This window comes from Odontesthes bonariensis, chromosome 8, assembly GCF_027942865.1.
Source record: "Odontesthes bonariensis isolate fOdoBon6 chromosome 8, fOdoBon6.hap1, whole genome shotgun sequence".
NCBI lineage: Eukaryota > Metazoa > Chordata > Actinopteri > Atheriniformes > Atherinopsidae > Odontesthes > Odontesthes bonariensis.
In genome coordinates, this window is record NC_134513.1 from 10,577,006 (window position 1) to 10,649,094 (window position 72,089).

A 72,089-nucleotide genomic window follows, 5' to 3' on the forward strand; every position below is an offset into this window, starting at 1 on the left:
GGCCTTAGAATGCTATTCACATAATCCTGGTAGAGTCCACGTCCATTGGGATAGACATGTCTCAGGAGGGTTACAACTTGGAACTGATTTGTAGTGACTCCTTTCAAAATGTCTCAAACAGCATGACAGGACCGCTCTATCATCTCGCTGTATGGAATTAATATAACTTTGGTTAATGCCAGACAAGAATAAGAATACCCACATTTTCTTTTCCCTGATAAGACATCTTATGACCTCTGCTTATTGAAATTTTCTTTTATAAATGCACACACACGTAATCTCATGCAGCGAAAAAAGAAAAAGAAAGAAAATACAGAACAAATCTGTACAGATCTAGATAAATTATAAGCAACTTTATTAAATTGACACATATTTAACACTTCTAATCATAGTCTCCCTTTAGTTACCTTTAGATTTATTCCACAGTGGTATGGAAATTAATTGACATGGACACCTCTCTGTTTAAAATGTGTTTATTAAGCCCATATCTCAACCATTTCAAATACAGCCACCAACAAGTCTGTCTGTAAAACTATCTTTGTTGCTGGTGCTGCAGAGACAGCTTAAACCAAATCTTAGATACTCTTTGGTGCAATAAAATGGAATGAATTAACAAATCTGCATGAAGTGTTCCACACTGTACACAAAAAGTACCATTAATCTAACTTTCTACCAAACAAAACGCAGATCTTTAAAGCAGAGAAATGTGTGATACTAACAATCTGAGTTTTGTTAAGTTAATATCATCCAACTTTCTACACAGTGTGCTTTAGAGAATGGCCATGAAGGAACAGCCAGAAAGATGAATGACAAATTCAAATGACAAATTTTGGTTTGCATGCAAACCACTGTTCTCTCTATTGTTTTCTCTCTGTTCTTTCCACGAAAGCCTGCTGGTAACAGTCATGAAATAATCAGAGTGGGTCACAAACAATAAATTGAACTTCACACATAATAAAAATCATTGTTTAGTTTCACCTCTGGCCTCTGCCAGCTCCACATTCACCACAAGCTTCCAAAGCAGAGGAGTTGGCCCAATAAAAGAATATCGTGCACAAGCAGAAGATTTTATTTTCAAAATCTTTCTCTTCAAAGCTTCATTGACTCAGTAGAAGTGCACCACCTGGAATCCTCGTAAGCATCTAAAAGCATATGTGTCCAACTTCCCCATATCAATTAAATTATGTTCCAGCTGCACTTGCACAAGCCCACTAAGACTTTTATTACCCCAGCAGAAAGCATCACGAGGCACTGACTGAATCTTGTTGTGGGTTAGCGCTAACGAGTGCAAAGCTTGAGGGAGCTGTCTGGGCACCTGGTGCAAGGTGTTGTGGCAAAGGTCTAACTGGTGCAGGACGGGCAGTGTCCTGAAGGCACCCGGTACCACTCTGAAGATCTTGTTTCTTGCCAATCCCAGGTGCTCTAGGTTTTTCAAGGTTCTGAAAGCTGCTTTTTTTATGGATGATATAAGGTTGCCCTCTAGGTTTAGAGCTTTAACTGAGGGAGGAAGGTGTCGTGGCACTTGTTTCAGTCTATTACCTTCTAAGTTGAGGCTCTCCAAGTGTGTTGCATTGAAGAGGGAGTCTCTAACAAGACCTTTGTCTGTCAGTCTGTTTGAACTCAGATCCAACATCATCAGCCCTGATATCCCATTGAAAGCTCCTCCACGGAACTGCTTGATGAGGTTCCCTCTTAGATATAGCTCCTTGATGGACAGTGGTAACCCCTGAGGTACTGAGGCTAACTGGTTGTGATCTAGGTTCAGAGTACGCAGGTTGCACAGAGGGGAGAACACCTCATTGGGTAGAGATCCAGATCCATTCCCTAGGCTGTTGTTGCTGAGGCTCAGAACCAAGAGGCCAGGGCACCGTGTCCAGGCTGCCTCAGACATCACCCTCAGGTTATTGTTTTCCAGGCGAAGCTCTTCAAGAGAAAATGGAAGGTCAATTGGCACACTTTCGAGGAGGTTCTTATCCAAATATAGGCGCTTTAGAGCTGGGACTCCCTCGAAAGCTCCTTCTATGGTACCATCTGTGAGCTGATTGTTGCTCAACACAAGAAACTCCATGGAGATGTATTCATTGAGCAAGTCCAGCTGGATGCTGTCAATTTGGTTATTCATCAGGAGGATGTAGCGGGCATTATAGGGAATACCATATGGAACCTTATTGACACCTTTATCTGAGCACTGGGCCACTCTGGAAAAAACAAACAAACATAACATTAATATTTTTGATAGTGTACTCAGTGCCACATTACATAAGAAAACACTACTTAATATACAAATATCCTTTTAATTCGCAGAAGGTAACCCAAATTTGCCTTCTGCTGTGTGCTAAATTATGTTGATCCATGTCCTTTTTGTTTTCTATTTTCCTAAAACTTATTAACTACAACTGAAAGCAAAGTAAAAACTGAACAAATGCCAAAAATAAAAAGAGACGCTGTGGGCACGAATCTCATTCTCTAAAGTGAGAGTTGTGCAAATTCTTTACACCGTGGCAATTCTGAAGACATAACATACAAGGACCAATACTGCCCTCTAACTATTGCAAATGTTGCTGCACCATATGTGCAAGCAGCATGCAGATAGGCCAATCATTTAGTGATACTTTTTTTTTAATATGAGATATGAGTTTTGCCCTTGTGTCTATTTTTATTATACTCTTTTAATTCAAAGTCATGCAGGTACAGATATACCATTATCAGCCCTTTTATTGCAGGACCAGATAGTTTTTCTGCAAAGTTATTCCATGTAATCTACCTTGTAGATGTTGACTACTCATCTTACACTAACTAAAAATCTTGAAGTTTAGCAATTTTCCAAATCAGATGAATAAATAAATAGTGATCACATTTCTAAAATCAATTTCACAGTCTCGTTTTGCTTGTGACCTGCACATCCTTCACGATTTGTGTGCAGCAGTAAAAAGACAGATACATTCTGAGCCATATCAACTCCAAATAAGTTCTTCATTTAGGTCAGCCAAAGTGTTTTAACACCACTGACCCTCTTCTTTTTAGTATGACGAGAGCCTACAGAGCCTGTCAGGAGGTGAAGGAGAGCTTCCACTTGACACAACCATGGGAGCACAGTTTGTAAGTTTATTTTGAAATGCAGTAGGTATGTGTTATGTTAAAAATGTGGTAGTGTTATCGTTCTTAATAAAGTACTTTTTTTTAATGTTATGTTTTTTAACAGTATTTCAATGTTATCAGCATTCTTAGTGTCAGCAAACAACATTAAACTGTCCAGTGATGTTTGAGCCCTGCTGAATTTCAGAAGAAAAACACAGGATTTCTAACAATAGTTTCGAAAGATGGTGCAAATTCAGGAAAAAAAAACCTAATAAAAAACAGTGCTAAAAATTCTGAGAACATGTCCCCAGATCACAGCATGTGATGCCATTAGAGTGAACATGTGCTGGAAATGACTGTTATATTCTACATCTAAGTGGTTTTTGAAAGAAAAGAATGTGTGACTATTGGTTCAGTATAAGTTAATTGTATGCATTTTTCTCAGTAACTGATTAGATTAATTTATTTTCTATTTAAAAGTATGAAACATGCTCAATGCAATCAACCATAGATAAAATATTGACTAAAACAAAATTGTATATTTTTTAAAGTATTCTACATATGCATCATCAAGTTTTAGATTTTAAATGTCCTCATTCACCAGCGGGTATCCTTGATGTCTTACCTTCCATAACAGGCACACTCAGGTGGACAGTAGTTATCCATGAAGAAAGGAAAGTGCGTTGGTGTTGTTGGGATGATTTTCTTCCTCTTCTCTGGTGGCCTCTTTGTTTTATTGTCCTTCCTCCTTTTATTTTCCTTGGACTTATTAATAGACTTATTTTTGCTGCTTTTGTTGGTTTTCGTTGGCTTGGTCGAAGGTGTTCTGGCAGTTGTGAGCTGTGGTCTGGCTGAAGGTTCGGTCACTTGTGGTTGGGGAGGAGATGCTTTGTTGTGCCTCACTGTAATTGAGGTGTCATTTTCCATTAACTTAACAGTGTTGGGTGTGCTTGTGGGCTGTATAGTGTTTAGCTTGAGTGCAAGACTGATTGTTTTAGCAGTGTTTATATTTTCATTTGATTTTTGTGTAGGATTTGGCTCTTCTCTTAATAAATCTGTGCTTATAAATGTAGCTTCTTCTGGTTTTAGCTTTGCTCCTTTCAACCTGGAGATAAATTCACCCTCCTTTGCTCCATCGGCAACGTTTATTTCCATTATGAGCTCAGCTGTGTGTGTTATTTGCTCTATCTCTGCTGGTTTCACAAGAATATTTTTAGCCATGACATCCTCTGAAACTGAGCCAGACTTCACATCGACTTCTGTCATCTTGAGTTTTGAGTCTGGGGGAACGTCTGTGGATGCGACAGGAAGTGATGTAAGGAAATGATTATGATGAAGAGGAAGAGAACTGGGAGGATTTTGTGACAGAGTGATAATTTGCATCGTGGCTGGAATTTCCGATTGAGCTGTCGATAAGCTTACAGGAGGTGTTACATTGATTAAAGCCATCTGAGCTTCCTTATATTTCACATCTTTTAAGCCCTCCCTATTTTCAGCTATTTTCTCATCATCCTCTTTTTCTCCCTCCGAGATTTCCTGCTTTGCTTTTAACATGTTTTCATCCACATAACTGTCTCTTTTTGTCTCATCAAGATGGATTCCTGCAACTAGCTTCCTTTCTCTCTCCTCTTCCACTCTTTTAACCTTCACTCTTTCTGTTTGATGAATTCTCTCTAATTTCACACCTGTCTCATAATGTTTTACTTCCTCTTTTATCCCTGCATTTTGGGTTTGGATTGTTGTTACCATCCTGTTCTCACCATGTGTGTCCGTATTTGAGTTAGGAAGCAGTTTTTGCCCATTGTCTCTCACTTCCTCCAAAACGTCTGTATCCACAGATTTCACTGTATAAGACATGGAGTGTCTCTCATTTTTTGGATCATTTTGTAAAATAAAGCTTGTGGGAAATGTCTCAGGTGTCGGCCTTTCCCCGTTTCCTTTGACATAGTTTTGATTTCTGTCCAGGATTTCTTCTGTATTCTTGGTTTTAGTGACTTTATTTTCAGGCTTTAGATAGATGATCTGCTTTTCTGACATCTGTAAAGTTAGCAAATCGTCTACCCTTCCTTCCCCCACAGTCATTTTATTCTTGACAGGCTCCCTAATGGGGTTTGTCTTTGGACTGATTCTATCGCTCCTCTGTTCCTCCTCAATTTCTGTGGATTCAACAGCTATGATTTCTCCTCCATTTTGTCTGACCTCCGCTGATATAAAAACATCTCGTATCTTCTTACTTATCCTGTCAGATTGGCCATCTTTGTTCAGTCCAGTTGTGAAAGTTGCTTCTGTTGCACAATACAGAAAGAATAAGCACCAGTCATTAAGTAATTCAGATGCATCTTACTCTTTTATGAACATGTATTGTTCTCTTTTCCAGGTACATAATCTTATTTGGAACAACCTATGTTACCATTTTATTTGGAGGACTTGAAAGAAAAGCTTGTGCTTTAAAGTTCATATAGTCAAAGAACACTGTATTTTGTGTGAGAATAGCGTGAGAATAGCGTTTTTTTTAATAACTTTGTAGACCTTTTACATGCACAACAAACAACACACTGAAGGAAAGTGAAGACCTTAAAAAGCACAACATAGCTCTTTAAAAGCTCATTAAATGTAATTAGCATGAAAATGCTTGGATTGGTTCTATCATAACAGGTTTTAACAAAAGGTTCTCACTGAATATCTGAAAGCTTTGTAGGTGGAACATGGTACTTACGGGGATTTAACATGTGTGTAAATCCTGAAACAGTGAAGAGCATAAGTAGAAGACTGAGCACTTCCATTTTGTCTGTTAAAGGACAAGAAAAAGTATTAGCAAAGAGGATTTCAAGATTATAAACTGCATTTTCTAGATATTTTCAGTGTTACCTCTCATGTAAACTTAGATTTTTCATTTTTATTTATTGCTTTAGCCATGACTAATTTGTTTGGAAAACACAAAATACTATTTTGACAAAACTGGTCAAAAACAGAAAATAAAAGCATGAAATAAAGGCTGAAAGACCAGCTGACCCTCTACCAAAGAATGCTATAAAACCAACTAAAAGGATGTAAAAATCAAATATAAAAGAACAATAAATGTAATGGCTGCCAAACTGCAGTAAATAAATACACATATTCTGTTTACACCAGTCACCAATGAGAAAGTTCACTAAGTAAACAGTATTGCACTTAACATTGCAGGCAATAAAATGCACTTGCATCAACAAATAGCAATATTATATAATAGATTAATAATAGCATTCCAAACACTAGGCATGATCCTGGTATTATGGGCTTGTATAAATGTGTCGGTGTAAGTAAATTCAAAAAACTTTCCACGACTGACAGTAACTCCTTCGAAAAGTTTTCATCTGATTCGATTTTTGTTTCTGGTGAGTTCAAGAGGAAGTTACACATTTCTGTTGAAAGCAAACAAAGGCAACAGACTACAAAAGATAATTTAGAATACACTAATTGGCATGTCATTGACTTTTTTGTCACTTTGTGTCAAAGTGAGTGGTCACCACTTCACTGCTTTAAATAAAAAACAATAATTGAGCTCATTGTCATCTGTGCAGTGATTACTTCTATGATGCAGTGAGTTAATAAGAAATACACCAAGCCATGAATGAATGATCTCAATGTCAACAAGAAATGAAGGTTAAGAAAATTATTATTAGATTGGCTTGACTTATGAGAACTACTTACCTGTCATAAGTGTGGCAAAGTTTGAGGTCCTTTTTTTATCGATGTTGTCCACTTGACCCTATGCTCGTGTCTCTGTGTGCAGTGAAAAAGCTGAACACTCCAGAAGAAATAGGGCAACCTTTGAACCACACACCATTCCCACCAAGCATAGTTGGATTTAAAGATCTGTTTCACTGCCTCTTTCTGTATTGAGGGTTTTCACACACAAGCTCTGGGTAAGCCAGGAGTACTGACTCCTGAAATACCTTTATCTGGGAGGGAATTCTAACACTTACCCTCAACGTCAGAGGAATGAGAGGGATCAATAGCAGGAAAGAGGGGCAACTTTAAAAAGAGGGGTCAGAGGTGATGGCTGGCTTTCACACTGACTACTATTTGCGCCTCTAAGGGGGAGGCATTAGCATCCTGGTGGTTATATGAGAGTGACAATTAGCTCCTGGAAACTGCTCAGCCTTTGACCTTTATGCTAATAATCTGTTGTGCTTCAGGAAGTCTAACTACAACTAATGCCAATGTAAGATATGTAGAAATAAGTGTTGTGATGCAGCTTTGGATGTTGTTGCTTTTTTTTAAAAAGACGTTTATCACAGGACGCAGAGAATGCCAATGATGAGTCGGGTGAAAATCATTTAGTCGGTTTTGACTATGAATGTGAGAAAAATGATTTCAAATAACAAAGATTCAACAGTTTTTCAAAACAAATTTAATCGAGAATAAGGTGTCGACTTTTTGTACAGATGTTAAACAGCTGGAGTTAAGTCATAAAGATGCATTTGGCTGGGCAAGACAAAAAAGAAATTCTTCATTCAGTGGCCATTGCAGTTGTTAAGGGAGATATTTATCACAAGGTCCTTTAAGGGCTATAACACTGATTAATTTGATCAGGGCAATAATTGAGCTTAAGATGATACTGAAAACATCCTAAATTCCAAGTGAAACACATTGTGAATATTATGTCTTGTTTTGTTCATGCTACAATGCAGAGACTTTCAGATACCAGAGTCTGTCTCCATAAGCAAAATGATATATGTACAACATTTCACTTTTTCTACTCTAAACCTGCTTGATGATTTAGGCAAAAAATGTAAATCTGAACCAAGCACAGTAAAAGTGACTCTGACATAGCACATCATTCCCACATGACTCGATTAGAAAAATCTGACTTGGAATAGCAGGTTATGTTTTTTTTTTGTGCAAGTCAGCTTATGTCCCTGCAGAGTCATTTTGCATGGAATAACACAAGTGTTTTCAGAGTGGGGCACATTCTTTAAAGAATGAGTAGTGTGACTGTGATTCTGACATGGATGTTTTGCGAACTTGCTACACCTGCAAATTTAAAGTTATCTCATTGTTATTGACTCTAAATTACAATTTTCTGGCCTGACAACATGGATGAGGACAGCTTTACTGTACCTCAGAATTACACTATCTGTCAAAAAAGGCAAAGGCTGCTAAGTTTGGCTTAGCCCTTGTGGAGCTAACACTGACTATAAAGATGTTTTTTGGGCTAAAAATTTTCATTTCAAATCATCTAAGAGCACTGGACCAGATTATGTGACAACACTTAAGAAATGAATTCCATCCTGGAAAAACAGGTGAAGTTGTTAATTAATCATCCTGAAGTATCAAGGTTCTGAGCGGTGCATTTGTTTGTGCTTATGAGAACAAGATTCTGATCTAAGGAGCAGGTTTACAGAGTTATGCTAATAAGTTGCTTAAATCAAACTCAGGACATTTTTAGAAATGCAAGCACAGACATCTGGAACACATTCTAATTTAAACAAGAGCAGATATTTATTTATTTATTGAATTCATTCATTTCATTTCATTAAAACAATTAAAACAATAATTTGCACACAACCATTCATATTTGTATGCCCACATAATATGTAAACCCATACATGCGCAACACCTATTTATACGTTGTATGCACACTTAATTTTTGCAATTTAAAATAAAAACACAAAATATTTGCATGTATATAGTAAAACAAAATGAAAGGCAGCAGAAAGAAGATTTAAATCTTATATTATCTGCCCCTTTTTTCAATGTTAGCTCACAACAGAAAGAGAAGTAAATAAAAAAGTAAAAGGAAAAAAACAAAAAACAAAAAAACAAACAAACAAAAAAAAAAACAAAGACACCGACCATCTCCTCTTGTTGAAACAGAACAATTTTCTCAGTTTTTATCTTGTAGACAAGAGTTGTTCGTCTGCCATAAACATAAATCCACACAGCATTTACACTACCTTTATACTGAGTCATATTTTGTCATTAGTCCAGTCTTTAACAATTTCTTGAACTTATAGAGGGTTTTAACATTTTTAAGATCAGTTTGTAGTTCATTCCAGAGTTTAACTCCTTGTATTGAAACACATTTTTCTTTCAGACTAGTTCTAAATTTGGGTTTCTTGAAGATCTGTGTTCCCTTCAAATTATAACCACTCTCTCTCTTTGAAAATAATTTCTGGATATTTATGGGTAACATGTTGCGATGTGCCTTAAACATTACTAACAGAATCTTATAAACGACTAAATCATTGAACTTCAATGTCTTTAGTTTAGAGAAAAGTGGATTGGATGGGTAACAGCCATGTTTATTGGTAATAACTCTAATAGCCCTTTTTTGAAGAGTGAAGACAAATTTTGTGGCAGTGCTACTTGACTTTCCCCATACCTCTACACAGTACACCAAATGTGGGACTATCAATGCGTTAAACAACATATATAACGCATGATCGTTCAAGAAATCCCTGACTTTATAGAGCAATGCAATAGCTTTTGCTATTTTTGAGCGTAAATAATTCAAGTGAGGTTTCCAGGTTAATTTGTCATCTATAGTAACTCCCAAAAAATTTACTTCACTGACTCTGCTGATCTCCACATCATCTATTCTAAATAAAGTATTAGCCAATTTGTGTCTCTTTGTAAATATCATATAATTAGTTTTATCTAAATTTAATGATAATTTATTAAGCTTAAACCAATTTTGTATAAGCACAAATTCTGTTTGCATTTTCTCTAACATTCGTTTTATATCTACATCTTGACAAAAAAAAAGTAGTATCATCAGCAAACAAAACACATTTAAAAAAATCTGACACCTTTGCTAAATCATTGATATATAAGATGAACAACTTCGGCCCAAGTACTGAACCCTGTGGAACCCCACATGTAATTTCACGGGTTGTTGAGCTAACATCATATATTTGTACATACTGTTTTCTTCTTTCTAAGTAACTTGAAACCCACTGTAGTGCTAGCCCTCTTATCCCGTATTTTGCAAGTTTTTTAAGCAAAATACTATGGTCGATCGTATCAAATGCTTTTTTTTAGATCTACATAGATACTAGCACAATAGTTTTTTTGATCAATAGCATTTGTTATCTGTTCAATCGATTCGATAATAGCCATTGAAGTGGAGTTATTTGCTCTAAATCCATATTGGCTATTAATTAAGATATTATTCTTATCAATAAATTTGTCTAATCTATTCACAAACAGCCTTTCCAGAATTTTTGAGAATTGTGGTAGCAATGATATCGGTCTATAGTTACTAAACTTACATTTATCACCTTTTTTGTAAATTGGAATTACCTTTGCTATTTTCATAGTATCTGGGAATATTCCTGATGAAAATGAAAGATTACAAATGTAGGTGAAAGGTTTAATGACATTCGACATGATGTCCTTAACAAAGGTCATATCCATGTCTGCATAATCTCCACAAAGAAAAAATACCTTATTGTTGGCCATTTCAATCAACTCTGCCAACTTATCAGTAAATAATTCTAGATTTGACGCCGGTGTTCGATACACACAACTTACCATAATATTTCTTGAATTATCATTTAACACTTCAATGGTAATCATTTCCAAAACACCATCAACAGTTTTAGACATATTTTCCTTAACTTTACACTTTATTTTACAATCAACAAACAAGGCAACACCCCCTCCTCTTTTGATTTTCCTATTCACACAGTATAATTCATATCCATTAATTTGAAAGTTATTTACATTATCATCATTTAGCCAGGTTTCTGATACTGCTATTATTTTGAATTGACCATTTAATTGTTGTAGATAATCTGATATTTTTGAAAAATTAGAATTGATACTTCTACTATTTAAATGGATTACAGAAAAGCTTGCATTTATCATTTTACTATTATCAAATTGCTCTTTGTTATAATATTCACACTCAATAGCTGGGAAATGATCAACAGCTATCATATTTTCGTCATATATTTTAGTATCTGAAGACTCATAGTCTATCATTTATTTCTTTACTTTTTACTGCTTATTTACTACTTGACTGTCCAATTGCTCCCATTCCTGGTTCTCTTTCATACATTGTTGGGTAACTTTGGGGTACTGGTGCGGGGATGGGTGATCAACTTATCGTAGCGTAGGTAAGCGATGTCCCCTCTTTGACGTGCTGCTTTTAAGTCCGGCATCAGATCCGCCCTCCTTTTCCTTACAGTGTCCGTGAAGTCCTCGTTAATGAAAATCTTGGATCCCTTAAGTGCCTTGGTGCGCTGCAGAATAGATAATCTGTCCTTGTATCTTAGAAATTTGACAACAATCGGCCTGGGTCTGTCTCCTTTGGGTTTCCCGGTGCGGTGAGCTCTGTCCATCTCAATCTCATGGCGAAAGTTTAGCTTTTCAGACAAAATAGTTTTCACTTTCTCCTCCGTCTCAGCCTAAGTCTCATTTGGTGATTCAGTAATTCCATCAATAACCAGGTTATTTCTCTTTGATTGTCCATTTTATCAGTGATTATCACCATGCTTTCACAAACTTTAAATATATCTGACTGCAGCGTGTCCCCTCGTTCCCTGTGCTTAGCGCTTTCTGCTTTGATGTCGTCCACATCTTTCTGCGTAAATTGCAGGCTGGTTTTAATGTCCTGGAGCTCTCGTGTCATCGCGTCAATTCTGGTGTTAGTCGTGTCCATAATGATTTTGACAAAACCTTTAAAATTGTCCTGTTGTTGTTGAATTAACTCCATGTACATTTCCTTCTGCTGGCTCAGCAGGTCTTTAACTTGCGTTAGTGATACATAGTCCTCCTCTAGTCTCACGTCGGTCTTGGACCCTTTTGGAGGCATTATATCGCTTGATTTTGCCGGTCGTTTCCTTAAGGCTCTTCTCCCTTCACAGCCGTTGCTAACGGGTTGATATGTATGCAGAAGTTAAAGTCAGTTGTGAAAGAGAGCACTGCTCTTCCACACGCAAGAGGAGCTAATCATTACAACATGGACATTTACTGCATAAAGAACAAAGTGAAATGATTTGACAGAAATTGATTTGCAATACTTTCAAAGACCACATAGAGGCAGCATATACCCACAAAAAATTGCCCGAGTTGCTCCGAGAGGGCCTCGTATTGCATGAAATTGCATGGAAAACACAGCAGATGGGTTTAATGTCATCTCTGTATCCACATCAATTCTCTCCCTCTGGACTATGAAAAGAAAGAAACCATCATACAAATGAATAGTAAATGGCAGAAAACATGAGACTGAAACAAAAGCCCCTCAGAAGACATGGAGAAGTGTCTTTAACGCCTTGAGCTGTAGCATCTCATTTCCTGTCCAGGGTGACGTAATGTATAGTAGAGTAGTTGTGAAAAGCAGCAATCATGGAACAAAAAGAGAGATGGGTGGTTTCTTCTTACACCTGCACCTGTTTTGGGTAAAAATACATCAGTGTATTTTATTATGTGTTATTATGTCTACTGTATGTATGCACATGTAAGTATGTTTGTACAGTATGTATATGTGGAGAGAAATTAATAAAAAATGTTGACGCCCCATCGACTCATTTTGATGCCAGTTTGTTGCCCCTGTAGCTCTGATACCTAATCAGCAGCTTCATAAAATCCCCTTCACAGACAAATCCCTCTGTCTGGACTTTTGCCTTCAAGCCAAATCACTTTTACAGTTGAATGATTGTTCTCTGCTGCACCCAGATGCCCTGACAGCTGCCCAGCAGCCCAACCAAGCGACCCTTACTCACCCTTGTAGTATTCTTCCACTCCCAAAAGCCCAAACGAATGAAGAAGCAGTTTAAAAGCTGGAAAGAATAATAATTTTTAAAATCAAGACACTAATCTGAATCAGTCTCGAGTAGTACAAAGCTTGGCTTCGGGTTGATTTTTGGCTTAAAGATTAATTTTAAACTCTGGTTTTTGTGGCTTGGCAGAAAGAAAAGAGCATTTTGTAAGTGTGCTTTGGCTAAGCTGGACAAACATTGACCTCTGTGGTGAAGATCATCTTAAAGGGAACAATGTGCTATGTGTTTGGCAACAACAAATAAGAACATGAAAAACAACAGCTTTTGGTCTTGAAGAATGTATGTGTGTTGCAGATATGAATAAATAAATGTGAGATGTGTGATTTATGTGTGCAGTACGGCTTCTGGGAAGAACTGATGCAGGCTATTGGACAGATAATTGATGGCAACATTAACACGCTCCAGGTTTCCCCGTTTTCTTTTTTCTCCTTGTGGGATATACTATGTAATTTACAGTAAAAAGACCACACATCAATAATTTGTCACTCGAAAGCTTAAATCCAGGGGAGAGGGTGACAAAGAGAGAAAAATGGACTAATATGAAAAGCAGGCAGTCGAGGCAAAAAGCTTGAATGACAACATGGCTGTGCAGGAAAACAAACCCTCCCCCAAACTATCCCATCTGCTTGGAGCCTATTTTCTGATGGTAGAGGTGACGGCGGGGGGTTAACAAGGGTAAGGGCCAAAGGTTACAGACTGATCAATTTGTTTGACTGAGAGCGTCAGACTCCTGTTTGTGCCATGGGCATGACTAGCTGCACAACAACAGCACACAATAGAAATGAAGCCCATCCCTCGGTTACCCAGCCAGAGCACGTTCCTCACGTTTCTGTGTGCTTCTTAATGTCTCAGTTGGATGTGTGGCGTACATGCTCTGTAGAGCGCAGTATGTGTGCAAAGTTGACACAGTAAACCAATATGCACCTCTGTATATTGGGAATGAGGTCAGTCCAAGAATACCGTAGAGTATGTGCAGATCATTTGAAATAAGTAAAAGTGTGCGTTTTTTTTGTATTTTGAGATGATGATAAAATGTGATATCTGTAAATGTTGCTGAGTCCATGATATTCTAATATTTAGCATTTTCTGTTAAGAACATTATTACTTGGTTTTCACATTAATCGCTCTTATAGTTGGCATGAGTATGTACAGTAAACATTAACAAGAACCGACCCAGCAAGAATGTGTTTGGCAGCAAAATGGACACACACTGTTGAGGTAAATTTTTCTGGGTGACCAAATTTTATTATTGTTAATGAACAACCAGAATGTTCTTTATCAAATACCAGGCTGCTTGTTCTGACTGATGTTATATTCAAAGAATATCCAAGTATGTTATTCTTTTTTTCTCTCCAGAGAGGGTAGGAATAATCTTGAAGCCCCACAAAAGTCTGTAACGCTCTGTTGACTTAACCCTGCCCAGAATAGCTTCACCAAATTAAACTGCTGTTTATGTTTAGTGCAGAGTTCTTGTGTGTCAGTAAGTTCAACACGGCAGGATGCTTGAGAGAGAAGAAGGATAAAACGGGGGGGGGATATGGAGAAGAGAAAAGAAATTAGATTCTGAAGCAGAAAAACACAGTTTAAACTCACATTTGGGCTCCTTTTCACACTTGAGATTGAAGCCAGGGTGAAGAATCTCTGAGACTGACTGACTCAAACTGGCATAGAGCTTGTTTTTTGGGTGTTAATGATGCTTATCTAACCTGTGTGTCACTCAGTTCCTCAAACATTACATCTATGGTTAGGACAGGCTGATCAAAACAATGTCAGGTCAAAAGGTACAGAAGCACTGTTCAAACAGATGAAAAGTTGGCAGCACTGATTTACACTATCTCTAAATCATTCACGCTCTTAATAGTGGGATAATACTGAGAGTTAAATTGTGGAAGTTTCTGTTTAATCAGAAAGCTAATTTGACAATGAAAAACATACTGGCTATATCTTGTTGTTTAACCGAGAACACACATCTTTAAAATGGACTACGAAGAATACACCTCAGGAGACGCATCGATTGCTCACACACACTGACTTGCATGTAGCGGCCTTTCCAAACACCCTCACAATTGACGTTTCCCATGGAAGAGATGAGGAATCCATTAGCTTTCTTTTCTCTGTGGAAAGCATAAAAGCAACAATTTAGAGGCAGCTCTGACATTTTACCACCACATATTGCACCAAAGCAAGAGCAATACTGAGGCAGTGTTCCTGAGTGGGACCTTTTGTCCTTTAAATTACCACATTGTTCATCAAGAATGACTCATATGTCGCTGAAATCCCTATTCAGAGCATGATGATGCTAGTGTCCTGTCTCTGTTTGTATGCTTAGCTGATTATTGATGCTATCGGCTCATCAAACTTACCATATGCTCCACAATGTGGGACTGCAGTATGTTTCAGCCCATCTATTGGTCACTTCTCTGTGACTTTCTCTCATTTTTGTTTCAGTTTTCTTCAGGAGAGTGGATACATGATTTGCAGTATACATAGGCAACAAGTGTGGGAATATGTGTGTTGAGAGATGGTACAGGATGTGTAGGAGCTGTATTGTTACAGCAGGATGCAGAGACAGATGGTAGACAATGTTTTGCCGGGTGATGTGGGTCACTGAGCCTGGTTAGCAATTCTTCGCTGCCTTTAAGCAATCTGTCACACTAAAAATCAAAGCTGTGGGCAGGAAGATAAGGACTTGCTTTTGATTTAAAGACGCCATTCTGTGCTTCCAGTAACCACTGACACATAATCTGAATGTTTCTCACGCTGTTGATTTACATTTCTTACAGTCTGTGCTTTATTAACCAGCAGTCAAGTCCATATTTAAAGGTTGGTGGCGTGACATTGAAGGAAGATGCTGAAAATTTTTCCAGGACACTAAAATTTGACTTCATTGTGTGGCTTCTTTCACATATTTCTGATATGGATGCTGCAGTTCAAGCGTCTTGTGTGTCTTTCTTTTATACTTAAAGTCTCACTCTACTTTGCTAAGGTTAAAACAATGATTTGGAGTAAAATAAAGCTTTTCAGCCAATTTTTCTGAGCTTCTGTAGCCAGCAGTGAGTTAACATACTATAGGCATTACTGACTTTGTCTATACTTACCAGAGAACGTGTAATACATATGGTTTCCCCCTTCGCCAATACTCACAATTCCATGGTTGTAAATTGTGAGATGGTAATTTACCACTGGGCTGTTGTTTTCTTTTGGGCATATGACATGATGGGAATCCAATAATATGAACATGTGTAGATTTTTGTTTGACTGTCTAGCCGTGTACTATAACATGTGAACCTGACTATGTACCTTTAACTTAAAACCCCAATCATTTTGTGGGTGAGAACACAGTTTGCTGTGTAGGGTAACAAGTAATAAAAAACATTTTTTGTGCCTCTGCACTGTGGATCATTGTAGGTATTTTTTATTCTGTCATGAAATTAGATTGTGAAATGTGTTTCGAATGTTTAGTGTCTAACAATGACAAACTTCTTTGTGACGTGTTACAGCTGCTTTTCTTGGCTCATTGTTTCTTGGTCCTCTTCATTATTGCCTTGGTTCGTTCTCATTGCCCTTAATCTTTGTTTACAGGCAGCTGTTTCCTTTAGTGAATGCTGTAAAAACCCACAGTAAATCACCGACTCAACAACAAATGAGAAACAGAAAAAATTTGTCACTAGTTTATGAAAGTAGTGGAGGATTTTGATGCTAGATGGCCAGATGTTACCCGCAGCAGTTCACAAACAGACCAGAACTTAAAGAACAAAGAACATAGCTTAATCTTTAATGTGATCCTTTGCCATCTCATCACTTTAAGAGCAAACTTGTGAGCAGAAAAATCACCATGAGGAATAAGGTCTACTGTCTTCTCAGAAAGGAAAAGGAAATACATGCCATACGTATAAAAGACGGCCATGTAAATGTGTAGACAGACAGGAAAAAGTTGTGCGGGTAACTTTTTGTTCCTACCCACTTCAGTCCACACGGTGTGTCTTTGTGTGAGTGAGTCTGTGAGTGAGCATGGTAAGGGGCCCTTGTTATTATGTCCTGCTGCTTTTCAATGGCACAGCTGTGCAAGTCTCCAGCCGCCTCCAAACAAGGCGCAGGCTGCCTGGTAACTGCCCTCCCATTGGCCCACTTTCCACGCCCTCCGACCAATCATGTGAGCCACACGTTTAGGAAGAACGTGGTGGTGGGGGGGGAACATAACACAGGGAGAGAACAGAAAGGACTGTGAGAAAGTTTCCTGTGAAAAAACATGCGAGGAGTTGAAGAAATATCAGCTCATGTTTCTAATAGAGAAAGCACAATGAGAGCAGAGACACTGATCACACTTTGAAAAGAGGGAGCACTTTAAATAGATTCAATCTCTTTGCAGACAAATTTGAATAGAAATGTTTGAATGATTCTCAAATCCTGTCTTTGGCAAACTCCAGTGTTCACTAATAACTTTGACTATTTGTTACTCTGTAAAACAACCATCAAAGGGGATGAATCTGCAAAGTAGTTTCTCAAACTTTGTCAGTCCTACCCTTTTATATTACATTCCAACTTATTTAGAAGATCTTTTCTTTGTTTAACAAAAAGCTCACAACGCGAATCAGAGAAATCAGAAAGTAGGGGATGAAATAACAAGAGAAAAGAACTCTGGTACACATTTTTTTTCAGCGGGGGGTGGGTTCTGTTTTGAGTGGCAATAAGAAGGGGGTGACTATTCTCTATGGCTGTTGTTGGCTTTTTGTCTGGCAGGCTGAGACATGCCACTGCAAAACCAGCGTTTCCAGGGCTTTGAGAGGGCTTACTGGGAGATTTGAGTCACAGCTTTTGTGGATAATAGGTGTTTGCTTTACAGTAGCTGTGATGCACGCAAGTTGCTAAATGTGAGGTCGACAGAAGAAAATGTTTAGAAATCATGAGTACTGTAATTTCTTTTCTCTGTACCACCTTAATACATCTTTTGTGGGTGTCTATTATGTGTGTGTTTACAGGCTAGTAGGTACACTACATGCTTAGAAACATCCTGTAATAACCACTGAAAGTAGCCTGTAGATCTTTATGAGAACCTCCGACATACACAGCTCTTCTCTACCCTGGAGGTCACACCTCCTACGACTCACAGATGCAACTTCTCCAGAAAAAAACAAGATCTGCGAAGAGACTCAAGAGAACAAGGAAGGGGCCCTGTGTGATGTGATGATGAGGATGGCTATAAACTGCGTAGGTTTGCCTACTTACAAAACATGTGCAAACACTCTGCTAATCACAGACACACATGCAATCCTACCTCACACACACAAGCACATAATCATCGCTGGCATCGCCATTTGTCAGTGTGGAAAATGCACAACCACATTCGCTGTGCAATTTGCTGACATGGCGAAGTGGTGGGCGTTTCTGACTCATTGGCTATCTCAGCCACAAGTAGCAGCACAGTGTGATGATGCAGCTGACACAGTACCTCATCTCAAAGCACATAGTTGATAACTTTCTGTCAGAGGAAGGTTTTGTAAGAGACCTAAATCTGCTGCACGAATGTGTAACATAACATTTGGAATTGCATTTCATCATATTTTATAATTGTAGCCATTAAATACAGTGACTCAGGCAATCAGACACTATTATGATAGTGTCAGTGAGTTATTGGTTGGTTATCACCCCCCTCATCCCATTCTCTGAGCTGATATAGTTTGTGTGTTGAAGAGCAGGCTGTTTCCCAAAAATACAGTTTTTTGCTGATAAATCAAAGTTTATTACTGTCATTAATTTCATTAACCATTAATCTAGAAACTCTAAGGGAGGAATGATTTACTATTGTTGACGATTATTATGAAATACAGTCAGATACTGGTGTAAAACCAGAATTTTATTGCAGCCTGTTACAAATTTTGGTGCTGTATTCATCTTCCAATTACTTGACTTGAGTTGGAACAAAAAAAGTCATATGTGCTATGCGCGAAAAAAGAAAAAAAAAAGAAGAATTTGATGTCTCAAAAAGAATTGTATTTTACTAAGCTGCTTGTCTGTGGCAGCGTATGTCTTCAGACTAATGAAACCTTGAGCCTGCAGGGCTACAGCTTAAACTTTTTCGGTTCCTTTCCTGGTTGTAATAAATGAAGTAGACTGAAAGTGCTGTGATCCTTAACGGACAGGGCAATTAAAATTTAATGCACTTTCCAGTTTTTCATGATTTACTATTGTTTAATTATTTACTAATTCTATTGTCAACATCAAACCACGGACAACATGCTGGCAAAGTATTTTTGATTCTGCCCTTCAACAAGGGCACACTCCAACAGTTGTCACTCATTGTGATGAGTTGCTTTTCTTTAAAAAGGCAGCTACTGTAGCCTCGGGCGCTAACAGCCTCTTACCCTCAAGTCACCACAGCTGTTGAAGTGAGGGACAGCAAGCACTGGCAAACTGCCGTTGGAAAAAATAAACAGTAGAGTTGCTGTTCACCAGGGACTTTGGTGGCTGTATGGTGAGTATTAATGCCAGAGCTAATATTTTGATTGTGTTCCTGCATTGTGGCTGCTGGCTTTAATGTGGATCCCTCAGCTCAGCTTAGTGATGGCTGCAAAAACAAATTCCATAAATCCCAAATTGTGTCAAAGCTACAGAAAAGTAGATTTCAGTATAAAGCTTAAGCTCTGAAAGCACAGACAGATACAGTGAACTAAATAATTGATTTTGAATCTGATAGGTCATAAAAGGGTAATCTACAGAGCTTGCTATCAGAAGGCCCTCTGGTATAGGAGTTCCAATCAAATTTACCCCGAAAGGAGGCTTGTAGTTTATTCAGATAATTTAGGACACATTTTGTAGTAAAAGAGTTACTTATACAAGTAAACATAGACGATTTTTCAAAGTGAAAGAACCATATTCAACAAAAACTGAATGAATCACTTGCTTTTATTAGTGGAGCATGGTGCAGACATTATAAACCCCAAACACAATCATAATCTGATAACTCTGTCATAAGTAATTCGTCTACAGAGCTGTCAGCCTTCCAGTGCTTATAGGGGCTAGTTTTCTACTGAACTGAATTTTACAGCTAGGACTCAAAATATACTTTACATATATATGTATAAATTTATACGAAAAAATGTTCAAACATATTACCAGGGTTTTGTTATCAAATCTCTGAGATTTAGTGTGTTTGCCTACAGTGGCATGACACTGAAAGACCTTTACAAGAGCAGTTCATTCAAGGGAGATAAAGATTTTAGAGATAAAGTTGGTTTTTAAGACCACATATGTGTGGAGAAGGGCATGCAGGGAACAAATATCCAAAATCTACACTGACTGGGTAATAATACACAAAATTGTGAGAGGAGTTTTTCCAAACGGACCAATTGCATTTCAGATCAATAATACTCCCCCTGCGTTTTCCGAGACTACGTGTGAGAAAACGGCTTCAATCAGCTCCCACTGCGCTGGCTAGACAATTCCAGCCTAATCTCTGGAGTCCAGTCCAGGATTACAGTGTCTACTCCCCCCCACCATGTCCTGCATTAAAGAAATTAGACTGGATTATGTGAATTATAGAAGAAAAAAAGAAAACAAAAACAAAAATCTGAGACCCCTGCATGAAACCTCTACAAAACCCATATGACAACTTCTGGTTTTCCTGAAAACAGTGACTACACCTGTCATTTCCCCTAGATTACTTTGCATGGGGTAGATTTAGGAAGATCAGCCCCACATCACACAAACAAGCATTTGTCCTGATTTCCTCTTATTTGGCAGGAGTGGGAACAACATGGCAATTCTAAAATGCAGATTTGTTTTTTTTACTGCTTTGGAACATGTTGCCATAGTGACTGTGATACTTATTTATTGCTGGATGTCTTACGCAGGCTTGTGATCTCAAGCTCTTTCTTGCGGCATAGGAAGCCATAGATATTGCAACGATTTTTGCACCAGCCACAGGGATAAATACGGTATATAAAACTAATGCAATTTCATTATAGCAATTGTAGACATCCTAACATCTAATGGATATTGTGTAGGACTACCCAACAACCTTCCGACAGAAGTCAGCACATCAGAGCCTAACAAATAGTGGCAAACCAAAACAAAAGGAGGATTCAGAAAACAGCTATGAAGGAGAGAAATAAGAGAGAGGCAATTGTCTAAACTCATTTTAACAAACGCACTGTCTAAAGCATGCTGGGAAACTCCACTCAACTACCGCTAACACGCAAAAATATTATTAAATCAGCAGTGCTTGGAAATGGAAATTGTCCATTAATATATTTTGATTGATGGCTACCAGATGTGGCTGGCTTATCAAAAGTGAAAGCACACATCTTCGAAGCTTAGGAGCTCATCCAAAATTTGGCCCATCTTCAAGATTTTACTTGTTGCTATAGTTATGGAAAGTATAGGGCTTAAACATCCATTTAGAAACCATAAATGTAAGACCAGACACTCAGACAACATCACAAAAGTGCCCGTTCCAGAACATAACAACACAAAACCATCCTTTCCTTTTCCAATTTTCTCTTAATAGTGTTTCACCTAGCTGCAGTTTCCATCCGTTGGCATTCTTTCTTCTCATTATCTTTGAGCATAGCCCTGTGTAGAATTGGATGATGAGTGGTTTGGTGTAAATGATCCAGATTTAAACAGTGATTTACATCCTTGGGTAAAGACTCAGTGGTCCAGACACATTCTCCTACTACTTGAAGACTGTATTTTCCCCTTTCGTCTGCAGGCTCTTGCAAACCTCTGGATGCATCAAAGGGCAATGCGCTTTTTTATAATTTGACAGTGAAATGGCACAGCTCAATTAATGGGGAGTGTGGATGTATGAAATGTGCAGTTAGAATTTTATAGAAAACGGATTATATATTGCACATTTGAACTCAAGCAGAAGGAGTGGTCACTTTGAAGGCAGCTAATTTTGATCTTAATGAAAATAAATCAGAAACGCACGTTAAATCGAGAGGCTGCATTCTGAAAGTGCTCATTTGGGCAGCAAGTGCCAGCCCTGTCGTCCTCAGAAAGAGGCCGTGTTTACAAGATGCTTTTAGAGCAAATCTCAGCCAATTACTGTCAGAGTTAAAACTCTGGAGAGTAAAATGTTGATGTGATTTATGAAACTGGCCAAGATGATGGCTCATACACAAGTGCATCTTCAAAGAGTGTTATATTGGACTTTTGAAAGAGTTTTAACAAACACAGCTGGGAACATTAGCTCTAGGATAATTTCCCCTATTTCATGTATCCACTTAGTTATTCATCTGAAGCTATATGCTTTGCAAAGAGGGTAAGTGCAGTGATATTCTGCTTCACAGTCAAATGAACCAGAGTTTTGACCAGAGTTACCAACATCTTTTTAACACAAAGCTATATAATGTCTGAAAAACTATACTTTGAATCCACTCATCAAACAGCTGCTAACTCCCAACCAGTTACTTCCTCTGCTTCGCGATTATAAACCAGTAACTTTTCTTTATTTACCTCAGTGTGTTTTTCCAACATGCCACAATCGCAGGAATGTAAATAGAGATGAGAATTGCATGTTCCACACATGTCATGACAGTTTCAAGTCATTAATGTCCTGTTATGTTCTGTATGTGACATGCAGATCACATACTGAAGGTTTACTTGTTTTTTTTGGCACAAACTATTTATATTTCAAAATTGTTTGATATAACTGAAATTACTGTGAAATCTACTCAAAAGTGAACTTGATTGTTAAGGTCACAAACGCAAGGTGAAATAATTGTATTTTTCCTTTTAGAAGTGTGACTCTTGCAGATTTCTCTAATGAGGGTGTATAAACACATTTGCACAAATATCAGTTTGACAAAAGTGTTCAATTGTTCTCACAGAAGAGCATAACAGGTCAAATATTTCTGCATGTAAAACACCACATATGGGTTGATGGAATCAACCCCCTTGCTATGATATTTTTATTCTATGCATTAAAAAAGCATAGCATTTATAGAAATTTCAAATGGAAAGTACCTAAACTACCCTGAGCAGGATAAAGGGTGTAGAGACAGTTGATGGTTTATGGAAGTTCCCAAAGTGGTGCACTAATAATGCACAACAAAATGAGATAATGACAAATCAACCTGGCTGCTACATATGAAGGGAAAGAACTTTAAAGATATTAGGGATGCGGGCCAGTTTCTAGATATTCACATTAATGTGTTTCTATCCATTTTTCTACATTTATATAACTCATTATTCTCACCTGCCTCCCAAATACCCAAGAACATATTTATGTTTAATAAAAGACACCACAAGTCATTATATCATCTGTACAGTCTTTCCTTCTTTCCATGGCTTCCTTATTGTACTTTACTGAATTAGGGGTTATATAATGTATATAATCACACGTTGTCATATATCTTCCTTATGTTTCCAGAGGAATCTTTTTTTCAGTCATATCCAGGAGAATAGCAATAAACTAATCTATAGAAGTGTTCATTTATTTATAAACAATTAGCTACAATAACAGACTATGTAGAGATGTGATGCCAACAGGCACATGGAGTGAAGATTTTGGCAAACTGTGAAAATCCTCCCCCTTATAGAAAGGGAGATTTCAAATTGAACATTGGAAGTTTAACTGTTATCTATGGTTGCTAAGTAACTAATTCACCAAGTGAAGAACTCCTTTAGGGTTTATTTGCATATGCAAAGTACAGAGATAGGGGAATGAAGAATCTCTGGAGAGGTGTGGCTGATGTATGCGGCTGTGTGAACAGGGCTGACATGGATCACAGAATATGGAGTGGGGTGCATCAGTAAGGCCTCCTTCCTTTCTCAGTGAACTGGTGTGTGTGTGTGGAGATGGAACGTCAGTGTATGTGCTCCACAATATCCATCTGCATGAAATTTCACTGTGAATTACTCAAGTGTGTTCGTGTGTGTGCACGCGTATGTGTTCGTGTGTAAAGCGAGCCTGTTTGATCGAACCTGGATCACTTTTTAATTAGAAACTGCCTTGTTTGACAAAAAGTTTGTTGGAAGTCATTTGAAAAGAAAGCAAAGGACTGTAATCAGAGCAATATCTTAATTGCAAATGAACCGCATTAAATATGAATTATATCGATATTGTCTGAGGAAACATTATCGTTTGCCATTTTGTTGCTGTTACTGCTTCAGCTCTTTTGGATTAGAAGACACAGTGAAATGTGACAAAATGCATCAAAACAATATTGGAGTGTTGAGCTATTAGTCCAACTTGTCCACATACATTTAAACAGCAAATTGTTCTCCATATGATTAATTGCCAAAAGACAGACTTTTGTCAAGATCACAGAGCTTTTCAACTATAAACATCTGTCTGTAAACAGCAACCACCACATCAGGCACAAATGGGACACAACAACAAAAGAACTTTCCTTTTTGTTGAAAAAATGAATTTGAGCTACAATCATATTTTGAGCTTCAATCATAGTCATATTGGTTGACTGAGAACATTCTATTTGTCTGACAATAAAATGAACCCTAATGAATGCAATTTGCCTAATAACTGTGGATACAGTGCAATATGCTATCTAATACTTTGCTAGTTAATCAGAAAAAAGGTAGCAGTTGTTATTTAAATACAGTGTTTCCTGTCTAAAAGGTATTTCCAATATTTGTTCATTTTTGTTTATTGTTCATTTATTTGTTCTTAGGATCTTAGTGCAACAGGTGCACACTTGCAATTCTTTGTGAAATATGCATATAACCATGTTTGTTCTGTCTTGTTGTGGCTCTCACAGTGTGCATGACCCCAGAGACGTCTTCATTAAAAACATGCATTAACCCAAGCAGAGTCAGAACATCCTGTCCTAATAAGTGGGACCTGATTGTGCTTGTGTTTGTGCGGATAGCAACAAGAGACAGAGATGAAAACTCATTGATAGAATAAGACATATAGGCACTTTGTATGCATGAATGTGTTCATTTGCATCACTGCAATCATGTAACAATAAACAAAGCCGAAGTGAAAGATGAAAACACGCAGGCTTCAATGACTACATGCTGGAACATTCATGTTTTTCCTTCTGCATAAACAGCAAAAGTAACTGCATTCTACATAATGGATGATATTGGATGAAGAGGTGACTTCCATCATTAAAAAATCTCTTTAATCACACAATGTTGTTTGTTCAACTTGCTCAAGAAGCGACATTCTTTTTTATTTTGTTCTTCTCGGGAGGGAATTGCAGATCCAAAGAATAACTAATCAAATGACAGTTTTAAAACTGGTAAACCCTCCTTCAGGATTGAATACTGCATGTTGAAGGAGTGACTGATCCTCATGGAGACCGAAGTTCAGTCTTCATGAGACAAATGTCATTTGTGGAGTGTTGGCTAGGGTTAGAGGTAGGGTTATGGTTAATCAGGGTTAGGGTTTGAATTGAGCTTTCAACAAAGAGTGGACGTCAATGCCATGTCAATAAAGATGGTTATGCCATCTCGTTTGTGGTCATGTTTTTGTATGAGGCGAGGTCATCGGATGATTACAGAGGTTTACAGGTCGTCGTTACAAATGAGAACTGGTTCTCAGCTGCCTCACCTGGTTACATTAAGGTTGAACAAATAAAATAAATAAATTACAGCTCGCAAGTCCATCTTCTTTCCTGCTGGCTTTTTATGCCTCATTGCCTTCCACATTCTGAGGTGACAATGGCAGATGCATTTTTGGTGATGTCTGCTACCTTAATATGGTGGTAAAACAATTTCAGCAAACAAAGATGTTGGACATCTTTATGACCTTTAGTATTTCAGCCTGCTTTCACGGTGTGAGACAAGGTCAAGCAGTGCCTAAGACTCACTTGTGGCCAGCCAGTCCCTTCCAAATTGCCACGGCTGATTGAATTTGTGCTGTAAGACTAGCATTACCTCTCTTATCAGGCAACTTGCAAAGCAACATGCAGTTACATTTATTCAAACTGAAAAATCACTGAGCATGTGCGTATGTCGAAAAAGACAGACACATGACAAACCACAAGGATGATTGAAAGAAAAAAGGAAACATAATGGGCAACCCATTACTGTTCTAGTTTTGATCAAAAACATTTAGCCCAACTGTGCAATCATTGAGAGGAAAAGACATGCGTCAGTGCTGTTCATCACGTCTTCCAATACACTGTTTTCCTTTTCATGTGTGTGCGTGTGTGTTTGCATAACCCACTCCGCCACGATTTCATAACAGTGCTCACTGCTGCCTACTTCCCACACAGCTGAATATTGATGGAGCTCCAGGCTCAAATTGCATTTAGTCTGCATAGGTTCCTCCTTAAAAGCATAAAATGCACTGAGAGGGGTGAAACAACACAAAAACAAACCCAAGAATAAAGAATCAAATTGAGAAATGTTCATGTGACGGCATACATTTTTAGTCAATCTCTGCAGTGAGCAAAAACTCATAAATTATAATGATCAGTTCATTTTTTTAATAAATTTTAAAGTGAGAACTAAATCCAATAATTTATTGGTTGGTTTGTTTCAAAACACAGATTCAAGGTTGTGGACAATCCACAAGTTTTTTCGTTTTTAAAAAAAATTCTTTTTGATGTTTTATAACTAAAAGAGAGAAAAGAGAACCTCTAAAACAAAGTCCCTAATTTCTTGTGGCAAGCAACTAGTTGTGTGTATTTAGTGGTTTGGCAAGATTTGTGTTTCAATTAGTTTAAGCAGAGAAGGCTGTGTTTAGGATTCTTTTGATGAAATTGATTAGAACCAGCTGGAACTGACCAACATTAAGTTATCTGACACAAACAAGACCTCTGCCCTCTTGCATCTGCACCAGAACTACAGATTATACAAGAAGCCTCGCAGTGTCTTATAACATGCCTTGTATCATGAGGCCCAGAAAAAAGACTGTGTGTGTGGGCTTTTATTTATCTATTTAGTAACCACATTCATGGTAACCAAAAGCTGGGAGCCAGCTATAGATATGAGGTTCAACAGCTTAGTGTATATTAAGATGCTAAACCTCAGGCTTAAAAAAGATTTTTTGGTTGAAGGGTTAAGTTTAGATTTAGGGTGAGCATTAGTATCAGACACACAAAGAATGCAACATTATAGCAACAGAGCAGATAACAACATTTTTGGAAAATAGATTTCAGAAAAAATGACAAGAAAACAAATTAACGCAATAAGATAAAATTTGAAATGTCAGTGTTTTGTGAAAGGGTTTTCGGATTTGTCATGATTTGTTTGTTCTCTTATGACATGCTGTTATGTTTTCCATTTCATTGGGTTTTGTGAAATGTGTTTTCCTCTTTGGTTTGGACATTCCATTATGTTGTGTGTTTTTTCAATTTTGTGATTCCTTTCGTTTTTTTGTGGGTGTGCATGTGTTTTGCACAAAAGTTGTTGGCATGAACAGGTGAAGAGCTAACCTTTAGGTTGCCTTAGGAAGCTTATCTGTCTGTGTATCATGTTTAAACTCTTTATGCTGCTGCACATTTCTGGAGTTCCATTTTGCTGCTTTTACAAATATTCATCCAAAGCAGGCTTCTGATGCACTCTCAGTAAGGTGAACACTATGATGAATGAACAGCTTTGAAAACAGATTTCTGTTGTGTCACAGGTGGGAGGTTTAACTCTTTGAAAAATTCATGGATGATTCACTGAAGCTTTTAAGTCACCCCCTTTCTCTGGCTTTGTTCTCTTTTGGTGACTAGTGTCACCTTCATCTTCACACATTTACGTCACTCCAAAAAGACAGGATTCAGCTTTTGCTCCACTTCCTGTTGACGCTATGTTGTAACATCAAGACAGTATTAGAGGTTGCGCCCTTCCTGAAAGCAGCTGCTCATTATCACTGGGTGAATAGGTTATGCATGCAGTGTTAGAACAGGACATGCTTTGTGTTGTCATCTCTGAGCGCAGTAAAGCATATTTATCTCATCACTGACGATTACTGTGTGGGCTCACTGCAATGCTGTTGCCATGACATCTGAAAATCGGTAAAAGACGTTAGCATGTTTTGTTCAAGAGGGAGGAGGCCTGTTGACAGCAGCACACTTACACAAGCCCATGTGCAAAATATGCCATGACGCATATCAGAAAGACTGACACACACATGCGCATGCATTTTATCTACTTAGATTAAAACATATAATAATAATTATTATATGATCCCAGTGACTGCTTTCATGAAAACATACTGAGTGATTCCAGGTCATTACAACAGCAGACTCTCAGGTAGCCAATCTCATTACTATATATCGCAACAGCAGCTGACAACAGACTGAGCGGCTCTTAGTCTAACTTATGTGTCTAAACACATTCTTTGTCCATCATTGCAGGAGTTTTCCGATCTCCTCTGACAAAATCCTTTCATTCTGTCAGTAAAGATTTCACATAGATGAGGAGTAGAGCATAAACACATTTCAATGACCTGATGGAGGCAATAAAACTGAAGTTCTGTGCTGTTGTTTAAAGGGATCTTGGGAGGGGGATAAATATAAAATAAGACACAAAAGACAAAATACAGAAACTTCAAAAGAGCCAATTGAGATGACGTACACCATATTCCATACATGTAAACTCTAAATGGACTCTTTGAGTTGTGGGCTCTATGTTTAATGGACAAAGCAGCGAGCCATGCCAACATCTCACAGTTCAGGAGTGTGAGGAGTGGACACCCCATGTCACAAATGATCTAACATACAGAGTAAAACTGCACTATTATAAACTTAACATAAAGGACAGAATGATCTTTTTCTAAATAAAATGCATGTTATGGAGAAGGATAGATTTATTTTTTTATAGAACTGATTCAACAATGACAAATCAGTTTTAAAATACAGCAGAAAAGGAGGAAAGAGCAGGGAAGCAAAGTTAAACACAATCTACTTCCTATGAACAAATCTAAAGGAACAGTATGACGCCCATTTTTGACAACATTGTTAAAGCGCTCTGCGGGACAAAAAGGGTTTCACTGACTGTTATCCAACTGTTGTCAGGCAGTTGCTATGGTAATCTAGACAGCAATGACATCTTTCAAAGGTACTGACCCTCTGACACCACTGAGTGCAACCGCATGACTCAGTAGGATGACGGGTTTATTCACATGTTTTCATGTCATACTCAGGATTTGTACATGTGCTCTTGGACAGATTGTTCGTGAGGAAGTTGAATTAAAGAAATATGAATCAGTATCAAGCTGACACTTTCAGTTAATAAACAATCAATCGGCTCAATGAACTCAACATAGAGTCAAAGAAGTCCATCTCATTCAATAAGAGAATACAAGGATGGAATACAAAAACACGAAGCAGAAATGATCAAAGAACTCCAAAAATAGCAGCATAACAAGAATTACAGAAGCTGCGGCAAAAAAAAGAACAAAGAATTGGCAAAAGTCAAAAATCATGATTAAAAAACAAAAGGAAAGGTTGGAATGCTCAACTACAGGAAACACAGTGGCCCTCATTTATCAAGCCGTCGTAGAAAGCATCGTATATATGAGCGGAGAACTCGTCGTACGCAGAGGCTCAAGTGAGATTTACAGAACATGCGTACCACACCAATCCCATCGTAAGACCGAGCGGCTGTTGATAAATCCGGCGGCTGAAATCCATCGTAATAATCCTAATCACGCCTTCTACAAAAGGGGGTTGAGAGGCCGCACCTCTAGAATTTGCGACATGGATAGACGAAAGGCGGCAAAGAAACGCTGTCAAGCTGTCAACAGCGTTAGCGATGTAAATCGCAGACCGGACGAGGTATGTATTTTCCCCTACTGTGATGGTCAATAAAATGTGATAAACTCCAGATTAAATGAAATCTAAAATTGAACGATGTTTTACTTTTTCTCCAATAAGATCAGGAAGAAGTGGTCCGATATGAAATTGGCCACAAAAAAGGTCGCAGCTCTCCGACGCAGCATGTCACAAACGGGGGGGGGGGGGGGCTCTGATCCAGGTTTGGATTTGAGTGCCTTGGAGGAGAGGGTGGCTGGCCTGATCGGAGCTACGTCTTTTTTCCTTGAATAACAGAATGCTTACCAAAAGTCAGAATCGCTGAATGAGTTCCTCTCTCCTCCTGAGCGCTCTTGGCTGTGCAGGCTGGTGGTAGGGATCTCTGGGTACGGGGTCCTCTAGATGTACATCTGGAAATGGCACTCCATTTATTTGGGCAATGTATGGAGAACCCCGCATGCAATAATAATATTGCATATCTTTTCGGGCGTATATAGAAGGGTTCCCCCCGCAGCCGAGAGACAGATCCACCTGCCCTTTAGGTGCCCTAACCTCTCCACAGTGCGCAGTGTTAAAGCGCCTCTCCTGTTCGGTGTGAGGGTGAGCGGTTGAATAATGAGCCATCACTCTTCCAATTACGGAGTTGTACTTGTTTAATTTATTTAATTTGCGTTTATGTTTATATTTATGTTGAAGTCAAATAAAACATGGGCCTTCTTTGAAGTGATAAGTCTGTAATTTTAACCAAGGGATTTGTTGCGACTCATGAGGCACGCACTAGTGACGCTGCTGTTTATGTATGCTATTGCAGTCACCGCAAGTCAAAATGGAAAAGTGCGCACACGGCCTCAGACCTGTCGTGGCGATTTCATCTTTCCTGCGCTCACGATGGATTTGATAAATGCCAACCTTTGCGCAAAAAAAGAACGTACACACGACCTACGCACGTTTTTCGTCTTACGCAAGTTTGATAAATGAGGGCCAATGACTTCTTGGCAAGAAGCAGGGTGAAGGCTGATTGGATGATTAGTATTAGGTAATGCACAACATAGAGAGAAAAGGATTTGCAAGGAGGTAAAACCTAAAAAGAAGACAGTTTGTAATATTTTTTAGCTCTTATCTCAAAGTATGTACTATTCCAGCATTATAAGAGGCATAAATGCAAATGTATATTGATTTGTCTGACACATGCTTTTAGGGGGTCTGTCAGTGGGTATTTACCCTCAAGAACTCTTCACAACTCTTTGTCCCAGAGTGCCACGTGAAAACTCCTGCATGGAAAGTTCTTGCATAAAAACTGCATTGATATTCTAATCTAAATGATTCATATAACCAACTCCTACACTGTTTTGGATAATCGGATGATAAATGGGAGCAATAAGGCTTGATGCTATCCCCCTGAAATATCCTTCTAATTATGCATTACTGTATAAATCATATTAGTATTTGATATTGCACACACTCACTGGTCTGTCTCTTGATCTTTTCAGCAAAAATCACTTTGGAATTCCAAATATGGATTTTAATGTTCTGGCATGGAGTTTTGTGTCACATGACCTCTTTGCCATTCCTTAGTTTTTCACTTTGACTTTATATGATCTTGCCAACATAAGAGAGCCATGTTTATTATAACAAGTCCTTTTTGTTGAGGCACTCCTTAAAGCTGCAGTCTGCAACTCTTTTTCAAGCATAATGCCTGGAACTGTCCGGGGATTCTGAAAGTAGTACATTAAATACCCCAATACAAAAAAAATGAGTTCTCTAGGTCCCCTATATGTCCCGCTAGGTCCCGCCAAAGCCAGCAGGTTTGTTTACAAAATTGCAGACCGGACCGGTAAAAGGTAACCAATCAGGTTACGAGCTGGGCTCTGCTGCCTGTCAATCACCGATTGTGCACGCGCGATACAAGGTAGGCTCGTCCCCACGCTTATTTATCTAGACTATTGAACTTCATTACGGGCTAGTCTACTTACTGTGTCTTCCATGATCGCAAATGACAGGTGAGTTGATGAATGAGGAGTCGTGTAAGCGCATCTGGCGTGCACGTCTACGTGCACGAGTTCTCGTGTTTTGATGGGGCGGGACAGGAAGTTGAATAACTTTTTATTTTTCGGTTTAAAAAATAAGCATTTCTTGCATTTTGCGACTACGGAGGTCACCGTTTTCAACTTCAAGCGTTCTGATAGATCATGTAAACTCTTAAAATGCCAAAAATTAGGACTTTACGTATGACAACAACAAATCCTGCAGACTGCAGCTTTAAGTAACAATGAATGTTTGGCTGGTTTCACATGAAGCTCTCCTAATAACAAGTGTCAGCTGTATTTTGACTCCCCACAAAGTTAACATTGTGTCTACAGCCTTGATGTTAGATGAGAAATAAATAGATTGCTCGTGTGGTATTGTCTTATTGTTCAACAAAACCAGTACAATCTGCTGTTGTATTCAGCTGCAGTCCTTCTCAACCAACCCCTCAGTCTTGGCATTGTGCTAATGCATTTGTTGTTTGTACCAGGAAGATTTAGTTGGGGATATTAGAAATAAAGCCATAAAACCAAATTGAGCCAGGTAGGCGCCAAGTCCAAAATTCTATTATGTAAAGCTGGCGAAAGTAGATGAGCTAGATTAAAAAAATTCTGCACCAAGCACATAATCTTTACACACACATGGCAGGAGATTGAAGATTGTTTCGCATTCTTGATTTTTTCCCTTTCCACATTAAAAATCAGTGTGGTATAATTTGTTGCCAGAAGGGAACTACCCATTACATATGACTGAACACAGTTATGTGAATAAAATCTTGCACTTACGTTAGGTTAATATAAGCTCTGATGAACAACAATACATGATATATATATAGCACTGTGTCATTAGTGTGTGAAAAACTAAGTACATCCTCACTGCTTTCAGGGGAATTGAGAGGGGATGAAGAAGCCTGGTGCTGCTAATCAAATGAACTTGATTAATTGATCATTAGCAAGATTGACCACCTCTTTAAATGTCCCATCAAATTCACCCTAAGGTCAGACCCTGCAGTGCTTAGAGAAACTGCAAAAACACCCAAGAGCTATCTCTCACACTCTCAAGGTTACTAGGTATATGTTACAGTTCATGACATTACAATTAGAAAAATACCGAACACGTATTGCTTGTTTGTAAGGGTTGTCAGAATATTGGTACTTCTAGAGTCAAATGTCAGGTCATCTGTTTGACAGCTACAGTTTGGCTGAAATTTAGTCATAAACAGGAAAATGATCCTATTGAAAAAAAAAAAAAACAATAATGAATTTCACTGAGTTTCACTGGTCCAGTCAAATTCCAGACTTCCATTTGAATGAAATGCTATGGTGGGACCTTAAGAGAGCTGTGCATTAATAGGTGCCTGCAAACCACAGTGAACCGAAGCAACGTTGCAAACTAAAGTAACTAAAGATACAACAAAGATCAAATCATTACTGCCGCTAATGGTAGTTCTACACGCTATTGAATCATCAGGTGTGCTTATTTTTTTTACACAATGCTTCTGCATTTTGGTTTATTTTTTGTATGAATAATGAGACACTGTAAAATGTCTTGTGTTATTTGTCATCTAAGGTTTTATTCACCCAATTTAAAGACCTGTTAAGGGCCAGATGATCTTTTTAACTCTTTCTAACTCTTCTCAAATATAACTGCCAACTGTTTCGTGTTGAGCTCCGCTTAGCTCGGAAGTCTGAGCTCGGAATGGCATCCTATCTGAACTGCTTGTGTTCCAGTACAACAAGGCAGAAAACCAGTGGTTTGTGGTTTTTTTTAAAGGCTAGATTTGATTTTGTTAGCAAGACCAGTTGATAACAATACAGTGGATGAGAATGACTGGTAAATTGTCTGTGCATTAGTTTCTGAGAGGTGATACTATATGTCACATAAATAAATCTGATACCAATCCTCCAAATGTGAACAAAATGAATTCTTAAGTCTTTAATAATTCAAACATACCTTTTACGAAATGGCCTTGAGTTTCTGTGATCTGCATAACGCATGCATGTGTTCACCCAAGCTCTTTAATGACTTACACCATGCGCAAGTATGAGTCCAAGGCCAACATCATTTTTCATTCAAAGCGTGTTAGGTTGATATGAATGTATCTTTTGAATACATAATAAAATTATAGCTGTATAGTAAGTATAGTTGAAGTGCAACACTGATGTTGTTTTCCAACCTAATATCATTATCAGAGACAGATGTGCTTGCTGGCATATTAGGTTTGATTGTGCAAATGTGCCCAAAGGGAAAGGTAGGTTTCTCAAATAACTTTCTTTGATCTTGCATGTGACTTGTGAAACTCATTCTGTCATAAAAGTACTTTATTGCAGGCTTTGTAGGCTAATCCCCTTTTACTTAAGGGAACATGATGAAGAGAGGAGGACATGCAAGAACCAGAACAGACCAGAGAAGTTCTGAAACATGACAGGAGGAGTCAGACCTAATCAGTGAATGTAAATGCTATCCATGCACCAGCCTTGGGTGTTGCTGTGAGTTTGGGTGCCAAAAATGTGTGGAACTAATCCTTAGGATTTGTTATGCTTTCCACTCACCTTCCAGATGATTTAAAGTCCTCCCCAATCTCCCTTGCCTTGTTGCACCGTTTTTTCTTCCGGCCTCGTTTTTCATGTTGCCTTCTATAACCTGCTTTTCATTAATCTGTTCAGTGACTCCAGTTCACTTCGACCAATTTCCTATCCATTTATATATCCAACAATCTGATCGCTTGCCCCTTTTTGCTCTCATTTTGCTTGTCACTCAGTGCTACTTCTCCCCCTTCATCCTCACTCATCATCTCCTTCCTCTTGTCCTCTCTCCCTATGGTACCTTCAGTGTGAGTCCCAAATCTGTCTCCCTTTTCCTACTTTTCTTCTTACACTGCAAACACACTCACACTGAAAGGATCCTGAACTTCATTTGCACCTCTGCAACAGACTCCAGTGAACCATTTTGTGGGTCGCAGCTTTGACCTTGGGAGAGCAGTGCTACTATGGCAACAACCAAAAAGGTTGTTGAGAAATTCCCTATACCATAGTAATGGACTAAAGTGGAGGTTATCGCTCCACAACATAGAAGCAGTGGTTAGAATTTGAAATATAAATGTTTCATGACCAGCAAACACAGCTAGTAATATGCAACCATCAACAAAAGTGGTCTCAAAGTCCCAAATTCCACCAGCTGGTCTTCAGTCTCTTACTGTTTTGGTCTGTTTTCCACATGGTTTCATACCACTCTGGGAGCTTTTCAAAAGATGGATATTTTGTCTTCCTAAAGTTCCTTACTGTTAAGGTTATGCAAATCAAGTCAAAGTAACACATTTCTACAAACTCGTCACTCATTCTCATTCTAATGACTCTGCGCAGGGGCTTCACAAATGCACATCTGCATATTATAGTGTTTTGCTGTCACTAGGAGCAGTCTCAGAAATATGTGGAACAATCTGAACTGTGAGCTGCCCTTGCTTGAGTTGGTGCTGTTGTCATCCCTTACTTTAAAAAAAGCAGTTCCACTTCAGCTCATGTTTGTGCTTTTCACCCATGTGTCTTTGTTCTTTATCATTTTTGAAGCTTTGTAATCTTAGTGATTCAATCAGTGGTTGTTGGCTCTTTCCCAGGTTGAGCAAACTTTCAGCCAATAAGCAATTGGCCTCCTCCTGCCATCATCTCCAGGGGCTATGAGCAGTCAAATTTTTTGAAGAACTGTACATAGGCCCACCTGTGTTGTTTAAATATTCTAAATTCTCCACTCTGCGTGGGCTGAGATCAACAGAGACAGATATCTATGTGCAAGCTTAAACAAGCTCCAATACTGTGGTGGATTTAAACAAGCAGGATACCCTAAAATTAATATTTTGGGAAGTTCTTCCCTTCCGAGCCAGTAATGAAACAGTAACAGGATGCGTTGCAATGTGGCAATGTGGAAAATGTTGCCAATGCTTTCTGCATGATATTTTCCTAACCTTGACCAAGAGCTTTTCTTGTCTAACATGAGCCAAATACTTTTCAGGTATAACAAAGTAGAAGCAGAACAAAGGAAATAAAAAATAAAGATAAAATGACTGAAAAGCTGTTGTTCCTGACCATACTTTGTTGTATTAATAAATACCCAACAGGGCATGTAAGCTGCAGGTGACTTGTATAGGAAACAATCTGCCCTACCCTGTCAGTAGCCAGCCTACCCTAACTCTTGCTGATCATCATGCATCATGTGTACTTAATTCCCAAAGAGAAATTTGTTTCTGTGACACTCTGCACAGTTGAGTCAAGCTGTGGTTACAGCTTGACTTTGCCATTTAACTGGACCTAGCCTGAAACTCCCAACTAGTTAGTTTGAACTGAATAAGCTATTCGGTTGAGGGGTGAAACATCTTTCACAACCAGTTAAAGAGGTCCACTTGCCTTTTTCTGTATGCTGTACTGTAGCTCTTCTGACCACTACAATCCGAATGAGAATGTACACAGACATACTGTGACACTGAACAAGATAAACAGTTGAATTGTTTAAGCTGTTAGATCACATTCAAATTGGGTAACTTTGCTCCAAGGTAAGGTTCATCATGGAAACAATAAAATGATGGTTGCGTGCATCATTGTCTGACTCAGCAAGATCAAATAAGGACATCCTGCCTGCTTAAACTGGAAAACAATCTGTTTCTCTGATGGATCCCAAAGCTTCATTGTTTAACAAGTGTGTGTGCGTGCATTCACGCTTCCATTTGAACAAGTCAGAACAAGTAAGGGGCTCAAAGAGAGTGTGAAACAATCATGAAAGATTGGACATGTACCTCAGAATACTGGCTCATTGTTAATGTTTTTATGTATTACCTTTATTTTTTTTAGAAGTTTTGTGATATTCCTTTTAGATCCACTATAATGGTGATTATATCTGTTTTACTGACAAAACTTTCTTCAACACCAATGCCAAAAAATGCACATGATGCTTATCTGGCCACAATGACTGATATAACTCAAGGTATCCTGGTGCCTAGAGCAAAATAACAGATTTTGTTTTCAAAATCCTAAACTTTTCTCCCTGCCATAGAGACAATACAAACCTTAGATTGCCTCCTTGTTCCTGGAATGTTCCCTCAGTTGCTTTAAGACATTTCTACTATCTGTCAGATTAGAGGGCAGATTTACTGAACTGTGACTCTTGCGTCACAGTGGGCCAAATCCAGGTAGCAACAGCAGAGTTTGAGTGGTGTTACCACGGAGACTGCTCTCTTCCACTTCAGAGATGAGAACGGAAGATTCCATGTTCTCATGCTGACAGCACGGCTGTTAAACAGCGAGATGGATATGGGGATGAGAGGGAGCAGGAGGCATGACTGGCTGGCCTGGCAATCATTTATGGAATATACTCTATATATCTTTCTGTACTTTTTTTTCCAACTTAGATTTTCTTCTACGTGAAAGAAAGGATTTTTTTTATTTTTTTTTTTACTGTTCAGCAGTTTGACGAGTGAAAATGGGAGCATTACTGCATAATTTACGGGCAGCAATCAGGGCAGATTTCTTTCATTCCATGCAGACATTGGCCACACTTATAACAGCATGTAGTGTTTTCACAGAAGGATAGAATTTAGATTTATAAAGTCTTTGCGCAAAGATTTATAAATCTTTAATGTATTTCTTATTTGAATCTATCAAAAATATCCATATTTCAGTGTCGACTTTGGGAAATATAGTCAGGTAGCAATCACACAGTTCCCAAGGTACACGCCCAAACATAAGAAGAATTTTCAATAAGCTAGCATGCTTAAACACAAACCAGTAATCATCACATCATCCTGACCACAGACGGCAGGTAATACTCATCTCTCAGACATGACACAAAGACAGACACAAGACAGTTTCTGTGAGTAAATCCATATTATTAACACATGCTGAGAAGACAAATTTCTTCTCATGCGGTATGAATGTATATATATATATTATGCATGCATGGTCATACATTAAGTCTCATAGTCTGGTGTTTATTCAGACACAATGGCTTCTTCTTGCACGCATAGATGCTATTTATCGCTCATGTACATGCTTTAATGTAAAGGAACAGACAATAAGTACATACATATTTTGCCCAACTGTCACACATCATTCTCTGTCTTGTATCAATTGTTTGCTTTGTTTCTGTGTGCCTTATGAGTAAAGGCCTGCTTGTACATATTTTCTTGAATAACATGAAGTGCATTAACAATATTGAAAATGTACATGCACATGTGCATAATTGTAAGTGAATGTGCCTTTACCAGTTTGAAAAAGAATGGAAAAACAAAGTTGCTCTAAGGGGACTTTGAGTCTGACGCAAAACCACTGCTATTAAGCAATTAAGATTCATACATCTGATTAACTGCATGAGTCTGTGTGTAGTTAAACTCAAATAATTGCAGTTTAATCAAGAATGTATTACATTTTGGAATCTTGAAAATATTTCCAAATGAAAGTTAAAATGCAAATATTTTCCTTACAAATCTAAATTTATTCTACCTGCTGCACCTTCCTCTTTAAGAAGGTGACTTGAGTAAAGCGGTTTTAAGTTGTTTTAGGAAGTTGGATGCAGCGGAGGCATGTCTTTGGCATGTGTTTGGCATGTCTTTGGACAGATTAGATTACCTAGAATCAAACATTTAATATCTACATTGGCCCTGGGTTTCAATTGAAATGATCTAAGTGTTGTTCAGTCCCTCAGAGATGGAAATAAAATCCATACCTAATGAAAACTCACAGTGGGGTCTCAGAGTCCTCCCTGCAGAGTCAATACAAGTTATCAGCGACATGCAGGAGTTAGACTACAGTTTTGAGGAAGATTTAACGTGATAAAGTAACCAGAACACTTGTTGATTTGCTGCTGTTTTTAACCATGTTGCACAGTATTTGGCTCAGATAGTGGCAGAGTGGCACCTACTCTCTCCTCTGCCGTTCTGGCAGTGACCCGAAAATTGTGAAAGGATGTCTCAGTTCCTAAAATTCACCCGGAGGAAAGTGGCTTGAGGAGAAAGGCAGCATGCCAGAGGACCTATAAGTGCAGATATACTGGTGTATCCTTTCGGTTGGAAGTCCTTGGCATCTAACGAAGGTGTGACATATTAATTGCATATTGTAAACTGAACTAAATATAAATATGAATTTAGTTATAAACAGATTTAATCCTCATATGACAAAAAATAATTAGATACAGCAGTAAGCTTTAACAAAAGAATGGCATGATGATGCAGCTGTGTCACATGTACAATTGATTGACATTTAAAACAACTGCTCCAAAGCAATTTACAGTTTCATTTTTGAAAAATTATTTGAGATATTCGGACTTGAAGTTTCAACCCGAGCTTCTCAATCACTATATAATAGTCCACAATACTAACGTCATGTGGTACACAGAAAATTGTGTACAGATGATGAAAAACAACATGGGTCGAAATAGACTGTCATGCATTGCATCCTGATGCCAGGAGCTAATAGACCGTGCTAATGTTAGCTGGAGCTATCAGCTCAATGTTGTGAATTTCTTACCTGTTTCTAAATACCTGGTGAGCACACAACACTTAACCATAAAATGGCTCATCCCAAAATATGTACAGAAATCACATTGGACACATCAGTTGTTCCATCTAAACAGTAAACATTTTAGGAGTAAGTTGTGAAACAGCTCGGTTTTTATTAGAGCATTCTGATTTCACTTTTCTTTTTGTGCAAACTTTGTATGATTCTTATACTTTTGTCAAATGTTTGTATGTGATGTGTTGTAACTATGCTGACCAGATAAAAGATTGCTATGTAGTTACATCTGCTGTCAATGCTTGTATAGGTGGATACAGTGCAATTCAAAAGATTCAAATGCGCAGTTTAAGTGTATAGAGAGATGTCTTTTGGCATTTGTTTTTGCGACAGGTAACCGTAGGAAATGGTACATATTTATGAAGTAACGCTGCCTTCAAGTAGTGTCCGAAATTATTCGGCATCTGTCCAATATTGAGTCCTCTTGAATACAGCAACTCATTCAAAGAGAATATAGCTATTTCTTCATCTGGATCTATAATCGGGCAAGCATAAATTAGTGGTACATATTCAACACATACCAAAATGAACTGGAGATCAGCGTTATCTGTGTTGCTATTTTATTGCATGTGAGATATATAATGCATTAAAATGCATCGATTTAGACAACAGTATCCAAAACAGATGAAAAAGTATGTTTGTCAGTTGTCCCTGTTATGACCTACATCTGCGACGTTAAGAACGCCATACTTCTGTCTGGAAAGTGAGTCTTCCAATGTGGAAGAGTATAAGTGTGCCTGCATAGTAACAAGGCCTGCCCAAGCATGAGGAATAATGGTGCATGTGTGTTTGCCCCGTGTGATGACTGTCTGGTGGAGGGGCTACAGTCTGAGGGGGGTCTGTTCCTCTTCACTGAGCACAAAGATACAATGTAAACAACTCCTATAATCAGCCTATCAGACAACACGCTGCAGTGACCACCCATGCCCTGGTGGCAACCTCGCCAACACACGCACACACACGCACACACACTGATAACCAAACTCAGACAGAATCAGTGTGAGACACACATTCATGGGCACACCCAAACTCCCACATGCACTGCGCAGCATCAAGTGCTAGAGGACACACAGCAGAGACATCCCTGACACTATCTGACCTCATTTCAGTGCGAGTGTGTAGAAGTGTGTGAGCTTGAAGTGGGGGAGGCTGTAGACAGACATGCATTAGTCATGGAGTAAGATCTGGGGTCTAGTTCAAACAATATAATTGTACTCACGTGCACACACTGTAAGGTAAAAAAAAAAAAAAAAAAAATTATCACAGCACAATTCCTCTGGAAGGAAGCCATGATGAAATCCCTGTGCGGACCACAGCATCCCATCGCCCTCACTTGTCCGTGTCTGCTGGAGCAGAGCTGTGAGGATGTGGAGAGATGTCCTGAGACAGACGGACAGAAAAACAAATGAATTAGTAATTGAACTCTGTAATGGGAACTTTTGGGTCTTGCTGGTGTTGTTAGGAAACAGGCAGACAGTGGACGTAGAGGACAACCTGATAATGTCAATGATTCTTCATCATTGTGGTGGTTTTAGTTTGCGTATGTTAATGTAATCCTGATGTAAGAAAATGTTTGTGATGAAAAACAGCCCCCTCCAGTTTCACTGTAATATGAAGCAGCACAAGTTGTTTACATTTAGTGTGTAGACTTTTGGTTTTGTACTTTGCGTGCATCATTAACCTTGGCAAACAAAGCCTCACTTTATTTTCATGCAAAAAGGATCAACTCCTGTTTCTTTTCTTTTCTTTTTCTTATTTCCAGCCAAACAAAAATATGATGCCACCATCTGACTAATGTGAGGAAGCATTCTACATTTGAATGCCCTGTTGAGGCTAGAAAGGCAACATAAAAGTAGAACAAAATCCAATTTCAGCCAAGGTTGAGACACTATGTAAAATGTAAACAGAAACAGAATGCTATAAATTGAGATAAAATTGAACCCGAGGATAAACTGAAAAATGTTCAGAGATGATAAACCAGCAAAACAGACACATATTGTTGCATTTAGAAAAATATTTTCTTATTTTAAATCCCATGCCAGAAAGAGACAACAAGAAACTGGAAACACAACAAAACACCCGGTGGAAGGTCTCACAGCTAATTAGGTTAATTATCAGCAGGTGATTAAGATGATTGATTATAAAAAGGGAAGAAAATAGAGATGTTGAGATAGACCACACATTTTTCAACAATTCAAGAGTGAAGTTTCTCATTTTAGAATTATGGAGAATCAGCGGAATCCACACATTAAATCTAAATTATTGTGACTTTTAAGAAGACATTCAAGAATTCTGGATAATATTCGTCCAATATGTTTCCAAACAATAGGTTAATATCTTTACAATACTTTGAATATTAACTCTCTGTTGTTGCACTACAGTGTCTGTACTGGGGATTTCAGTGAACTGCTTCAGTCAAGGGCACATAAAGGCCTCAGTGGAACAAAAGACCTCAGGGTCAGATCCATTTTTATTTTACATCACATTTACACACTGCACAGTGGTGATAGATTGATTTAATGCCCTGAAACATGCATAAATCACAGCAGATATACAATACCCTATGAGCCATGCAACTGCATACAGTCACACAAACAGGGAGGCACAGACACTAACCAATACATCTTCATAAAGAGCACATGACACTGTAAATTTATGGAATTTATTGAATGGGCAGAGTGCCTCGCTGCCTCTTCATTATTCATCGTGAGTGAAATGGCAAGGAGCTGTAGGGCCATGGATAAATACATACTGTGTTAAAAAAAAAGTTAAACTCAAGACATTATGTCTTCACCGTAATTTCCTTGTACAAGTTTTACACGGACTTGTATTCTGTATAGTTCAGTATTTTCACAAGAGTCCTCTGTTATTGTGCAGCAGTCCTTCTTTTGGCCCAGTTTTATGTTTTGTGCTCTGTGGGCACTATCGAGGTCTGTGCCTCCACTGCCATGGATAGCAGGATTAAGAAACAAAATCCCAGCATGCTGAGTTGAGAATATTCAAATCTTCTTGCACTCGAGACAGGGGATGAGCAGAGGTGTGGGTGCAGTCAAGCTAAAGATGGGATTGTCTTTTAGGACACGCTCCCTGAAACCACAAAAACAGTCTGGGATGCTGTGAGCCTTTTGGGGATATTGTGTGGGTAAGCATGCTACACCCATCTGCCCCATGTTTCTATCCCCCAATCTCTTTCTCCTTTCCTGTTTGCTTCCTTTCATCTCCAGGTGGGCCTACTCCAGCCCTTTGCATGAATGTATTAGTGCTTTCTTGAAGTGAGGCAACCTTCAGATGCCCTGTAGTTTCCATAGCAGCAAGCAGGAAAGCCATGTAACGCTGACATTAGCCAAGCTACAGAGCAGCGGTCTGGTCAAAGCTCCATTGATTCTTTTTTTCCCTTCTATTCATTAATTTGCACCCCGCATTTATTACAATTAGAAATAAGCTATGTCTGGTTGGTTGGTTTGGAATGAGATGGAGGATGAATGAATTGAGTTAACTCTGTGGCTTAGTTGAAAAAAAAAAGAATCTTGTTGTTTTTGGCTTTTTTCAATTAAGTTGAGAAGTTTTGGCCAAATGCCTCTCAATCCTATCTCATCACCTGTGGATGTCTGGTCAGGATTCATTGGCATCATTTCAACACACATAAAGGCCTCAGTGGGACAAATGACCTCAAATGGATCTGACCATTTTAATTTTACATCACATTTATACACTACACAGTGGTGATAGATTGATTTAATGCTCTGACACACACTTCTAACATAGCCCATGTGGTAAACTGCTAAATATTAGGCTAAAATATGTTTTTCCAAGTGACTTAAGTTTTATAGTGTTTATAACCAACCAAAACACTAGGAATACTTTATTGGTCCTTTTTGAAGCCATTAATCAACAACGTGCAGATGTAGAGCAGTGTTCTACATGTTTCCATGATGAAAAACTGTATCCACTGTGGGAAAATGTGATACAGCATCTGTATTTGATCAATGAGAAGTGAGAATGTGTTGTTTTTGCTCTTTATGTAACAATCTCACTGTCATCTGTTAAATTATGTTCAGATGTCGGTGACCCCAAATACTCCTGTTTTAGCACATCATCAGGCCGAGACTTAAATTTGCTCAGAACACAACAGAATATGTTGGGAAAAACTAATGGCATCTCCCATAAGATAAACATTAGCATTTTAGTATCGTCACAGACAGCATGTTCATTTGCTGATGTTGGGACAGTAAGCAAACATTTAATCATTTCATCTTGGCTGGCTGAAGCGTTATCAGTTAATATAAAGATTGCTTGAAATGGCATAAAACAAAAAGCACACGCACACACAGTATATGTGTGTCTGTTAGGGCAAAAGGATGGTGAGATTGGTGAGATTAGGTGTGTGTGTCTGTGTGTGTGGAGTCAGGGATCAGGTGGACAGCAGAGACAGATAAGTAGATACAGATCCAGGATCAACACACACTGACACAGAGATCTACACACACCTACTCAAACACACACATACAGTGGATTTAAGAGGGGGCTCACTGGCCTTTGCCCTTTAAACTGAGGTAGGATTACATCTGAACCACACAAGGGAATAAGTTACATGCCATAAAACAATTTAAATACGTGGAGAGGCTTTATGTGTGTTTGTAGAGAGAGAAAAACCTGCAAGAAGAGAAAACAAAGAAAAAAAAGACCCCAGCGGGGCTTCTGTCTCTCCCCTAGTTATCTGCTGTCTAGTCTTCCATTTGGTTCCTGGGTTGGGATTTAGAATAATCAATTACAAAATGAGACCTCCTCCTTCTCTCTCCTTCATACTTATCCTCCTTGTCTGCCTCCATCCACCCCAGATTGTATTTCAGCTTTTCAGCCGAGATGATTGAATGTCAGTCTCTTTTCATGCGTTTACGTCTGCACACAGACCGAATACAGAGACATTGTGACATTTCAGCTGCCCTTTGTCCCCAGGCCACTGCGAGACGCAGATAAAAGATTCAACAAGCTCAGTCACAGATCAACCTTTCAGGGTTGGAGGCGGACGGCTGGATAAAGAAAGTACTTCAAAAGCTTTTTGCCGTGAAGGAGTGGGATGTGGTGATGTTACAAAGCAAGTGTTGTCGGATTGTGGCTGACAGTGAATGACATGGGCACATTGTTTAATGCAGTGTACACTTAAGTTCAGGAGGAAGGCTGTCTAGTTACATGCCATGCAATGTGATGGGGATAGAACCAGAGACGAGTTCATGTTTGCGTCAAACCTGTGAACTGCAAAGCCGGGCTCAACATAAGGACAGAGCTTGAGGCCTTTTCATGAGCATTAATAATGCTCACCACCATTCGGTTTGCTCCCACTGTCTGCTCACTATTTCAGGGTAGGGGACAAAACAGACATTATGTGTTAACAGTACAAAACTCATGTATTTCAAATGATGACTTCTGTGGTATAATGGCCAGCAAAGGCTTGCTAGCTACCATAGCAACTCCAAAGCTCGATAAAATAATCAGGATTGCAAAGAAGATGTAGCTTCCTACCAGGGACATTGTAATATTTACACTAAGAACAAGATTAATTTTGCTTACATTAACTTTTGATAGACTCAGTCAATTGAGATCGTATAAAGTGCATATTTGAGGGAATTGGGGGATGGTGTTTGAGTGGTTCAAATGCAAGACCTTTGATTAAGACACCCTGGTTTGATTCCTAATATATGCTAATATCATCATATGAAATTCACTTTTGTTTTCAGTTTTTGCCACCTTGCTGTGCTAGTTTAGATGAAAAAGTTGCGGCCTAAAAAATAGTAATTTAGACAACCTAATGCTGCCTGAGAAGCAACACCACAACAATGTCTCATTATGTGCTATCCTTTAAAACTGACATAGTATTGGATATTGGGTAAATATTTTATCATTTTTCTATCAGACTTGATATCACCTCAAAATCTCTGCTTTCATGATTATCTATTCATCTGACAAAATATTGAAATTGCTGTGTATGATTGTGTGTGGACTCCTTTTTTAAAATTATTCTTTGGTTAGTATGGAGGTAAAGTGGTCTCGTAACTACTGATATCATCTTCATCTGATGAGCTGAGTGTTGGTGAATATGCAGAGTGATTCTGGGTCGCAGAGAGAAGGTGGAGATGTGTGAGTTGAAGAATGCAGCACAAACACATGCCTGATGCAACGTGCTGTAATTGCAAGACTGTCAGATACACACTTATGATGATGGGGTGTGTGTGTTCATGCAGAGGGGGATTAAAGATGGTGAGAAAATCTATTAGGTTTCAGTAATATGTCTTAAGGGGAACTAATCAGAAGCTGTGTGTCTGATGAATGTGTATGGATGTTGCTGCTTGTGTAGCAGACAGTAATTAAAGCAATTAATACAGTTGCACAACAGTGACATCTGTGGCTTGTCTGGCAATACAAACAGCAGCAGCATCTGCAAAATGGCTGCTGACATGAAAGGCAGCCAGGTCAGAAGATGGATGCTGTACCATTTAAATTTATGCACGTGCCCTTTAGGAAAAATGTTGATATTATTTTGCTCAAATGCCATGTGTGAGACAAAAAAAAAAAACATCTTTAGGTAGGGTTTTTCATGTCTAGTGTGCAAATTCCAAAAGACTTTAACAAGGTGGCTGAATTTTACTTCGGCATATATTTTACCGATAAATCAGTGAGAAGTCGATGTACTTATGTAAACAGCTCTCCTGCTGTTAGATGGCTCATTCCTGCTCAAACCTGTGCTTTGTGGGTGGCTGTGCCTTATTTAGTGTGTTCTCATGTCATGTTTGCACAAAAGACCTCCGAGTGCGCTCACATAAACTTACAATCACTGCACCACTAACTGCAGCCATGTAACCATAACATGACAAACACACGTCCAAAAAACTTGACCTTTGACAGTTCTTGGAAATTGGCTTTTCAAGGAGAGCAGGAGAATTATGATTGACTAAAAAGTAAGACAAGGTTAGCTTAAATTCCCATTTGATACTTGAAATTGCACACAGAAAAGTACATATCACTGCTGCTTTGCTCATGTAATTCTGTCCTCAAACTGTGACTGTGGTCTCATGAACAGGTGAAGTGATTATTGAAGGAGTTTTGTTGTGGGTGGAGGTCCTACTGTCTCACAGTTACTGAGGTGGAAGAGGCCCTTGGGCTAAAAGCTGCTTTTTAAGGCTGAGGAAAACAAAACAAGTAGAAACGCACCCTGTCAGATAAGCTTTTTCATGTGTTAACATCATGGCAGTAAAAGCCTTCTAATGGTGTGTGTCCTCCCTTTGGGCTCGATAGTTGTTTAGGAACTTAATGGTTTACAGAGCAGGCCTTTTCTTTTGCCAGTATTAAGTACACCTCTTAGTTGAGCAAAAATTCAAATTATTTCAAAACAGACATTAGCTCTGTTTGTTTTGATGAAGTGGGGCAATCAAGTTGAGCAGAAGGTTTGTGGCGGAGCTGTTTTCATGTTTACATAATTGTAAAGCTTATATTGTAAATTAAACAGAAAATGACTTGAGCATCTGCATTTACTTAGCCAATTCCAGAGAGCAGTTTCTTCAGCTCATTATACACCCCCACTAACGCTCTCTAACATCTCTCTTGAGTGTAATATGAAAGTGTATAGTCTCCATTCAGTCAAATGACTGCAGTACTTATGGGTATTTATTGGCTCCAGCTAGGCACGGCATTGATGGAATCATAACAGGTACAAGCTCATTTTTTAAATTTGGATTGTGCAGTCAGGCCAACAAAGGTGGGCACAGCTCATATTTTCTTTACAGAACTGTATGTCTACCAATCATAATATCTTACATGGTGGCTCTGAAACTGCCAACAACAGTTTGTGGACAAAAATTTTAAGATTTAAAAAAAAAAAAAAATTTAATTGCAAGACACCTTGCAGCTCACTCTCAGTGCCACTGTCCTGTGTTAACATCCATAGTTCAATCAAAAGTAATAAATCAGTCTTATTATCTCAGAGTGGTGCTTATCAAAGACTGTGGTCCAATAAAGGCTGCAGAATACAGTGTAATGCCAGCTCTTCGTAGTGTTATAGTGAAAAACATGTCCCCCGGGAGGTAGTGGTAATTAGCCAACTGGACAAAAGTCCAATTCTGAATATATAAGACTGTCCTCCGCTCAGATACATCACCATGGCTGAAATGGCCTATAATTACATTTGTATAATATGCAGCCTCTAGTGGACTTGAGAGCAACTGCATGTAAATTGTAAAAAACACTAAACAGTGCATAATAGTCCTGACAAAAATATTTTTTTCTAACCCTAACTAAGTAACTTTGATTTCTAGCCCTAACTCAATGAAGTCCTCGGCTAATCCCATGCAGGAAGTGACAAAGTTTTGCCGTAAAGTGTTGTTTTTACATGTAATCAAGGCAAATCATGGACCCTCATTAACACCATGAGAGTGACAATATCATTTAACAAATATACTGTACAACTAATCACGACCTAATCAGTCTTTATTTTTCCAGCTTAAGACAATTCCAAAATTTAGGAAATTTCCTTCAACAGCTGACTTAGAAATAGTTTAGCTTGTTTTTGACCACTGTAAGTCACTACTTAGGTGTTAGTCATGGCTCCTTTGGTCATCTCCAGTTGATTCAAAACAGCTTGTCATTAATGGGACAACACTCCACTCCTGGGCTTACCTCACTGCTCCGGCACAAACAATGTAAAACTTGATTGTACAGGTGAATTCTTTCACAGGCCATGTTGATTTCCCCCCCCTTTTTTCAGGTTTATGATCCAAGATGTATTTGATTTTAGTTCCATTAAATCGGTACACACTGTTAAAGGTTGTTTTTTTCCCCCTTTTTCATTTATTGTGCCAACTGGAGTGTGTTCCCACAATCCTTCTTGCATTAGTCACAACACGCTTTGAGATTTATGAGGGCGATAAGTGTAACCACTCATGTAGAGTAATCGTAGGAGGACAGAATAATTAAAGAATGCACTCATCATCAAACATATGTGCCATTGATATAAAATGTTATGTTTCATATGCACAGTTTGTGGTAGTATGTGCAGGGGTGAGGAACTTATGAAAGATTGATGTATCTATCTGGTGAGGGCTATACAGTGCATCCATAGACATGCTAAAAGATATAAAAAGTCACAATTGCGTCTTCCCCATCCACAAAACACAAGAATATGTAAGACACGTATCAACAAAGTCTTACATATTCAAAGTTATTCCCCTCAGCAACATCTGTAATCAAAAGTTACTTCAGAATTACTGTTTATTTACGACATTCCATCATCTGCCTTTCTGCTGCCTTCCTCAGAATTGAGTTTTTACCTTACAAGAAATAATTTTATTACGCTTACTTGCTGTGGGATTGTCAGAGCGTGAAAAAACCAATCAGTGCTTACCAGTGAGGGGAATCCACACTTGAATCTGCTCTATTATTGTGTACTGAAGACATTTAAAGTCCATCTTTTGCTCTATTTGTGAACCTCAGCGCTTCCAAGAGTTAAAGAAAAATGACAATACTCAGTCCGAGCACCCAACGAGGGGGCGAAAAGCTGCACAACCCGCTTTGTTTAGCAGAATTTCTTTGTAAAGATAAAAAGCAGGTGCATTTTCTCAATCACCTAAAATTGAAATTCATTTGAGAGGTTTTAAGGCTTCTGTGAAAAGTGTATTATGAGTCAGTCCTCCCACCCGAGACACGCTCATGGGTCATAAGTTCATGTAGGCAGATACGACCGATAATTCAAAGAAATTCAAAGAATATGAACCCTCTAGTGGTCTTGACAAAATCTGCATATGAATCTTTTTATTTTATTTTATTTTTTATTATACTTTATTTATAAAGGTAAAATCTCACTGAGACCCAGGGTCTCATTTACAAGAGAGACCTGTTCCGGATAGGCAGCAGCAAAACACAAAGTTACAGACTACCTGAACGTACAAGAGGCAAAACAAAACACAGACATAGGATAACTAATACAAGCTACCAAAGTACAAAAGAAAAAAGAACTAGTTAAGTACATGTCTGACTATCTCACCAGCCTTCCTATAAGTAATTTGAAGTCCCCTAGCGAAATAAAGCTGGACAGCTTCAGCTTCTGCTGGAGCCTGTTCCAGGTTCCAGGCGCAGCGGAGGAGAACGCCTTTTTGCCAAGTTCAGTACGGACTGAGAGGATGGCAAAAGTGATGTAGTCCAGGGACTACAATCAGACTGTTTCTGTGTCATGTATGTGGACAAATAGGAGGGTAGTAGTCCGATAATGGATTTATAGACAAATAGAAACCAGTGGGTGGTTCTGCACATGGAAAGTGGTTCTGCGCAATGTGTAGTGATGTTTGAGGGGGTTTACAACCAGTTATGAATCTCAAAGCTCCGTGATATGCATAATCCAGGAGTGGCAAGAAAGTGGCCGCAACAATACGTTTTCTGGCGAAAACAGGCTCTATTTCTAAAGAAAAGCTTTAACTTAAGTTTCCTCAGTAATTGGTCAATATGGCATCTAAAAGAAAGGCTATCATCCAATTTGATGCCTTATTTGATAGTATTTATAAGTGGCCACAGACTCAATATGGCTACCCTGAGCAGATATAATACAGGGTAGAACAGCAGGCACCTTCTTTTTATTTGAAAAAAACATAGACTTGGTTTTACCTGCATTTAAAACTAGCCTGAGTTGAGACAATTGCGCCTGAATGGTGTCAAAAAAGCAGACTGCAGATCTTTGAACACCTGGGCGACAAAAGATGTGCAATAATAGACAACGGTGTCATCAGCATAAAGATGTATGGATGCATTTAAGTTTAGGACCACCCCATTTATATAAATAATAAAAAGAGTGAGTCCTAAGACGGAACCTTGCGGCACACCATTTGTAGTGTTTAGGAACCCGGAGTTAAGACCATCGGACTGCACACACTGCTTATGGTCGGAGAGGTAGTTAGAAAACCAGCCAACAGCATGGTCTGACATTCCAATGGTAGACAGTTGCTGACATAAAATACTCTGATCGACTGTCAAATGCCTTTGAAATATTGATAAAAAGGTCAGTGTTGTATTTCTTGGCATCCATGGCTTCCACAATATCATTCATGACCTTAATGTAAAATTGAATTGTAAAATAATGCCAATGGAGGTAACAGTTGCATTGTGAAAATATCTTTAGTCATATATTGCTCATGGCTTTGACTAACCAAGAGGTTTTGATTTCTGATTTAAGTTATGTTACTGGCTAAATCCAACCAGGGAATGTTAAAGTCTGGCATGTTTTGTTGACATATCACAAAAGAAACCAACAAAATGGCATCCATGAAGTTGACAATGAAGTTGTATAAAGAACGCCTTTTATCCCTAACAATGATTAATTTCTAATTCCAACCAGGTGATGTTGAGTTCTAGGTCTAACCAAGTGATATTACCGAGGTGTTGTTTTTTAGGAATATGCTATGTTATTAACTGAACATAGCTCAGAGATTGTTGTCATATGTTGATTATTTGTTTGTCATATGTTTTATAACACAATAAAAAAGTTTTAAAAAGATCTTATCTTGTATTTCCACCATACAATCTTTGCACCAGTGTTTTCTTTTATCACCATGACAGTTCTGCACTGTGATGGGTCAGCCTGAGTCAGGGGTTAAAAACTTCCATAATGGGGCCATCCATCCTCATTGTAGGATTTTGGGGAGAAAAAAATGTCATGCTCTGGCTCTGTGCTCTCTGTCTCACACACAGGCAAACACATACATTCACTTTCACACCTGAGCCAGAGTAAATGAGCGACCCCTCCTTCTCACTGTCTCGTAATATGGATGAAGGAGCCACTTGGTGACTTTACGACCTCTCATTTCCAATGAGAGCGTCTGATAAAGCTGTAGCTGATGAAATATCATACTAGGAGATGCAACTCTCCCTTCACAGATGATACCACCCACAGAACAAAATTTGCAAGTGATGAAGGGACAATGGCAGAGACACCTGTTTCCATAGTGTAACCATCAAGAAGAAATGCGTGCATAGAAAACCTACTTGATAAATTCCCCATTGCCAGCTGTTAAAACTCATGCAAGTAAATGGAAATTTTTGTTTCTTTTTTATGACTGTTGAATACACCTTTACCTCAACATAGCTTATAATAATTATCCTAAATGGCTTCATTTTTACAAATACTACTGTAAATTCTGTTAGATATTAAGTGTTGTTACTCATTCCGTATCACACAAGAAACTGCCTTTATATTTGTAGTATCCCACTATGTAATCTCCCAATATATATGTTTACTACATCTACTTGTCTTTAGGTAACACGATTAAGGTTTAAAAATGTAAGTAAACATGTTGATCTCACCTAGATTCATTATAATTCCAAAGCCTGTATTTCAGGCATGGAATAAAGATCCAATCCTTTGCCCCAAGCAAGGATTGGATTTCTTCCTTTTACATTTGCGACCCTGCGCTTTTTATTGAGCCAACAACTCTCTGCTCAACCATTACATGTACAGCAGGCTTTTATAGGTCATTGCCATAGATCTGCACCATGAGCTCAGCATCCAACACTCGATGATGCAAAAATGCAATTTGCACATAGATAAATGGCACAAATGGGGTTTTCTTGGTTAGATATTAAGTCTAATCTTGTATGAGGAGTGGACATAGGGCCGCTTTTTAATGATAATCATTTCACAGTTGAAATGGTCAATCAAACATCATTGTCAATTATCTAAAGGGTACTTTAAACATTGGAATAAACTGTGCTTAAATTAGACATTTAAAGTGTTTTATGCATTTTTATTGATTTTTTTCCCCCCAAAATGTTGTCTTTAACATGACACATGAACAGCCTTGAAAATCTTGACCAGAGCTAAAGCTCTGGTAAAAGTTACTGAGATTTATTCACATCCAGTAACAGAGAATTAATAATGTAAACACCTTATTAGTACATTTTGGCAGAATATTGAAGGACAAAGTAATATAAAAACATGATAGATTTTTTTTCATTACAGCAAGTAAATTAGTTTAGGATAGTTGGTCATCTATTGGGATCTAACAGATCTGTTATTTGATAAATGAACAATTACGTACAGTTGACTCAGCTGGGTTTTGGCCATTTTATTATTTTCACATTTAAAAAGCTAAATATTACCAGCTTTCTCTTAAAATCACATAAAGATAAAACTACGTCATCAAAATGATAAAGTTCACATGCTTATACAGCACACACTTAAAGGGCTAGAGATGTTACCTGAGTGTGTAGTTTGCAGCTCATAAAACCTCCTATACTTTTGTGTTTGGACATTTCAGCATGTTCTGGGTGTACTGGGTCCATTACTCCATCGATGTGTTGAGCCCATATGGTCGGCAGGTTGGATAGTCCTGGAACACTCCATTATGTGGTGATTTGGCAGAGCAAACACCGCTACCTCTGCTACCCTTTCGTTCCCTCCACAATCCTACATGGATGGTGTGACACTGCACACAAGGTGGAGTTTAGTGTTTGTATACGAGTGTTGGCCAGTTTGCTTTTGCATGTGTTTGTGTGTGTGTGTGTGTGTGTGTGTGTGTGTGTGTGTGTGTGTGTGTATGTGTATGTATGTATGTATGTATGTATGTGTTTGTGAGGAAACGAAGCGTCCAATGTGTGGGAGTTTGTGTCCCTGGAGCGGACATATGGGCACAGAAACAGCCATCAGCCAGTCTGGCTCATGTTGCTGTTACACCTCGGTCACCTCCAGGAGAAGAGCAGATGCCACATTAACATGGATGGAGAAAGAGAGACACGCACACAAACACAGGCATATATGTGTGACGCAAGGTAACAACGGTCATATTGTCAATTTTACATAAGCTGCATATAGTATGTGAATGCTGAATACTTCTTTCAGTAATTTACCTGAAACACATTTTAACATTATAACTTTGTAGTAATAAAACATTGCTAATACAGCACCTCTCAAAGCCTGTTTTACTAAGTGCTTTACATGATAAAGAAGGCAGAAAGAAACAAACCGACTCTCAGGGGACAGACAGGCCAACAGGCTGGGACCATGAAAATTTCACTGATATCATCGAGAGGAAGACGAGGTGATTGGCTGTTCAGCATAGCAAAGGCGTGCGCAATATGGGACACAATCCATGAGCGTGACGGTCATGTCATTAAAAGAATGTATTTTTGTCATGACCATGATCCATTTCTAACCCTACCCAGAAATGTTATTGTCTAAACCCAACCAGGAAGTGATAAAAGTACCACTGTGAGTCAAACTAAAAGTTTGAACTACTAACTTTTGCTTAAAGGACTTTTGTTATTACCATAACAATGACAAAATACATAAGGTCTGAGAAGTGACCCCTGAGGACTATCAAAGAAGCAAAATAAGATAAACCAGCATCTAAACAAAAAATTGAAGAAAACAGCTTCATGCTGTGCTGGAGGGAATATGTTAGATAACATGAGAGTGGGTAGATTCTGTTAAATGATTTTAGACCACAGAAAATGAGGAGGGAAACAAGATCAGCTTTTGCAGATGCTGCAAAGCAGTAACACCCATGGTACTGAACACCAGAAACATCAACAACATCATTGAGCCATATATCAAAATGACAACCTTTCTGTCTGGGGACTGATTTGGTGGCAGGTTTGTGTAGTGGTCATGATTCTGTTTTCTATAGAATCAAGATAAACCTCTGTGGAGATGAGCAGTGTTCTGAGGTGTATATTCATTCGTAATGGTTAGCAGGAGCTACCACCGCTGCCACAGAAGCCAGCAGTAGTATATATAGCTTTATATATATATAAATATATATATGTATGTGTGGACACAGAAACATAACACAAATCACAATAAAATAAGATTACAATTGTACAAATGATATTCGTTGAATTTTGAACGATCCAATGTTGAACATGGGTTTCAACAGGAGTAAAATAGAGCAAAACAGTATAATATAGGCTTGATTGTATCTAAATGATGTAGTGACCTCAACATTTATTTTCTGATCTCCCTTGAGCAAGGGTTATTGGCTGAACATTCAGTTTATTGATTTGATAGGTTTTTTCATGTGTTTTTTTGCAACTTCTCAATTTACTGGAAAGCACCCACTCAACTGTAGAGCAAGGCTGCAAATATCCAACTAGATAGAAGGAGACAGACAGTAGCTGTATTTGTGTGTCTCCACCAGTTGTGCTTCTGCCATAAGAAGAATACGAAAACTATGTGAAACATCTATGTTGAGCACTCAAGAAAGCAAGTGTGCTTAGACAGACATGCAGACTCAGACTGAGCTGTGGAAGTAGGTCAGGTCTCTATGGAGCAGGAAAATAAAACATAAATACATAAATATAATGCTGTCCTATAAGAAGCATCTTATGGTCTGATGAGCACTGGGTTAGAATACACATTGCTGTTTTGAGTGCCTGAAGATCCAGATTGCTCTTTTTTAATGCAAGAATCAGCAGAGCATTGACAAGAAAAACATTTTTCTGTGCGTGTCTGAGGATGGGGGCAGGGAGGTGAAAGGTTGAGCTGCTGTCTCGTCTTTACTCCTTCTGGCTATGCTCACTTGCCTTACACTTCAGATAAATGTGCACATGATAATTGTTATGCACATACAGACACAGACACAGTGGCCACAACCTCCTACTTGACCTAGCTATTGGCCAATAACTGTCTACATCTGTTGTGCGTAACCATGACCCAATGGCATCAACGCAGAAAAACAAGGTTAAAGCCAGAGCTCATGCAGAAAACAGGGGCATCAAGGGCAGAACTTTGCGTCACAAGCCTCATTTGAGCAGTCCTTTTTCTAAGCTGGAAATATACAATAACTATAAGAAGCTCTTATTGGAGTCAGGCCTGTTAATGGGATTCAGTTGGCAATCAATCATTGTGCACACATACAAATGGAAACCCATTCAGACGTATATCCACTTGCCCCCTGTGGTACACCAAACTCTGTCTCGCCTATGCTAGTGTTTCTTTGTGACGTACTTTATCCCCTTTGTTGTTTATACCAAGTGGATATGCATGCTGGGTGTCGTTCAAGGCCTTTAGAAAGTACAGAGGTGTCCGGCAAGGCGCCTGCCCTGCCTTTTCCACCCTCACAGAACCAAACATTGCTTGAAAGGCACCAAAGAGGGGCTGAATTTAAACATTGGCAAGAGGAGGCAGCATGTGGAAATTGAGATTAGATTTGCTGTTTTCCTCTTTTCAGGGCTGGTTAGAAAGCAAAAACAATAAAGCATCCAGATGTACACGAAGGCAGCCGTTAAAATACAGGAAGTTAATCATATTATTCGTGACAGGGGAACAAATGAAGGATGATTAGAAGTGGTGGTGGAAAACAAAAATAAGACCTGACTAATGCCAGTGTTCTTGTGGCAGTGGCACAAAACACCGAGTTTGTAATTGAAGATTTTGTATATATAAATGTAGTTTGGAATACAGATATTTGAATAAATCCTCGTTCTAATATTGCCTGGAAGTCGAAATGCATTGTCTGGCTAAAAGATATTGCACACTCTAAACCTTGTTGGACCACCTTAGTTCATGGCATGCATTCGCATGGCATCACATCTAAAAACTTATGCAATGTCACCACATTCATTTCCATGTATAGTTGCATACATTTTTCACCAAGATATTGTGCTGATGATGGGAATGTCTTCTCTCACACAAACCCAAAATATTCTCAAAAGGAGTGAGGTCTGGCCAAACCATGTGTAAAAAATAGTGTCTCATGCTCTCTCAACCACTGTTTCACAATTTAAGCCTATTGAATTCTGCCATTGTTATTTTGGAACTAAATCCATGCCATCAAGGATAAAAATGTAGACAAAATCTATTGATAGAAAAAGTGGTCATCCGGTTTATTCAGGTAGACAGCTAACCTCAATCTTTCGGGCCCATCATGTTACTGAGTTTGACCTGAACAACAGAAGGAAGACCAGATCTTTGTTTTTTTATTTTTTTGTCAGGCAGTGTAATAAATAAATAACAATTTAGACCAGGCCACTGCATTTTACACTAGACAGAGGAATAAAAAAAAAATATATATCATATTTATATGAGCCAAATATCACTGTATCACTGGAATTAATTGAACTGTAGGACATTTGGGTCTTTCCTCGTGGTAATTAAAAGGCTCTTTTCTAAAGCTCTGCACAGAGGGATGGCTGCAATGCTTGAGTGAACTTGCAGAGATCTGAGGGCTGTCCAAAGGCTGCCAGAGCCAAAAACATTCTGGATGGGCCGGCATGAGCCCGGCAACCCCACTCAGTGGCATCGCCAAGGCTGCACACACAGACACATAATGCCGTGGATACAGACAAGTGCTCGTTCAGTTTGCAGTGCCAGAATCACCCCTGGGGTGGAGGGTACATTAACTAATTGCTCAGTCCAGCTTACAGAACCCAACACCATGAACAGAGAGAGGCAAGTGGGAGAAGAATTGGACATGAACGCTGGTAAGGAAAAGAGATAGAGAGTCGAATAATAAAGTGAAAGGAGTGATCACAGTGACATTAATAGATGCAAAAGAGCTGCAGAGAGTAAGACAGTCAAGCAGACAGACAGAGCTTGTTTACATGGGCACGGGTCCAACACAGCATTAGGACTAAGGCCAGTAGGGGCAGGACAATGGAGCAGGTTGTGATGCTGTGTGTGCGTGCATGTGTGCACGTTGTTCAGTGTGTGGCATTTGGGACAATGGACCAGTGGGGTATTGAAGGACAGGGGGATTATAGGTCAGGCCAAAGAGAGAAAGAAATGGGATTGGATTTGGAAGAAAAAAAGAAGAGCAAAATAAAAGAATGAGACAGGGAAGCTCTAAATTTCAAGCACAACAGACATAACATTTGTACAGACATCGGGGAGGTATGTCGAGACACAGAAACAAAAACACTGGCTTTTGCTTTAGGCGTCTTTCTGGCTAGGTTTCAGATATGTTCCTCAATCTCTACTCAGGGTGCCCAGATAAAGTATTCCAAACCCTCCCCAGATCCCCCCATCACCTGCCTCTACCCTCCTTCTTCTACTCTTCAATACAGCACATAAAACAAGACCTACAAAACAAATCGACCAAACAAGTAGTGTATGTTCTGTTGCCGACGGTTACAAAGAAAGGCAAGGATTTGGTTATTTGGCAAGCTGTAAGGGCCTATTGACGAACATCTACAGTGGATCCATGGTGATGAAAGTGAAAGAGCGTAACACTTTTGTTCATCGGAGTGCATGTTTGTGTGTGTGTGTGTGTGTGTGTGCAATAGAAGGTACTTTCCAAAGGCACAGAAGCGCAGGTGTTTGTATCCAGCCTAAGACTGATATTTCAGCTTTTTTGTTATTTTTTTGTTTCTTTTTTGTTTCTTTGTTTTGTTAAACTCTCTCTTTGGCTATGTACACACGTAGCCGGGTATTTTTAAAACCGAATGTTTCCCCCCCTCCGTTTATAAAATAATTTGTATCCACATTACCTCGTTTTCGAAAAAAACACCTTCCACACATAACCGAACATCTGCGTTTTCACCTGTCTTGACAACCCAAATGCATTTTCTGTTTAGCGCAATCTGCCCTCGTCAGCTAAATAATAAAGTGTGCACGCAACTTTTTTGAGCACACTGACAGGTGATCGCATGACAGTGGACTGCCCCTCGATATGAGGACGTAATAATTCCGACAGCAGTGAGGACCGGGACATGCGAAATTGTCACGCCATTCCTCTGGGAGTACGACTTGGGCGTGTAAAATCAAGGCTGTAAACAGTGCCTGCACAATAATAACCACCACAGTTCTCAAGACATCCATGCTTCTTCAGTAAACGTAGGTCGCACTTTAGACTTTAAAGCAGATTTGTTGTTGCTTTGGCGCATATTGTGACGTTCGAAAACGCAAAACTCCGGTTATCTCTGTCTTCACGCAGCTGCATAAACGGAGTTTTCAAAAATCTTCACTTTGCCCGGAGTTTTTAAAAACATTCGTTTACGATGCGTTTTTATGCATTTTCATGTGGATGACAGGTCCAAACGTAGAAAAATATATTCGTTTTAGCAGATACCCGGCTACGTGTGGATGGGGCCTTTGACTCCCTGAACTGAGATGGTCATATGAGACTCAACAGCCTTTTACTCTGTGGAGCCAGCCTTATCTTAAAATAACTTCAAACTATGTAAGTGTACCATACCAAACCATGCTACTTTATTCCTAAAGCACTTTAAAAACAACATAACTTCATAAAGTGATGTACAATAAAATTGAAATAAATCAAAATGTTCAAAATTACACTGCCTTTTCAACTTAGAAGTATAGTTAACCAAATCTGAAGAAGACAATGTGTGTCTGATGGACATGCTGCCAGCATGGCTAACCACACAAACTAACATAATCGTCAAACATAGCCAAATTCTGTGCATATACTGTATGACAATAACAAATGTTTACCTGATAAGACAGGACATTTGGCCAGATTTCCCCAAAACAGCCAATATTGAGCTTATAGGTGACATATTGTCTGTAATGCTTTTGTCCACCACTGTGAAGCAACCATCTGTCACAAAGGTGTTGGCGGGTTGTTTCAGCTTTAGGAGGCTACAGGAGGTGTCATCTCCATTCATGCACCAGAATTTCTGGGGAACTGGTCCCTAACAAGAACACATAGGTGGATGGTGTGGAAGCTATTTCTTTGTTGGTAATCACACAACTCTTTTCAGTGAAAGCTGTCCTGCTGTATGATGCCCTTGAATGATGGGCACTGTGGTGCCCTACTTTGAGTGGCGAGAACTGCAGTTATCTCTTTAAATGTGTTGCCCTGTATTTGCATGTGCATATGTTTTGTCCCTGACTGACAAGCGAGGTGATTCAAGTTGTCACACGCATACAGAGTATTGCGAATGGCTTGTGTTCAGCTTGCAAAGTGAGGTGCACTGTGTGTATGTCTAATCCTCTCACATCATGTCTTTCTGTGCGTGTCTGTGGGGAGTGAATTGTGCACTTCCTTCAATTCTTTTCAGTGATCGGTTTTCCCGCAATCGCTAGAACAGGACAAGGTCACATTAGCACTGAGACACACAGAGACACACAAATCCTGTTTCTAAATTCTCTTTCAGAGAGTGAGGCCCACCTGTTCAGTCACATATGCACTGGCACCATTAGATAAATCACTGATGCATCTGTTGGGAGTCCTGACATGTTAGGCAAAGCAGCTTTAGACACCATACATACATGTCCACTTGTGCAGCGCACTGCATGATGGTGTAAAAATCTGTTAAAATAACATGACAACACCAGCGAGACCATGCCAGTAGAGTTAATTCAAGCTTTTTTCTTTCTTTTTTGTCATTTTAGGAACAAATTTGGCTGAGAAACCAAAAGGTGCTTCTCAGGGTTAAAGATGCTTCCACGGTAGGATGGGACCTTCCAAGTCATGTTAATCTTAGGCTTGGAAAAAGTCTTTCCTTGTATTCAGAAAACAAATAATGGAAAAGTCCTAATGTGGGTATAGGTCACAGCTATAGTCCCACAACTCAATTACACCATGCAGAAAAACTGACATGTCTGATGAATAGCTTCAAGCTGTTACCAGCTACCAATCAGCCTTTTATTATACAAGGTATTTCAAACGTATGTACTCTGGTGGGACATTCAATGTTATGATGACAAAAATTACATTGAAAACAAACAAATGAGAATTTTAAATGCAAAGCCTATTGCACCAAACAAAGTCCATCTTCTGTTTGCACCATTTTTGATGGGCACAAAGGATTGTGAGTGTTTGAGAACACTGAAAACACATACAATCATGCTTGAAAGTTCTTTAGCTCTTCTCACCGAAGAACTGTTGACATTGGGATGGCTCTTTGGTGAGATGATATGATTTAAGAATGACCAGAAGAGTAGAGTTTGGTGGTGGCATGGCTTAAAAACTGGGAATTTCACCAAGGAGTTGAGGGTTTGTGTGCCTTGGGAAACAATTATTTTTTTATGTAGCCGTAATAATCAATTTTAAAGATTTTATTTGGTTTTCAGTTGTTGTCTGGTTCAGCTGAGGAAACCAATTTATCTTACAGATTTATCTTAGCAGAAAAATGACAAAATCTTTGTTGTGTTTGTGTGTGACTTTAGAGCACATCTTAGACTGTTTCACACAAATCGTGAGGAAGTCTTTTCTCCCTGGTAACTGATATACACCAGAAATGAGGTGTTAAGAGGGTATGGACATTTAACATACTTTATTCCTGGGAGATTTGGCTGAAAGTACAGTTTTGTGATTGACCTACAGCACCACCATTACCAACTGCAGACTTTTGGTGGAAAAAAGAAAGATAAGAGAGACCAATTTACTCTCATCCTCCTTCCTTTTGCTTGATAAACAACAAGAAGGCAAGTTTCCATGACCTCAATGACTAATTAGGCTTCTTGCTTCTGTATCATCCTGCCTCTTTGCGGCTGTATCTGCACTGGGGCATATTTCTTCTTGTTCGGGCTGTAATGACAGATAATCAACCTGGGATTTGAGAGAAGGAAGAAAATGCTGCAATGTAAATGGAGCGGTCAACAGGTGATCTGTGATTACAAAGTCATTCTTAAGATGGTGAGTGGAGAGAATGTCACTGCTGAATTACTGGGTTGCTCACACAATGAACAATGCACAAAAACACACATCACTACAAAACTATTATTAACAGTTGATTATAGAATAGGAAGCGTGCTGATTATTGAGGAGGAACAGGGAGGATTTTAAGTGCGTTTGTAAAATCTAACATTTACCACAGGGTGAGGTCACTGTGGCTTCACTACGTCCAGGAAGCTTCTCCCTAGCTTAAACAAATACATACAAACTCAAACATGTACAGACTTTCTCTCCTTCTCCTTGCTACTCCTCTTGGCTTTTTCATTCCAAGGAGTGCCCTGCTTGGCTGTCAGAATTGATTTGTAGTGCTCTTATAGCACTGTTAGCTGTAAAAAAAAAGAAACAAAGAGGGTAAAAAAAATGAAGGGGAAATAAAATCTTCCATGTAAGTGCTTGAAACTAGTTCCACGATTTCGCAGAGCATCTCATTGAATTTGACTAAAGTATAAACCATTGACTCAACTGGAATTATATTATTCTTTATTGCAGCAGTACTTGCATTTTTATTCAAGCACCTGTAATCAATTATTTCTAAATTGTACTCAGTGTCCTAAAGCCAGGGAGAAAAATAGGAACATACATGAAGTGGAGCAGACAATTTAATTGATGGACAATTTATTAGCTGTAGTATCTCGTCTCTTACCACATTTGGTTAAAAAGAACACCTATTCATTTAAGCATTGACAACATAAACTATATCTCACTGTGTTTCTGATAAATGACAGACTTTCCCCTTGTTAAGGACAGGCATTATTACTTATTCTTGTTTATTCACAAGATAACAGGTCCATGCCTTGTTCATGAGATAAATAAGCCAACTATTAGGAAGGTATAGCATTAAAATAGAACATTTAATTTAATGTCTGGAGTACATGCGGCAAACTGACACCGTCTATTTGTAGTCATGACACAGTGATACCAGCTTTGCTAGGTAAACACCCATGACAGCAATGCTATGTTCACATATGGCCTATGAGTTGGTTCTCTCAAGTGTATTTAAGTAAATTTTGGATTTATGGCATTTGCAAAAACTTAATTCTTCATAATCTTAGATCCAGAGGAAGAACTATAATGTCTGCCTTACCCCGCCCCCCTTGTTTGGCCATAGAAAACCTGCTTGTTAGTAAAACAGTTCTATTTCTCTAACAATAAATTATGAAAATATAGAGAAATCTTGCTAGTGCATAAACATGAACACACAACACCTTTCATTCGGTGGAGGGAAACCTAACCAATCTCATAACTTTTCCATGGTTCAGATGTTACATCATGTGCACCCTGTAAACTACACACATAAAAACACCAACACACACATGTAAAGTTAGGTCATAGTGGGTTAACAGGTGTTTGCAGGGTTATATCAGTCTAGTGATCTGCCTCCAATTAACGTATTTTCCCCCAGCATGCACCCTTAACTGCAACATATTTACAAAAACTGTGTTGCTGCTTCTTATCTGAGAGAACAAAGCAAAGAACAATAGAATTTTGTAATGTGGAAGGCCTGTCCATCATTGTCAGCAGGTTATGACTGGACATGAGTCACATCTTACGCAAAAAAAGTTACACCATGGCAGGAGCTGTGGTTATATCAGCTGTCATGGCAACAAACAAAGATACTAAGTTTGACCAAAGAATCTGATGGGGTTTGAGTCAACTCTCCGAAGATGAAAAGTTGGAAATTCTCATATTTGTAGTATATTTGGGGTGTTGTTGGAGTTTTATCGTAAAAGTTGCTAAATACCTAATTTGCAATATCTTATCTGTTCTTCCTATTATCCTTTTTCAGATAAAATGAATTGCCAGTTAAAGTAGATATATATTCAAAGTGTGTATCCGTAGACAGAGGCAGATAATCTCCTCAACTTAGTCACCATAAAAACATGTTGGCAATGAATGCGTCTGGAAAAACGGATATGTGTCATCTCAAAGTTTTCAGAAAAAAAGAGCCCTTGGACACCCTGGGTGTTTTCAAACCAAACCAGTATCTTAGATGTTTTTGTGTAAACTTTAAAATATGAAAAAACAACAACATATCGTTACAATACCCGACTCCATGCCAGCCTGAGATAGTAAAATATAGATATATCTGTGGTTTCCAGAAACATAAAATAGCTTTTTACTTCAGCATTTTTGTTGCAGTTGGAAAGAGTCTCTTTAGTCAGATTTGTTTCTTTTTCTTCTGATTCACTTCCTCTTTCTTTGTGGTCGAATTACTAATACAGTACAGTGACTCTCAACTTTCAGCTGCCAGGTTATGGCTCGGATTTATAGAAAAATGACTAGACCTCCCCCTGCTCTGGCATCAGTGACTATTCACATGGAATGAGAAAGTGAACCCCCAAGGCTTGCCACCAACTCGTCCTTAAAGAGTCACACTGAGTGCAACCTTTTCAGATGTGGCAGGTCACATGTATGTAAGGCTACCTTTCCACTGTCACATGCAGATGCACGTTTTATTCTCGCATATGGCCAGAAGCATTATCTAGGATGATTGCACGGGTTTGTGAGCTTTGTTTTTGTTGTTGGAGTTTGTGGACAGGTTTTCAATCCATGCAGTTTTTCAAACTAAGATATTCTCCAAAGAGGTATTGGAAGCTGCTGAGGCCTAAGTAGAGAACAACTGATGAAAGCAAGCACCGTGAGAGATGATGAGAGATGAATGGAAGGAGACTGAAGGCTTGATGACTCTAACAGCTGACGATGTTTGTGGAAACTGGAGAAATAGAAGATGCTATCGGCTTTCCAAACAGGGGGGGGTTCAGGACAACAGGTGACAGCTATGCCTGTCCATACTGCCCCCCCTCATTCTCTCTCTTTTTTCTTCCCTCTCTGCAGCTGTATCCAGGTATCTCCTTATCAGATAAGGAAAGAATAAGCAAATGGAGATGAAAAGGTACAGGGTGTGTGAGCAAACAAAAGGACAAAGAAAATTGAATTTGTTTGGAGGACATAAATTAAAGCTGTTTGAAAAAAAAAGAAATGCAAAATTATTTCTTTATTAATATTTCTTTATCATTTTTTTTAGGAAGAAATTAGGGGAAACCAAGGCAAATACAAAAGCAAGAATGTAGAGAAGCTTGGGCATAATGGGAGGGTAAAGGGGCAGCTAAAGTTTGCAGGACTGTGGGGGTTGTTGTTGACATGCAAGATGGGTGCCTGTGCTTCATTGTCTACTCCATCTGTCTGGCTTTATCTCGCCTTACCACCCCCCGGCCTCGCCGTCTCCTCCTCCCATGCTTCACCCCCTCCCTGTCAGTTCACACCCTCCTTTGTGCCATGGTCAGTCCCTCCCCGCATGTTGGCTGACAACCAGGAAGCTACCACCCACAGCAACTGGTGGCATTGTTCACATGCATAACACTCATATGAGCACAGTGGCTTGCTTATGGACAGCGTATACACTTAACACAGAATGATGGCATCTGCTGGCACTGGTGCATAACCATGAATAATTTGATAAATGCTGCTATGTGCTTAATTCAAACTGAAAGGCTATAACTGCTGTGACAATTGATTAATCAGCTAAAGTCAGGATTATCTATATCAAAAATACAAAACAGCAATCTGTAATAATTGTAATCTTATTTGATCATTTCAGACATTTTAGTGTTCATTCAAAGCACACATTTGTAGAGAGTAGAGAAATCAGCTCCAAGCACACATGCATACACATGTGTAGCACACATGTACATCTATCCATGGAGAATATACGTATAACTCATAAACACAGCTGGGGTACACAGAGGAAAGATAAATATTGTTTTGGACTACATCAAAGACATCCTTGATGAAGAGCGGTGATGCCGAAGCAAAGGGTTAGGTGCTTCCCTTTAAACAGGTTTTGTTGTTGGCAGGAGCCATGTGAGCCTTCCTTTGTTTGGCTAACATATTCTGTGAAAACAAAATTAAAACCCGGGTGTGGACACCTCTGCTGAATATAACAAATGTGTTCCAAGCTGGAAAATTGAAAGAAGCTTGGATAGCTTCACTTCCCAGGAGAAAGAGATGTGCACATACACATCAAACGTGATACTTGGCACATGCACACGAGCACTCTTTGACTCACAGAAGCTTGTTGTGAAATTCGCAAGATCTTAAATATTTGCAGACAATCATGCTCACTGTCACGTTGTCACTCTTCCTGAGAGACGGGCACAACTGCAGGCAAATGTAACTCTATCTTATCTGCTTCCCAACACCACAATGTTCCTTCATTTCAGCCAGATCCTGAGTCATATTCATTAAAAAAAAGAAAGAAAAAAACATTGACCGAGAAAGCTAAAAACAGGGGTCCCCATTTTACTGTTACTCACCTGTCAGTGTGTCATAAAACAGATAAATCATCTGATTATACAGTTCTTACGTCAATATGAACACGTACAGGGTATTTTTACAAGTTAGCAGCAAGAAAACAATGAAATGTAGTTTGGCAAGAAGATGATGGCAAGCTAGCATGCATTATTTGTGGATAGTTGATTTAGAGATCTGATCTAGAGACGATATAGAGAGCCTATACTTCTAGCATTTATTTCCTGCTCCTCTGATTGATAAAAAATGGCAGAGAGCTCATTCTTTGTTTGAGGTGGAAACGGTGACGAGAGGTGTGGTACAAAATCAGCTGCCATGGCACCAAACAAAGAAACCAAGTTTGACAAAAGAATCTGATGGGGGTTTGCGTCAACTCTCCAGAAACTCATATTTGTAGTTGTATTGGGGTTTCGTTGGGGTTGTTTATTGTTAAAGTGCTTATTGTGAACAGTTACATCCATCTTTCAATTTTGCAAGGAAAGATGAGAAAATAAATAATAATAAAAGGAAGTTGAGGAAGTTCTAATGTTTGAGGCATCCGTTACTCAACTCAGCTCTCAATGAGCTTATGTTTAAGTGTTTAAGATTAAATAAGGTAAAGAAGAAGAAAACCATGAACTGCACTGCCAATGAGGCACTTCAGGAGGTGAAATTGAAGTGTCTTCTGTGAGAGAGAATAACAGCCACTGGTGTGGACTCTTTGCAGACCTTTTACATGCACATTGAGGCATAAAGGCACAGGGAAGGAAAGGGAAAACCCCAAAGCACAAAATGTCCTCTTTAATGTCTACTTTTGCAATTGTCTTATGAAGAACAAAATGGCTTTTGATAATATTAACAGAGCTCAAAAGATTGAGTATCCAAAGATGAACATGTTTGATGTACACTTTAAATTTGAAGATTTGCCAAGAATGTTGGCAGCCTTAGTGGAAATTTGATAATAAAGGACTGCTCAATGAATGCAAATAAACTGAATGTCTATTGTTCTACTGAGACAAATTCAAATAAGCTACATAGTTGACAGAAGCTGTCGCTCTGTAGCCTTACATCTCGTTCCAGCTTTTACTGCTTCAAATAATATCTTCTAAAATGTTCTAAAACTTTTAAAAACATCCAGAATTATTATCATTCCAATACCTTCTTTCATAATAAAACCTACTATGCTATTATCCTATTATTATTTGACTCATGAGTCTGTCACACGATGCTATCATTTTTTTCTGACCTTAACAGACTCGGGAAACAGTTTTGACAAAAAAGGTTCTGATTATGTATAATAATTTTACTATCATGATAAATCTTGATGTTTTGGAGTCAACTGGGCAACATTTTCCAATCATGAATAATTACGTATTATTGTTGCTGCTCAAGTACAGAATTCAGCCTACATATAGACTTGATAAGACACACATAAAGGAACATACTCACACGCACACACGCACACACACATCCATTATAGACACCGTCTGACATCCAGCTTGCTAATACTTAAAAGACAGCGCAGGCTTTTCTCCCACCCACCCAATAATTTAATGGAATCAAAAACTGGGCCAAGTGTACAAAGCCACAGTCAAAGACTCCTTTCATGTTCCACTTTTCCTCTGCAGTTTCCATTTTTATATATTTAGGGAATGAAGGGAAGGGAGTGAAGACAAACAGAAAGTATCAGCTGTTAGAAATGTTGTTCAAGCCACACATTTATCAAAGAGGTTGAATGAAATATCTTTTCATATAAATACATATCAAGTAAGATATCAAGTTTGATTTAATTTTTAGGCAAATTGTTACCAAAGGTGGGCCTCGTAGGTGCTGACAATGGTCTGTGAAAATAATGATAAAAGAAAAATGTTATGTCTGGATCATTTAGGGCACCCTGGAATTCTGTGTTTTGGCACAGTGAGCTACAGTCGGATGTAGGATGTAAACAGCAGATGCTTAAGCTACATGAAAAAAAATAGAAATATGCAAGAATGCACAGAAAAAGACAAGAAGACAAAGAACCCGTGCCTTTTGGAGATGTCAGCATTTCTTTACAGGCAGTGGAGTGGGGCTTCAAAGAAATATGGACCAGTTTTTTTTGTCCGCTGATGTATTGTACTGTTTAAAAACAACCCCAGCTGTGGTTTAGAGTCATCGAGGAGCCAAAAGCTCGGGGGGCACGCTGCGAAAGAGAACATAAAAGAAGGAAGAGATGAGGGAGAATTAAAGGACAAAGAACTTTACAAAGTGAGTGAGAAGGAGAGGCCACTGGAGACATGGGGGGAGATTAGAAATGAAAAAGAGACATGAAAATGTAGCCATGAAGGTCACCAGATGTTTTCCTCATGTGAAGTATGAGGAGTCGAATCCCTCCACCCACGCTTTCTCTTATGCTTTCATGTTAACCATGATGCAGACTAGTAGAAGACAATGGGAAGTGCAGGCACGTCCTCTGAATGCTTAGAATCTGTAAGCATGCAAATACATATAAATAAGTAGATATACTGTAATTATGTGTTAGTAAGTGTGCTATTTGCATGTATGTTTACATATACAGTGTTTTACAGTTCAAGGTGCAAATCTGCTCCAACCTGTTTGTCAGCGTGATCCAGCATGTGAGTGCATGTGATGTGGGCCTGCCCACGCCTGTGTGCATGCCTACATGTATCTTCACCATGCGCTCTTCTCAAGTCTTTATTTACAAGGAACAGTAAGATGGCGTCCTCCTCTGCTGTGTGCCTCTCATCTCACAGAAGGCCAGTAGAGTACTGCCAGCAGGAATGCGTGGCATTGGTCCATCCCATTCCAGCCGAGCCTGCACAAAATCCTATTAGAACTGGTCAGAATGTGGGTGGAGGGGTTGTGACACATATTACCCCTCCACCCACCTCCACTACCTCACCCCAACAGCTGCAATGAGCATGTCTCTATGTCTTTCTCAGTGCTTCAGGGACAGAAGGGCTGCGTCAAGATCACTCACTAGTTTCTGCTTACTTAGGGAGTTAAAGGACCATACAGTGGACTCGTCATCCTAATGAAAGTGATTTAAAACACTACTTGGCCCATTTTGTCTGCACTGTGAATGACGTGACTGATGTTTCAAATACATAAATTCTAAATGTCTTGTGACATTTGTGTTGCGCTTTTCTACTCTGTTTAACCCAAACTTTTCATGTTGAGACTTTGGCATTTCGTCTTCCTCCTGCAGTGAAAAGGAAAAACACACTGATAAATTGATTATTTAAAACAAAGTACTTCACACTCAGGACTATTCAATTTAGTTCAGGTCAATTCAGTTTTATCTATATAACGCCAAATCCCAAAAAGTGTTGGAAAATATCCAACTATGAGGTCTTTAAGATATGATGGAGCTTAGTCATTAAGAGCTTTATATGTGAGGAGAAAAATCTGAAATGAACAGGAAGCCAATGAAGAAAAGATAAAACTGAAGAAATATCATCTCTCATCTTAGTTCTCATCAGAACTCTGGCTGCAACATTTTGGTTCAGCTGGAGGCATTTCAGATCATTTTTGGGACAGCCCAATAATAAAGAATTACAGTTGTCCAATCTTGAAGCAACAAATGCATGGACCATTTTTTTTGCATCACTCTGAGACAGAATGTTCATTATTTTGGCAATATTACAAAAATAAATAACTCAGAAGTTCTCAATGTTGTTCTACAAGCCAAGGAAATGCAATCTTGAGTGATTACATAGCTAAATAGTTTATTTCTGATGCACTCAGGTCCAAAAACAACAACAAGTTTTGTCTGAATTAAGAAGCAGAACATTCAGAGTAAGCCAGATCTGTATGTCTTGAAGACATGCTTGTAGTCTAAATGATTGGTTTGATCTGGTTCAATATTTAAGTACAGCTGAGCTGAGCACTAATAATTAATAATTCATGGAACTAAGCAACAGGTAAAAAAACAAACCAAAACACAATACATTATGGTATTTATTTTCTGGGTTAGTGGCCATCTGTTATGGAGTACTTTTTATGGTGCTCTGTGGGATACTTTGAGTCTACGGAATTTCAAAACATCACTTCATTCACCCATCACTACACAATGGCAAGCTCACAATGTAGTCCACTACATATCTTTATGCCTGTGTTTGTCATCCTAGTCTGTCTGTTAACAGTCTTGCTTATTGGGTAGTGCTGAAATTTGGAGGAAACATTAACTGAAAAGAACTGAAATGCCAAACATCGCAGAAATCTTCATGAGACTGATTTGCAATTACATATATTACTCATCCATAATCTCAGGAGTCATCTCTCATTCTCTTTGTCTGCATCTCCCCTGCTATGATTTGATTTGAACAATTGACATTTATAGGGGATAATGATTCACCTCGTGAGTGCACATTAGTGAAGAGGGGATGTCTCCATTATTTCATCTTTTTTTTTTTAAAACACACACACTGTTGCTTTTCCCTTTTCCATTGTTTAATTTGCAGCTGATGTTGTCAGAATGGTAGATAGAAATAACACATAAACATAACATCTACATGCTTTTATCTGCACCTTATCCCTGTTTCTAAAGTAGCTGGGAATCTGTGTGAAATCTAAAAGCAAAATGTAATGATATACCAATCATTTAAATGATTTATTCCTATCAAGGTGTTCAAAGACATTTAAAATTGTATTGCTGTCAAGCTAAAAGTTGGGATGGGGATGAAAAAATGTTCTCCAATACAGCTCATTGCTACATCCACAAATGCACTTGAAAGAAACAAGACATGCCTCGCTTGTGATATTACTATATGAGCTTCAGAAACACACTGATAATCATGGTCAGCTAAAAAAGTTAATCGTTCGTGGTGCTTAAACTTATGGACTGAAGCAAAGCAGAAAACTGACCTATCGAAATTGGAAAGAATTTTTTCAAATCCTGGACGGCAAAGGGAAAACTGCAAACTGGTGAGGAATCCATTTTCTAACAATGTCTAAATAAACAGAAAGTCAATACATGACCATCCTGATACTTCCACTCACATACGACCTTGTATAACTTAGCTTCCTTTTTGTTATGAATCACTCTCTAGCTCAAACATTTACAACTGAATTACTCCAATATTTAAAATTCTAAAAAGACCATTGTGCAAATGAACAGGGCAAGCAGTGTCATCTGTTGGCCAGCAACATATGGGCTAACAGAATGGCATATTCATTAATCTCTGTTGACTGGATAAAGAAAGATGTATAGAGGCAAATCACAAGCCATTTTAGGGCCATGATGAATTTGTCATGGAAAAAATGTTGTAATGTAAAATTTTGAAGAACCCAAGTTTAAAACTTTAAACCTTTGTTCTGGTAGCCCATTCTCTGTGTCCTACTCTACACTGTCCCTTATATAACTTGCAAGTTATGGGATAGTGGTATGTATGCAATTTCACACACTTGGGCTATATGAAGATCTGAACCCTGCTGTGGATCACACCACCTCTGGGTCACTGTTGCGACTTTTGTGGTATGTCATAATGCTCTATGTGTTACTTCTTTCAAATCATTCATTCTGAAGACGTAAGTAAAAAACATTTATAATCACCTGAATTATTATTTTTTTCTCATTAGTTATTATATCCAACTACCAGGGACTTTTGCCTTGTAGAAATTTCTGCAAGAGTTTGCTTCTGTTTTTTTATAGAAAATAAATCAAGTGTCAGGTGAGTCTTTTACTGTCCATATGCTCACTATAATTGTCTCTTATAGATCTATCTTAGCATTTCATGTTATGCACACCAATAAATGCCTCGCTATGAAAATGATTGAATGTTTGCTTTTAAGTAAAGGGTGAGACGAGTTCAAATGAGGGCTGGTTTGCTCCTTTTAAACATTAAACCCAAGGTGAAGCATCGGCAACTGACAAGAAAAAAGACGAAAGAAAAATGTATTGCATGTAATAATCTGCTCTACTTTGACAACGGTCATAGACCCTAAAACGGGACTTCAAATGACCCAAACCTTTGTTATTTATCCAGTTGGAGCAGGTTGTGTATCTTTCATGGTGAGGTGCTATTTGGGTAATGCGTAACTTATTAGTCCCAGAGGGAAATTAGTCTGCTAGAGCTACTCATTAAGCTGCCAGTCCTATGTAGGTCATGGCTGTTTTTGAATATTGGACATGTTCCTGCCAATTTGTCATTCAGATTTCACAGTCAGAGGAGCCAAAATATCCAAGAGAAAACAAAAATTTAGTCAGGATGAATCCATTAACTTGGTAATTTTAGGAATAAACAACTTGATTGTTTATAGGTTAGTGCCATTTCCTAAATACAGGCACTCTTTGAGAGCAGACAGAGAAGTAGCTCATGTTTGGTAAAACAACTCTTTGATAGCGTTTTATCAGTGTGTGAAAAGGTGTATTATGCATGTGGTGTGCATCTGTAACATCCAAATATATTTTGACTATACATCTGCACATGTGTTTGATAAAATCAAAATTGTTATGTTTTTCGTGTGGTAGAACTGCAAGGCCAAGTGTGTCTCTCTGTGTGTGTGTCTTTCTGCATCAAGTTGTGTTTCCTTTTTTCACTTGGGCACAGTGTGTTCTGTACATGTTATGCCTTTGTGTTTTAACTATCACGTGGCTGCTGTTTATGGTTGCATTTTGACTGTGGGTGTTTTGAAGCCTTTTGACAAAGGTTGTATGCATGCGTGCATGTGTGTGTGTGTGTGTGTTCTCACACAGCTGTGCTCATAGGGGAAGAAGAAGAACCACAGATCTTCCTGTCAGCTGTTTTCTGTCTTGTTCTAAAAGTATATTTCCACTCCCTTCACATTTAAACTTGTTCACTGTCTTCTCAATAATTTCTTTTATAACTGATCCTATTCTTTTCTCATTCACAGAATATTTTTATCCTTGCACCCCACATTTCCCCTTCGATTCCAGATTTTCCACTGTGCCTAATGCCTAATTCCTAATCTCATCTCCTAAATCACCTCCTTTATCTCCCGCATGTATCTTTGCAACTCTCTCTGTTGCTTCTTGTTAGAAAAATTACATCTTCTTATCAACATAAACAGGAAACAGCTGACGTACTGTGCTCTCTTTTCTTTTTCCTGTCAGTTTCTCAGAAAACTGAACTAAACCACCTG

General features: G+C 38.7%; 1 protein-coding gene across 1 annotated transcript; it reads right to left on the bottom strand.

Annotated features, from left to right (window-relative positions):
• Positions 1–1,105: 1,105 nt before the first annotated feature.
• On the bottom strand, positions 1,106–11,881 carry LOC142385922 (extracellular matrix protein 2). The gene is made up of 5 exons (XM_075472601.1): positions 11,573–11,881; positions 11,147–11,474; positions 4,200–4,370; positions 3,704–3,980; positions 1,106–2,198 (listed from the first exon to the last, which is right to left on the bottom strand). The coding sequence occupies exons 1-5, from the start codon at positions 11,879–11,881 to the stop codon at positions 1,106–1,108; spliced, it is 2,178 nt and encodes a 725-aa protein (XP_075328716.1).
• Between the last annotated feature and the right edge of the window lie 60,208 nt (positions 11,882–72,089).

Bases quoted from the DNA above. Each gene is read 5' to 3' on its own strand.
- LOC142385922 (XM_075472601.1), bottom strand. From the start codon at position 11,881: ATGCCTCCAAAAGGGTCCAAGACCGACGTGAGACTAGAGGAGGACTAT. The intron at 11,475-11,572 runs GTTTGTGAAAGC...AATGAGACTTAG, and splicing joins TGCAGTCAGATATATTTAAA to GCTGAGACGGAGGAGAAAGT. The intron at 3,981-4,199 runs GTGAATTTATCT...CCTCAATTACAG, and splicing joins TGCCGATGGAGCAAAGGAGG to TGAGGCACAACAAAGCATCT.